Here is a 72,089-nt window from a genome sequence, read left to right on the forward strand (position 1 = left end):
AAACATCCATAAAAGTACAGCTTATCACAACAATAAAACATAAGTATAAAAATCACATAAAACACCAAGGAAAAAAACGGGTTAGGAAAATGGCAATAAAACCAATGTGCAAAGGAAATGCGATACTAACGATTTTTCTAGCATTCGATAGCAAAAATCTGACACCAGCACTGTGCGATAAATGACATCAGATTTTACAATATGATCAGACAGTGTAGATAGTCAGCATTTTAAATTCCAAAAAACATCAGTGCCAAAATATCAATGTGCAAATATGCATTGTGAAAACTTTAGAACCATGTGCAAAATTTATTTATTTATTTATTTAATTTATATGGCGCGTTATAACCACCGGGGTCTCTAAGCGCTGTTTGTCCAGATTTACATGGTGAGATGTTATATTCACTAGAAACCACCTGTGCACCTAAACTCTGCTCCATGCTTGTTTAAACAGTACAGTTTTTAGTTTTTTTCTGAAGGATAGTAAGTTACTTTCCTTCCTGAGTTCTGGAGCCAGTTTGTTCCATAAGGCTGGGAGCGTGTTGGAAAACGCACGACCTCCCACCGTGGTCAATTTGAAGCGGGATTGGGACAAAAGAGTAGCGTCCGACGAACGCAAAGTCCTACCCGGTGTGTAGGGGGATAGTCGGGATTTCAAGTATTTTGGCGCTTTGCCATACAGAGCCTTGTGAGCGATACACAGTCCTTTAAAAACAATCCTCTGACGAATTGGGAGCCAGTGCAGCTCCTGCATCAAGGGAGAGGAATGAGCGGTCCTCGGTTTTTTATAGATCAGCCTTGCTGCATCATTCATAACCCCCTGTAGTTTGTCCAACAGCCGCTGGGGCAAAAACCGCAAAGTGAAGTGCAAATAATTCATTATTGTCTAAGGCATATTCATAGATGCTCGTGAGCGTATCGCAGATTGGAAGAAAGAGCTAACTGAGGATTATTTCATCACAGCCTAACAGCTGTATTACCTGGAGTGCCAATTAAAGTCAACAATAGCATGGCTTTTAAAATAAAGGATTAGATACTGTTTGGTATATTTAACATAGAATCCACGGAAAAACAGAAAGTGTAGCAGTGTTTGTTTACATCCGGTGCCGCACGGGCAGAAGAGATTCTCCAAATTTTTGTTGAAACCCAACGGGAAACAGAGTTAATATTTAATACTCCCATCCCTAAGTCAGAAAAGCAAACTCCTGTTCCATCTTCCAAGATTTTTTCTAAGATATACCTGTGGCATATTGTTAGTCCTACAAGGTGGCACCAAGAGAGGGGTATATCTAATGATTGTCGATTTGTGGAGCTCCGTCTTTTCTCGTTCTATCCGGTACAAATTATACAATGCCCCTCTCACGGACTTGTGTGTTATACCTTCAGTGGTTAGAGGGGAGAAGAATGTATTCTCCAACTTCACGCTTGTTAGACTTTTCTTTACTGCCTCAAGCCAAGGTATGCAATTAGCTCTATCACACTTTAGGCAGTCCATAATTATTTCTTGTGTTAGAGAGGCTGCGGGATTCCGCCAAATCTTTAACCAAAATAGTGCCAGCCGTGACCTAATAAAATCCTCCACATAAAAAAGGTTCAATTCCTTATGACATATATAGGTGGGTGCCGAAATAAACGCCCCTAATACCTTTTTACAGAATCTATTTTCTTCAATTTGTATGCTACTGCAGTTTGTGTACCCCCACACCTCTGCGCCATAGGTTGCCATTGGTAGGCATTGGGTTCTATAGATCTGTAGTAACGGTATTACGACCTCAGCATGTTTCGGCTGTTGGAGGCTAATTATAGTATTTATAGCCTTACCCAGTTTATTTTTCCCAAGGGCTACATGAGGATGCCACGACCCTGAGTCTGAGTAAATCAGGCCCAGGTAGGGGAAAGTGCTAATGCATTTCAAAAGCTCTTTCCCTGACAAAATTTGATGTATGCAATACTTTTTAGGCCCACAAGACATTATATATGATTTATTAAAATTAGTGCACAAATCAAGATCAGCCATAAAAGAAACAAAACCCATCATTAAAGTGCAGAGTGCTTTTGGCGTGCGGCCCATAAGGACCGCATCATCCGCATATAAAAGTGCTGGAAGTAGTTTGCAATTAATGCTAGGAATGTCACTAGTTAATTTAGACAGGGAGTTACTCAATTCATTTATATACAGGATAAAAAGTAGATGAGCTAAGACACAGCCTTGTCTACCCCCCCTACCGATTAAAATATCCCCGGAGACCTCGCCTTCATTATTTATCCTGACCCGCGCCTTCAAGTCTCTGTGCAAATGGGCCAAAAAATGTACTAATGCTTTGTCCAACTCGTAATTTAATAGAGTCTCCCATAATCGTGAGCGGTTAACAAAATCAAAGGCCGAACTCAAATCCATAAAACCCAGGTAAAGCAGGACCTTTTTGGCGATGGTGTATTTGCCCAATATGAGATTTAAGTTCAGACACTGTTCCACAGTTCCCACATTACTCCTGAATCCCAGCTGACAAGAGTGTATAATCTGGGTGTCCTCTGCCCAAACCCTGATCTTATTAAAAATCACTCTTCCTAAAATCTTCAAAGTATTATCAATTAAAGATATGGGGCGATAGCAACTAGGATTAAGTCTATCGCCCTTCTTAAAGATAGGAAAAATGATACTGTTTGACCAGGTTTGTGGGATGGTAGTATGGGACAGATTACTATAAACATTACATAATAATGGGGACCAGAAATCTGGCTCTGATTTAATTTGATCAATAGATAATCCGTCGGGGCCAGGTGCTTTATGACCCGCACTCTGGTTTATGGCATCTTCCGCTTCAGTTATGGAGATATTAACCACCATAGATGAACAAGTGATGTCAGCGGTCTTTTGTGGTGCTGCATATATGCTTGAGAAGTGATCTTCCCACATTTTGCCAACTATGTTACAATTGATTGGGGTGATATTTGAGCCCAAAGACCTCATCGATTTGACCTCACCCCAAAACCCGGTGGGATGTATGACGTTACAACGCATACTTTTACCACGCATACCTTTACAACGCGGTTTTTACCACGCATACCTTTACAACGCATATCGCTTTGGGGTGCTGGATAGTGAATAGTTTAATTTACTATTCCAACTCCAGTCCCCATGGACACTAGGGAAGGTGTTGGATAGTAAATTAAACTTATTCCCTATCCTAGAACGCCCCCAGCGCAATGGGTTGTAATGGTATGCGTTGTAATGACCGCGTTGAAATGGTAGTGCGTGGTAAAAGTTTCGTTGTAAAGGTTGTATACCACCCGGTGACATCTTTGAGTGCCGCAGAGCGAGCAAGGGAATCCCACTGCACCTTTAGTAACTCCTCTGCGTATGTTTTAGTTGCATGCTTGTAACGTGTTCTCAAGATTCTAACCAGGGACAAGTCCTTTGGTTCTGCTACAAGGGCTTCCCGAAGTTCACGATTTGCTCGTGAGCAGGTGCCATTAAACCAACTAGGATTTTCATTTGAGTGACTAACAGGTTTGGAAATCTCTTTTTTGATACCCTCACATAACCCTGAAAAGGCCCGGATGACTTCTGGACCTGGGCAATCACTAGACAAGCACGTTTCCACAAGTAAGGGATACATATTTGTAATACGTGCTAAGAGGGCCTTATTATCGATGCCCTTCCAGATTACTCTGAGTTTGTCTGTTGACGCAACCAGGTTTCTTCCCCCTATTTCCTTCTGCTTTTCCAGTTTTTTGACAAATTTAATTACAGTCAGGATTGGGTTGTGGTCACTGTGGACAGTGCTTAAGACATCGGCGTTTGCTAGACAGTTCACTAGGGAAGAAGATGTAAAAACGTAATCGATTGTGGAGGAACAACCACGCCCTCTGTAAGTAGGCAGTGGACCTTTGGCCGTCGAACAGCCTACTTTCTCCATAACATTGACGGAGTCCCGAGTGGCTAAGTGGTTGAGTAGTTCTTCCGCTCTTTTACAGGGTAATACCCAACCTGAGGTAGCCACTGGGTTTACATTTCCCTTGTGCAAATGCACATTGAAATCGCCTCCCAGGCAGATTCCATCCAGTTTGCCATATATATGACCATGCACAATTTTATTGATGAAATCAAATAATTTTATAAAATTCTTGTTCAGTTGTGAAATAAAATCATTATTGTAAAAGTTTATTAAACATAACTTCAACCTATTGGAATAGATTATAGCCTGGAAGTTGCTATCATTAGTATCCAGGGGTTTGATTTTACAGCCTGCTGTGATCTTTACCCATGTAGATAGACCCCCACTAGGTCTACCCACTGCAGGACTCGGTACAGTACTATTATGGCAAACGAAGCCCTCATAAAGCAGACCACTGGTGCACCATGTTTCCTGAAACATTAGGATGTCAAAATTGCTAATCCAGTCAGTCCAATCAGCCAATTCCAATTTTGCCTTTAAACCAGCAATGTTCCAACGGAGCATATTCAAACTATGATCAGGGGTAACAAGATCATTGGTGTTAGAACCGGTTGGCGGTACTTCCTCCGTGCAAGCCTTGGAAGAGGTATTAATGGGTCTAAGTTTAGTCATACCCGGAGGTCCTTTTCAATATACTGAGGTCTTTCTACAGTATCGGGAAGACCTTTGATGGTCAGCCCTGACTCTCCAGATCAGATAAGGCGCTGAACCGATTTTATAATGAGTATGTTGGTGTGGCTAAGTTGAATGAACTCTGGGGCGGTCTATAGAAAAATCCCAGGGGTAACAAGGTTATGGCCGTGGAGGGACTAAAATGGGTGTTTTTGCTTCTTAATATGTATTTCACAAGGGAAGGGTGCCTAAAATTCATGACTATACAGTCTCCATGGATGTTCTTAACCGAGCGGCCAAACCATCCCACCCGTCGTACCATTAGGATCTCGTTGGAGATCTCCATCCTCACCTCTTTATACCTAGACAGCCAATCAATACACTTATTTCTCAGCTGAACCCAGGACTCACTTTGCTTCTCTTTTAAGGGGGGTACTCCTGCCAAAATTAAAACATATGGGCAGGCTTCGGGGGGCAAATGAAGGACGGGCTCAGACTGTTTTTTGATCGTGTGACAGCAGTTGGCCTATTGTCTATATCACCATTAGCAGGTTTTGTAGTAGCCGGTAGGGATCTTCCCGATGGAGCTCCCACCGGCAGACTCGGAGGGCCAGAAGGCCTGTCTCCCACAGGCAACACAGTCTGCGATGGTGTGCCCGCAGCAGAGCCCGGGGAGACACAAGGCATAGGCTGGTTGGTTCCTATGTCACTTTTTCCGCTCATATTCTTAGTACCCAATGTACAGCAGTCATCCCTTCCCCCAACAATATCCCTGTTGGCAGCCTCAATATCTTTCAGAAACCTATCACCCCTTATCCGATCAATGATGATAGCACCTTTCCTTTTGGCGTCTTCTTTTTTTACCAGGCTTTCTAACCTATCAAGACGTTTGAAAACAAGATTAAACTGTTTATCCATTAGACTTTTCAATTGTTTAAAAGTTGAATCCAGTATCTTGTCAATCAGATTCCCATTTATCTTGTTGTTTATACCATTTTCAACAAATGACTCAGTCTGTGTACAGATGGAGTTTTCCCTGCTCCTATTATAATTGGGTCTATGCTGTTATCGTCTAGTTGTACAGTCTCACTGGCTGGTTCCCCACTTGATGCAGTCTTTCCTCGAGGCCACATACTCTGCAGAGTTGGTTAGCCTTTACTACGAGGGGGTTGTTTCCTCTTGTTGGCAGAAGATTTTAAAGGGCCTCGCTTCCTTTTCTCCCCAGCAGTCTTAGCATTGGAGGCCGAGCTACAAATATCAGTAATATCCTTTGGGTCTTACTGGGAGTCAGTAATAGTGATTGTGTTACTGTCAGCAAACGAAGCAGTAGTTGATTTGGATAACTGAGCAGTTTTTAAGATTGTAACTACAGGTGAAAGCGACAAGGTGTTAATGCGATCGCCATTTTCACTAGTAGTCTGGGAGTCTAAATACGATGACGAAAGTCCCATTGACATTCTTATCTCCGTATTTGCAATTTCGGTTGTAACCATATTAAAATCATTCTCCAACATGCTTTCGAATGAGGGAGGGACAACAGAAGAGATGGAACCTGTGTAGTAGCATTGGCAATACTTTTCCCCATTTTAGGTTTTTCTCTCACCTTGCTAACAACTTAGAGGGGTAGCCCGCCCGACCACTGTCGACCACGGTCGGCCGCAGACAGAACGCCCTTTGCCCGGGCTTAGCCCGGCACCGCCCGCTCGCGTCCCGTGATGCGTGGTGGCGGACGTGCTTTGAGGGCTGTGGCTGGTGCTGGAGTCATGTGATTCCTCTGGTGGCTGCTGGGGGATGTAGACGGAAATGCCCATGAAGCCGTTTCTCTCACGGCACTGGGCTTGTGTGTATAGCTGTTTCCCTCACGGCGCTGGGCTTGTGTGCTAAGCCGTTCCCCTCACAGCGCTGGGCTTATGTGCAAAGCCGTTCCCCTCACTGCACAGGCAGAAGACCCCAAGGACAGCAGTTCCCCTCACGGCGTCTACAAAGGATCGGTAAGCGCGTCTCGCGATGCGTGGGGGTGGGCGCGCTTTGAGGGCTGTGGCTGGCGCTGGAGTCACGTGATTCCCCTGGTGGCTGCTGGAGGATGTAGGCGAAAATGCCCACAAAGCAGTTTCCCTCATGGCGCTGGGCTTGTGTGTAAAGCCGTTTCCCTCACGGCGCTGGGCTTGTGTGCTAAGCCGTTCCCCTCACAACGCTGGGCTATATGTGCAAAGCTGTTCCCCTCATGGCACAGGCAGAAGACCCCAAGGACAGCCGTTCCCCTCACGGCGTCTACAAAGGATCGGTAAGCGCGTTACTGCTGCCTGGGGCTGCCTACTAGGTAAGTCAGGTTTGTTTTTGCCAATCTTTGTTTTTGTTGACTACGCTTTGACTGCCATGGTCTTCTTTGCTGCATTGTTGTATCCTCTGATGTGAGCTAGATTTTGGGTGCAACATTTTCCTTTAGTGTTTGACATATAAATCCTAAATTGTCCTTTAAAAAATGTACAGCAGACTTTTCTTTGTAACCTGTGTGTACATAGATCAAATGCATTTCGACAAAAAACATCCTTGTTTACATTCTCAAAAATTTGAATAGCAGGTTCGGCCCTCGTTGGGACAGGAATGTTCACTGCATGAGGATGCGATCACATTGTCTGGTCAAGAGTTACCCACATGCAAGTATCTTCTGTGTTTTTGATGCTTGGAGCTCTGCGTATGCGACCATCATGCATGTATGTCGTAATTTGGCAGTGATCGGGTTAGCGTTAAGCTTTGCTACACGCATTTCCCTTTAACTTGACTATGGTGGTCGGGGCCATTTTGAACACAGTGGCGGCCATTTTAAAGAATGCGTCGCCTCGTGGCCAGCATACCCTTTTGTCCTTTCTCTGTACCACTGACCACTTGAATTTGCCCAGCAACAGGCTATTTTTAGTACTGGTCAAGCTCGCACATGCGCAGTTAAACCCTCCGTACTAGTGGACAGTCATCACTTAGGAATGTCCCTCCAAACTGACCAGTGATGTTGTAACTCCTCCCATGAGTTGGCTGTGTTCCAAAAGTGACCATATATGTACCTAAAACTGAGTAAATGTGTTCCGCCTACTTTTTTATTGCTGTAAAACTGTATAAAAGATGCCTCGCACCGATGTTCGTATGATACTTCTTGCATTACCGAAGGGTGCTGTAGGAATGTACCACCACCCCATGGGGTCTTAATAAATTTGTCTTTTGCATTTTCCAGTTTCCGTGCCAACATCTTTTAATGGTGTAGCGGGTTTTGCGGAGTATGTAGGCCTGGAGAACCCAATACCACATGTATACTGAGGACCATTTTAGCTTAATGGACACCAGACCCAGTGCAAGGCTCTGTGACTTGGGGGCGCCCTTTTCACTTATCATAGTCACTAAGTAGGCCTTTTTCATGTTCTCTGCACCTCAAAAAGTGGACTACAGGCCTCGACGCTATAACAGTCTAATCTCATGTAGCCAGGTCCCTGGCTACATCTAGTGTGCCCGGGTAACTCATGTGTGTAGCATTGGTGGGTAGTAATAAGTGTCTTGGCGGTGCACATCTTTTGAATGGAAGTTCAGTGGAATTGATCTTGGTTTGCCACTGAAAAGCCTTTGCCAAAAACCACTGTGATCGGAAGGACGCGGTCGTAACACCCCAGGGAAATCTGCTGGTGAATTGAATAAGCCACAATCATCGAATACCCGGGCTGATAAAGACAAGCATTTGACTGAAAAGCTGTTTTTAAATGAGTAAAGAGGGTGACAGCTGCAACGATAAAAGAGAGTGAGATAGATAAAGAAGTCATTGAGGTATTTATGAGCAATTCCGGTAGGATCTTTGACAGGAAGAACTTAATCAAAGTCTCGATTAATACAGCTGTGGCTGAAAACGTCTCACCGCAAGAAAAACAGGCTTTATTTAAAACCTGCTCACCAAGATGTTATTACACCGGTGACAGTTTGGCTGTGGAGAAATACATTGAAAATGTCCTGAAGAAGGAGGCCATAATCATCTAAGGCTTCCGAAACGCGTCGGCGCATTACAGAAGGGTTCAAATTCACAGTTGTCAACTATATATTGGGTATAGGAAGGGAAAGCCTCCCCATTGTTGCCAACAAATGGTCTGAATTAACCACATAACAAGACAAAGTGTGTTGTCTCAGTTACATTTCTCCATCTTCCACATTAGATGTTTTTTTTGTGTATTGTTTTTAATGATTTTAATGATTTTGTATATGGATTCATGTTTTTAATTACAAATAAAAGTGCATTATGTAATACCAACGTGGTTTTTTCCTTGTTAAGTGTTTGCCAAACTTTCGGTACATGGGTTATAAGTGTGACTAGTGAAGGAGTTTAGTGAATGTGTGAAATCTGTGACGAATTGTCCTCCCAACAGAAAAAAACTTTTTACTTAACTGAAAGTATGTATATAAGATTGAGGCAGAAGGTAGCCTGACAAATTGGCACTGCACATTATCAGCATTCCTGCATCTTTTGTGTAACACCAGACTCTGACATGATGGGAGGTTGGAGAAAGGACCACCTTTAGAAATGCAGAACTGACGTTTTGCTGTGTCATGCCTTTTTATTTCTTCCTGGAACATTCACATTAGATTTTGTGTGGAGTCTCATGAAAGCTGCTTACTTTAATGTGCATGTTTAGTCTTTGAAAGGACCTACCCCTTTAGATCTCTCAGAGTTGCAGCTCCCAAAAGTCTGATTGGTATCGGGTGAGAGTTGGGCGTCACACAGCATCTGCCATTATAAGGAGCAAAAGAGCCTGTCTGTTCTGGAAGATACACAAAGTGAAGCAACTGCCTTGAACCAGTTCCAGGGCAGAATATTTGCAATACACAAGTCATGTCTGATAATGGGTTCCCAGGGAATGACAAAAACTGCTAGTCAATGTTCCAGAATGTCACACTGATCACAGTAAATGACACCCTGCAGGAACTTGGTGAAATGATCTGAGACCAAGGCTGGAGTTCTTGATAACCAGCTTCCAAGAGGTGAATGGGCATTATTTTGGTGACATTGCACATGGCATGCCAGCAGTGCTGACCATAGTCTCCATAGTCTAAGCTGGGATTTGCAATCCTAGGGGGCTGTTTTACAAGCCTCTTGCGCCTCCTTGCACCACCATTGCCTCACATTTTCTGACACAATGGCGGCGCAAACAATGCAGGCAATTTACAACGTGATGCATCTAGGGAGATGCGTCACATTGTAAAGTCCTGCGTCACATTATATCCTTGTACCAGGCATACTATATGCAGGCCAGGCATTCCAGTGCAAAAAGCCATGTAGAACTGGCGCAGTGAAATTTGCAACACTTCACTGCATCACTCTACACCTTCATGGCGTCAAAATCCCTATGCCTGCTCAGACCAGGCGTAAGGAATGACGCAGGGCTTTTTGTATGGGACTCACCTATCTGTTGTGATACATTGCTGAAGTTGCGTCACTTTCATGAGCAACTCCATCAATGCGTCACTTTTGTGCCAACAGATGCGTCAGTATTTCTGACGCATCTGTTAACCCTTGGGTCTTGGAGCACTGTATTGTAGATCCAGTGCATCCATGGTGGTAAAAGGACATTTGATACTGGCGCAAGGACACCGACGCATCCATGCACATTATTATTATTATTATTATTAAAACCATTCATTAAGCGCCTGGTTACCCAAAAACAGTGTGTCCCCGCGTTGTATACTGCACAAAAAAGCTAAAGGCGAGACAGAGGTAAAACAATTAAGGACTAATAATGGCACCGGGATTAATCCTGGGGGAAAAGAAAGGTTTTGAGTTTTCTTTGGAACATGCTCTCGGAAGGCTTCATCCGAAGATCGAGCAGGAGATCGTTCCAGCATTTAGCCGCTAAAAATCTGAATGAGCGTCCGCCCATCCTGGCTCTTATGATTTTAGGAAGTTTGAACATCATCCTGCCGGCTGATCTCAAGTCTCTGGTGGGGCGGTGTATTGTCAGAAGGTTAAGGAGATAGGCCGGACCTTTGCCCTGAGCTATACGATGAGCGAAATAAAGGGACTTAAATTTAATCCACTCTCTTATAGGTAGCCAGTGGAGTTTGGATAGAGCTGATTTACCTGATGCTCTGCGGGGAAGTTTGAGTACTAGGCGAGCTGCGGCATTTTGAGTACATTGAAGTTGGTGTAATCCTTTTTGGCTCAACCCTAGGAGCAGAGCATTACCCAAGTCAAGGTGGGGGGTTACCAAGGCATGCACAATAGTCTTTCTTGAGTCAATTGGCAAAAGATCCAGGATCTTACGGAGGGCTTTCAGTATACTGAAGCATCTAGCTGTTACTTTGTTCACGTGTGTTTTATATGAGAGATCTGAGTCCAGTGTTATCCCCAAATTGCGCACTGACTCCACAGGACGAAGGGGACTGCCCAGTTCCATAGGCCACCACATATGCGACCATACTGAAGCTGATTTCCCTACTACCAACAACTCAGTTTTATCGCCATTGAGGCGTAGACAGTTGTGGTTCATCCAAGCTGAAACCGATGATAAGCAGCTCGAGAAGTTGATGGCATCTTCTCTACACTCAGGCGTGAACTTCAATAGCAGTTGTGTGTCATCGGCATAGCTGACAATGCCCACCCCAAAACTCTCAACTATGCAGGCCAGGGGAGTCATGTAAATGTTAAATAAGGTGGGGCTCAAACTCGAGCCCTGTGGAACCCCGTGGCCTACACTTCTGCGAGAGGATTTAAAGGGGAGGCAATGCATTTGGAAACTTCTGTTGGTCAGGAGAGACTCTAGCCAAGCCAAGGCCATTCCCTTTACTCCAATATCTGCCAACCGAGACAGCAGCGTTGAGTGCAGCACAGTGTCAAAGGCTGCACTGAGATCTAATAAAACCAACGCTGCTGTCTTTCCATCGCCCACGATACTCCTCAAGCCTTCGGTGGAAAAAAGTAGGGCTGATTCTGTGGAGTGACCTGCTCTAAAGCCCGATTGAGTGGGGTGCAGGAGAGAATGTTCCTCCAAGTAGCTCATGATCTGCTTATTCACCACCTTCTCAACGACTTTAGCGCAGAAAGGGAGGAGGGAGATGGGGCGGAGGTTCTGAAACTGAGTGATGTGAATATTGTGGTTTTTTTTTAGGGGGATAACCTGAGCAGTTTTCCACGCGACCAGTACCTGACATTCTTTAAAGGAGAGCGATGTAATGAGACTAATCTGATCAATTATTGTAGTTTCCAGTACTCTTTTAAAGCGAGCCGGGGGGCAGACATCGCTGGGTGAGCCAGATTGGATGCTGTTGGCAATGCTCACTAGTTCTTGTTTCTCTGGAGTGACAAAACAAGAGAGGCAGGGGGTCTCCGTGTGGGTGTTTATAACTACTGCGTGTTTAAACGGCTGGATGTCATCTTTCGTGAAAGTGGCATGGATTTTGTCAATCTTACCTATGAAGAAGTCGGCAATAGAATCGCACAGCTCTTCAGAATAGGTATCTTGGGCATCCAGCCTGGTAGGAACCGTGAGCTCTCTGTAGATGGTAAAGAGTTCTTTAGTATGGTTCTTAGCAGAGTCGATTTTGTTTTTAAGGTAGCAGCTTTTTTCTGCTCTCAGCATTTTCTTATAAGTATTGAGTTCTCTTTTGTAATACAGTTTGTCCTTGGGGTTATAGTGTAATCTCCACCTACGTTCTAGATTTTTGCATCTGGATCTGGCTAATTTAAGTGGTTCTGAGAACCAAGGGGCAGTTTTCGATTGCCTAGCAGGGGGTTTGGTTGTCCATGGCGCGATCTCATCGAGTGCGGTGGTCACCCATGTTTCATATTTATTCCAGGCCTCCTCCAGGCAGTTGCTTTGGGAAGGGGGATTTTTTTGGAGAGCACATCTAAAATCTTCTTGATTAAAGTTTTTCCATTTTCTTCGTTTCATGGGGGGGTTTAGAAAGAGTGATGTCTAAAAGGGTGTTATCTACTGTGAACGGGATGATAAAATGATCCGACCAGATTATTCTAACCGGAGTAGAAACATCAATACCATCCCAGTTCACAAAAATGGGATCTAGGAGATGACCATGTTGATGGGTGGGGGACGTAGATTTAAGGTTGAGGCCCAAAGATGTAAGAGCATCAGCCACATCCTGCGCTTCCCTGCAACCTGTGTCATCAAAATGGAGATTAAGATCTCCTAGAATAATAAATCTTTTGTATCGCAGGGCGGCCCGAGTAATGCACTCTAAAAGCTGGTTGCCAAACTGCCCTGCCGCCCCCGGTGGCCTATACACCAACAGCCCATGAATGCTATTTCTAGGCCCTATATTAATAGTGAGTAAGCTACTTTCGCTATTATGTAAGGTGGCCTTCTCTAGGGTGCACTCTAGTTCCGATTTGTACATGAGGGCTAAACCCCCCCCCTCTTTGTTAGTGTCTGTCTAAACAAAGTAGACAGTACCCGGGAGGAGTTGCCTCAAGTGCCTCGGGAGACGAGTCCTCGTCCATCCAAGTCTCGGTAAGGAAGAGCACATGCGTCAGTTCCTTACAAATGTGCCCCCTAGTGTGCTACTGGTGGCCTGACCGGGCCTTGTGAGTTATCCAGGGCCCCTTACTGGCCTGATAGTGAGTGTTAGGGTTGCCAGAGAAAGGACAGAAGAGCACCAAGAGCAACTCAGAACTGGGCCCTATGTAGCCCAGTGTGCTGCTCTCTTCATGGCCGCGTCTAATGGTTACAACTATGCTAGTAGTTGTGTGCCTAGACTTCAGTGTACAGTGCCACGGAAAGTAAAATGTCACTCATGGGGTGAGAAAAATCAAGTTCTGTGTTCAGCGGTGGAATGAGTGCTCAGGAGCACCGATTGTCTGTTTTCACCCTGTTGAATGGCTCGAAAACCCATCAATCTCTTTAACACCACCCAGGGCTTCTAGAGCAAAATCTCTAGACTCAACTATCTCCCCCTAAGCACTCTTGTGGGTGGGCTGTACTCTTTGTTTTGATGGGGTGGATAGTCTTGATCCTGAAAATAAATTCAATAGCTCCACTGCTTGACCGCAAGAAAGCCAGACATCTCCTGAGGGAGATGGAATTGGGGCAAAGCAGACTGAAAACTAAGTCTATCAATGCCAGCCTCACATCTGAGCGCGTTGGTGTAGCAACAGTAGGCAAGCTTGACTTACTAATAACACGTGCCCCAATGTGGGGTGGACTAAAATTGTGGAGAACCAAGCGAAATGCCACACTACAGAGACTGAACCTTGAATCACTGAACCTGAAGACAGCCACTCACCTAGCATACCGTGAGCAGCATCTGTCTAGATTTTGCCCGGTAACACACATTTATTTAAGTCCTATATAATAACATATTAATAGTATCTTTGCATTCATATTTTTCACATGTTTGTGTAGTATTAAGTAATGTTATAGTAAAATACTTTTTATTATCCAGCAAAAGCACTGGGGGCGCATTGGAGGATATTCGGTATTGAGGTGTATTGTTGAGTTCACATCCCTGAGTAACCCTTAGAGTGCTCGCCCTGATACCCTCAGAGGGAAGTGATAAAGGGATGTACATGTTGCTTAGTATGACCAACTTGGCTGTAGACCTGTAAAATCCGTGTTACCTAGAACCTCCAACTGGGTCTGTCAGCCATAAAATCTTGTTTTCATCTTTTCTCATTCAAGAGCGAAGCAGAAGAGGCTTCTTCACGCTATATTTAACCCCTTGCCTGCTTATGACGGAACCCTGCCGTCATGAACCATGAGCGACGTGTGCTCATGAAGGCGTGGTTCCGTCATGCTGTGGCCGCTACGCCCACGCGGCATTAATTCCCCACCTGTGCGGGCGAATTAATGATCGGGTGGGCCGTGACGGAATCACAAAAGATGGCAGGGTATCATTCTGACCCCACCGCAGTGGCAACAGCCTCTTTTTTATAATGCCAATGCTACCATTATTTTTATAATAATCCATTTTCTTATGTCTTGCTTATTCCTTATTTCTTTTCGCTGCGCAATCTTTTTTTTCTCATTCATCCTTTTTGTTAAACTCTTTATCATGCAAGGTGATTGCCAATTTCCAGGTTTTCTCATGTCATGGCGGGCCATCCGAACCTCTCAACCACAAACACGTACTGATGCAAGGTTCCATATAAGCAGTTTATTTATCCAATGCATTTCGGACCCTTTCTGGGTCCTTCGTCAGGGAACATACTGTAAGTGATAATAACACATATATTAGCAACCCACTTTTAAAAAAAACACGAACTTATTTTTTAAAAAAAAGACATTCCTATAATCTGCAACATATTAGCCATAAGTGTTGTAAAACATCCTTCATGCTGCACTATCTCAAGTGCCCTTTTTCCATGGGACCCGTCTGCCTAGCAATGCTCCCTTGAACTATTTAAAAGAAATCAGTCACACCTGAACTTCTTCACTCTCCCTGCGGGTCTCTACGATTACATCACCGTTCTCTTCCACTCCTAGTTCTACCCCGTTAATTCCACATTATGATTTCCTTAGCGCTAGTAACAAAACTTGATGTTTCCCCTCCACCTGTCATATATGCCAGTTCACCACTGCTCTGCAACAACCCCTTCCCTGTTCTCGCCGATTTCTTAGTTAAACATACCTGCTTAACAGACGACATCTCTCTCTCCTCGGTAAAACTGGAGGCTGTCCTTACTAGCTAACTCCCCTTCATTCATCAGGCTTTTTAACTAACCTTCGTGATTAGGACCCGCCCCCTCCCTTAAACCCACAGTATACACCTAAAACATAAGAGAACAGTCATTCTGGGAGTGACTACCTTTCCCATAATCCTTCTGGTATCTATCTGGCGATCCCAATGGACTAACACCACAACACTGAAAATTACTATGAAGTGTTCACAATCAACTGGATAAGTAATGATAAATCACTGGAAAATGTCCGCAAAAATTAATCTAAATGTCCATGGTAATATGTGCATTTTCATTTCTTTCTCTGACCCTTTAAAACAAATTTGCTGAATGAAACGCGATGATCTCCCTTGCATGCTAAGTTCGATTTTTTGTCCTTGTTCTTGTTGATAAAGTTCATTTATTCGCTGGGTGCTAACCCGATGGGGCTAGATTCGAGTAAATCACATAAGGAGACAGGTTGCACTCCGTTATTTTCAATAACCATTTTCGTCACAAACTTTTTTCCAACTTTTCTTTTAGTGATTGGCGTGCTCACTGATTCGTGCCAAGCCCACACAGCACGTGTAATACATAAACACAAAAGATGGCAGGGTATCATTCTGACCCCACCGCAGTGGCAACAGCCTCTTTTTTATAATGCCAATGCTACCATTATTTTTATAATAATCCATTTTCTTATGTCTTGCTTATTCCTTATTTCTTTTCGCTGCGCAATCTTTTTTTTCTCATTCATCCTTTTTGTTAAACTCTTTATCATGCAAGGTGATTGCCAATTTCCAAGTTTTCTCATGTCATGGCGGGCCATCCGAACCTCTCAACCACAAACACGTACTGATGCAAGGTTCCATATAAGCAGTTTATTTATCCAATGCATTTCGGACCCTTTCTGGGTCCTTCGTCAGGGAACATACTGTAAGTGATAATAACACATATATTAGCAACCCACTTTTAAAAAAACCACGAACTTATTTTTTTAAAAAAAGACATTTCTATAATCTGCAACATATTAGCCATAAGTGTTGTAAAACATCCTTCATGCTGCACTATCTCAAGTGTCCTTTTTCCATGGGACCCGTCTGCCTAGCAATGCTCCCTTGAACTATTTAAAAGAAATCAGTCACACCTGAACTTCTTCACTCTCCCTGCGGGTCTCTACGATTACATCACCGTTCTCTTCCACTCCTAGTTCTACCCCGTTAATTCCACATTATGATTTCCTTAGCGCTAGTAACAAAACTTGATGTTTCCCCTCCACCTGTCATATATGCCAGTTCACCACTGCTCTGCAACAACCCCTTCCCTGTTCTCGCCGATTTCTTAGTTAAACATACCTGCTTAACAGACGACATCTCTCTCTCCTCGGTAAAACTGGAGGCTGTCCTTACTAGCTAACTCCCCTTCATTCATCTGGCTTTTTAACTAACCTTCGTGATTAGGACCCGCCCCCTCCCTTAAACCCACAGTATACACCTAAAACATAAGAGAACAGTCATTCTGGGAGTGACTACCTTTCCCATAATCCTTCTGGTATCTATCTGGCGATCCCAATGGACTAACACCACAACACTGAAAATTACTATGAAGTGTTCACAATCAACTGGATAAGTAATGATAAATCACTGGAAAATGTCCGCAAAAATTAATCTAAATGTCCATGGTAATATGTGCGTTTTCATTTCTTTCTCTGACCCTTTAAAACAAATTTGCTGAATGAAACGCGATGATCTCCCTTGCATGCTAAGTTCGATTTTTTGTCCTTGTTCTTGTTGATAAAGTTCATTTATTCGCTGGGTGCTAACCCGATGGGGCTAGATTCGAGTAAATCACATAAGGAGACAGGTTGCACTCCGTTATTTTCAATAACCATTTTCGTCACAAACTTTTTTCCAACTTTTCTTTTAGTGATTGGCGTGCTCACTGATTCGTAGAGACCCGCAGGGAGAGTGAAGAAGTTCAGGTGTGACTGATTTCTTTTAAATAGTTCAAGGGAGCATTGCTAGGCAGACGGGTCCCATGGAAAAAGGGCACTTGAGATAGTGCAGCATGAAGGATGTTTTACAACACTTATGGCTAATATGTTGCAGATTATAGGAATGTCTTTTTTTAAAAAAATAAGTTCGTGGTTTTTTTAAAAGTGGGTTGCTAATATATGTGTTATTATCACTTACAGTATGTTCCCTGACGAAGGACCCAGAAAGGGTCCGAAATGCATTGGATAAATAAACTGCTTATATGGAACCTTGTATCAGTACGTGTTTGTGGTTGAGAGGTTCGGATGGCCCGCCATGACATGAGAAAACTTGGAAATTGGCAATCACCTTGCATGATAAAGAGTTTAACAAAAAGGATGAATGAGAAAAAAAAAGATTGCGCAGCGAAAAGAAATAAGGAATAAGCAAGACATAAGAAAATGGATTATTATAAAAATAATGGTAGCATTGGCATTATAAAAAAGAGGCTGTTGCCACTGCGGTGGGGTCAGAATGATACCCTGCCATCTTTTGTGTTTATGTATTACACGTGCTGTGTGGGCTTGGCACGAATCAGTGAGCACGCCAATCACTAAAAGAAAAGTTGGAAAAAAGTTTGTGATGAAAATGGTTATTGAAAATAACGGAGTGCAACCTGTCTCCTTATCCGTGACGGAATCACGCCATCATGAGCACACGCCACCTGTGGCTCATGACAGCATGGTTCGGTCACGAGCATAGCAGCGACGTGCTCACCCCCCACCCCCAACCCCCCTAGCGCTGTGGCAGAATGCGCGCCACGGCCAAGGGGTTAACTAAGATTTGTGTATATTTAACTAGTCCCAGTTAGCAGCATGCATTTAAATTCTTTTCCATGTTTTGCGTGGTACCTTGTAATACTATTCCCTACTTCCAATATTTTTGTTCTGCTGATGCATAACGTAGAATTGACCACCTTGTTTCTTATCTCCTGTATGCTCCAAATGAAAGTACTATTTTGTCTTGTTCTTGAGAGAACATGACACTTTTGTAGTAAATATAAAATAGTAAAAGGAAACCATCCAATGGTGTAAAATAAATTTAGTTTGGGAGTTTTATTTACTTCACATTTAGAATCATCCGCCAATTACATTCAAATCGCAGATAAAAATATACATTGGCGAACTCTCAGGATTCTTGATTGTGAAACCTATTTAATGGAAGGTAATATATTCCTAAAGAAATTTCTTACAGTCAATCAGTCAAGAATACTTTTTTCAACTCTAAAAGAGCCATAAACTATTGCACATAAATGTTTTCATTTAAGAGACAGCAAATCCACATAAAGAAACATTACAGATTATAAAATTGTCTAATTTTTACTACGAATCTTAAAAACTGTAAAAACATAATTTAAAATGTAATGTATAATCTCATTTGTTGCAAGGGAGAGAAGGGTATTCCATTGCCAGTTTATAATTTCTAATCCCACCTGCAAGTAATAATGGGCGAATTAACTGCTTCCTCTGGGGGTTATAAAATCTACAAAATAAAATAAATTGCGCAGTGCTGTTGCATAAGCAACTGTCCCAAGGACAGACAGGGAGTGATGCAAACCGTGACGTTTGAATAGGGAAAGCAACTAAGAAATGTATAGTTTTTAGACGCAGCCTAGCCAACAGAAATTTCCGTCCCTCATTTAGGTCAATTTGCAGATAGAGGGCGGGCTCTCTTTGTGGCTGAGAGGAAGGCTCTGGGGGACCAGTCGAATTACATATAAGGCCTGCCCGTTCATGATTTTGGTAGAAAAGTGACTTAATATTAGCAGACAAAACAATTTTAAAGGTGTCAGGGTTTGTATAATATTCTGTGACACCCATTTTGGCAAAACTTGTTTTGACATACCTTAACCCTGGTGTTATACTTGTCCCTGCTGCCCTGCAAAGAATGTGTGATGTAAGAGCCTCTTAGAATATTCTGTGTTGATGTCTGGCAGTTGAATGAGGGCTGAGTGGCAGGAGGCCACTCCTGGTGGGGTTTCCCCTTTATATATCTTACCTAACATCTTACCTGAATAAAGGAGCATCAAGAAAGCATATGGACTACCTGGCCTTTTTTACAACACCTGGTATATCTAAGCTATTATCTAGCTTCATACAATCTGCCAGTATTTTCCTACAGAGGGACTGGATTCTTCCAAGTTTTTATCCAGAGCAACATTGGTTGTAATGCAATATGGTCTTTCAAAGAACTCAGATCGACTTTCTCATGACAGAAAGAAAAAAGGAGCTTTCGGGCACTGAGAGAAGTCTTCTTAACAACGTATTTCCTATTATTTAAAGTGATTTGAAATTTATGTGTCCCCAAACCCCGGCCCAAAAGGTTACCACTGAAAGGCTTTTACTCTTGTCAATACATAAAATCTCTTTAGTTGGCTTGTGACCAAATCTTTTAGCAAATCTAAAAATGGCATCAATCGATTTCTGAAATTGCATGGTTGTGATATTTAAAGCATGTTTCCAATTAACCAACAAATGGTACCTTCAGGTAAGTAAAATGTGGTATTTTCTTAATTTCTTCATCCCCAATAAAAAGTTCCTCGTTTTGGATTTTGTTTGGTCCACATTTCATTATAAATGATTTAGTGTGATTAACTTTTGGCCCCAGATCTTTCATCTTGCTGTCCTAGTAATCAGGAGAGCGTTGTTAGCATATAGTAGTACAGGGATTTGGCACGATTTAAATCTTGGGCTGTCCTTCCCCACCTTAGTTAGTTGATCTCTCACACCATTAATGTATAATAAAAAGAGGAATGGGGCCAGGACACAACCCCGCCTTACCCCTACATCAGAGCGGAATTCTTCAGTCAAATCTCCCTTACTACTATAGCGCACTGAGGCTGTGGTGTGTTCATGAAGCCTGCTGAGTAAGGTGATAATTGCTTCATCAATCCCCCTTTGTAACATTATGGACCATAGTCTAATGCGATTCAGTGTATCTAAAGCACAGGTTAGGTCCATAAATGCTAGATGAACACAGCCGTTTTGTGCTTTTGTATACTTTTGAACAATTAATGCCAGAATTGTTTGTTCCACACTTCCAAGACCTGGCCGGAATCCAAACTGATAGATCGAGAGAACCTGATGTTCAAGCGGCCAAAGTTCTAATTTGGCCAAGATTACCCTTCCCAAGATTTTAACTGAACTGTCAAACAGGGAAATTGTAACTGTATTGGAGTCTTGTCCGGTCTTGACTATTGGGCTGACTATTGCAGCCTTTAGGACATTCATTATCAAAGGGGCCCAAAAATCTGGTAAATGCTTGTATAGGTCAACCAAGATTCTGTCTGAGCCCGAGGCTTTCTCTGGGCAACTGTTCTCTATAGCCAAAAGTACATCACTCACCTCTATTGAATTACCTAGAGCCTGAGCGGTATCACAGGGTTTTTTAGAGCAGAAGATCTGTTTACTATCCTTGGTTTCGGGATAAAGAATTCTGAAAAATGATTTACCCAGGCTTCAGCTGGGACTATGGTATCATAGGGTCTTATGGGCTTCAGAGCAGATCTTATTAAACCATCTTGGGTATCAGGAGCTTTTCTGCTACATTTAGTTAATTTATCTGCCAAGAGTCCATTACAATTTGCGAAAGCCACTATGATGTTCTCTGATGGAGATTTGTGCTGCCTTTCAATGATTTTAGCAGCAGCTCTATACTGAAGAAACCAGTGATGGGGAAAAAGAAATTCAGGATTGCCTAGCTGGGCTATCAGGCAAGAAGTTATCAATAGAAGAAAGGGAGGCGCTGGAGGCAATCATTACAGAAGAGGAAATTAGTGGCACGATTAGATCCCTGGTAAATGGGAAGGCGGTAGGAATGGATTCAATCCCAGGGCAATTTTATAAACTACTTGCTCCCTGTCTACAGGAATTGATGAAGGATGTTTTTCGTGAGGCTCAAATCGTTCAGGGGGCACCCGATTCATGGAGATCTGCCAATATTGTGGTATTTCCCCAAAAAGGTAAGCTGGCCAAGAAGCTGGGGTCTTATCGCCCTATTACGCTAATAAATCGTGATGTTAAGGTATATGCTAAGATCATGGCTAGCCGACTGGCGGTGGCAATTAAAAAACTGTTTCCCCCAACTCAACATGGGTTTGTCCCCGGCCGCAGAACTATCGACCATATTCAACCGGCAATTGCTCTTTTTGATGCCCGGGGGATTACTGGAGACCCTATGGGGCTAATTCTGCTGGACGCAGAGAAAGCCTTCTATAGGGGCTCCTGGCCTTTCTTATGGGCAACTCTAAAGAGCAGAGGGCTAGGGGAAGGCCTTATCAAGGCTATCGCAATAATATTTTGCAACCCTGTGGCTAGAGTAGCAATAATGGGGGAGATGTCGGATATATTTTTGATAAGAAGGGGTACTTGCCAGGGTTGTTTGTGCTCCCCCCTATTGTTTACATTGTATATTGCACCCCTAGTTAGGAAGGTCGAGGGTAACACCGGATTATGGCAATAAATAGTAACACGGGGAGAACCAAGATCTTGGCCTATGCCGACGATCTAACAATTGCCACTTCTAGTCCTTTGGGTGCATTAGTAGAAATTGAAAAAGAAGCTGATACCTTTGGTTTTTTCTCAGGCTATCATTTTAATCAAAATAAGACTCAAATTGAGGGTAGTAAGGGGTTACAGCTGATGACCCATGAGTAGTACAGAAGTCAACGTATCTTGGGGTTGAATTAATGGCAGACGAGCCTACAATTGCTGATATTATTTTGGGCCCATTACTCCCAACAGTTAAAACGGATTTTAATCGATTGGATAACCTTAAACTTACGCTGGTTGGAAAATGCAAAATCATTAAAATGCTTTTTTTACCATAGATCTTATACTTTTTTAGGGCTATTCCTTTGACCCTCAATAGCTCCTGGTTTACATCCATGAATCAGATGCTCTCTACGCCCTAGAAGAGCGTTAACATTTTTAACACAGCCAAGAGACAGAGGTGGATGGGCTGTACCTAATCTCCAGTTATACCATTGGGTTTCTATATTATATAAAATGGGTATCTTATTCAATAGAGAAATGTATATTTTTAAGGTTGCTGCCCCGGCATCAATTTCCGAGCTGTTATTAGGGAAAAAGGTCGGCGGGTGTCTTCTCCAGCACACAAAATTCAATTACTACAAAAGGGATAAGTTTAAAACCCTGACCTTTGCGTTCAAACTCTGGACCTCAGTCCGGAAAAGGCTCGGTCTAGGACTTATCAACGCCTATACCCCAATATACAGCAATGAGGCACTTCCTTGTATTATTAATGATGGACAAATGAAAAGCTGGCACAATAAAGATGTGAGGATTATTGGTGATGTTATGGACAAGACGAGAATACTGTTTGATAGGGATAAGGATACATTTGGGGTGGAGAATAGACAGTTTTTCAAATATCTTTTTCCTAGGAAGGAAGACTGGGGGCAGTAGCGGCTCTAAAGGGTGACGCTGGTCGAGGGCCACTCAAATGGCCAAACACACTTGGTGGTATGTATAAAATACTGAATAAGACGATGCTTGATGACTTAACCAAACATTGTGATCACTGGCAGGAACTATTAAAGGTGGGATTGGGCGAAGTGGAAGGCTCGTTTCATCTGGCCCAAACATCATGTATTGCGGCTAACCTCCAACTCCAGTGCTTCAAAACATGGTTTAATCTATATATCACTCTGGCTAAGATTGAAAAATGGAGTAGAGTAGTGGGCTCATTCTGCCCGCATTGCAGCTACCAAGCTGCTGATAGTGTCCATATGTTTGCTTCCTACCCTGATCGGGATACAGTTAAAAGGGATGTTGGTACCATTCTAGAATCCCTGCTGGGGCAGAAAGTAGATTTGTCACCACAGCTGATTGTACTTGAGGCGGGTAGCTCTCTACTATACATCGCTATGGCGGTATTTAGACTCTGTCTAGCCACCCATTGGCTTGATCCAGTCCCTCCAACCTGTTAACAGTGGCTAGGCAGATTCTTGGTGGTTTACAGACTGGAAACTGCAGTCTATGCGAAGAGGGGGCGCATGGCAAAGAAAAAAGGCATGGAAATTTGGGCTCCCTAAGAAGATGGTCTAGTGAGAGGGAAGAGGCGGGCAATAACAAAAACAAATATTACACATTTAAAATTGCCTTTGGTACTAGAAGGATAAAGGGAGTGTCCTCCTGTATGGATACTTGGTTGGATCATTATTGAAGGCCTGTTTTTTTCTCTCTTTTTCCCTTGTATCACAATCATAATGAATTGTGTTGTATAAAGCTTGTCAATGATGAGATAATTGTGTGCAATGAATTTGCTTTTTTTAAATTCATGGGCAATGTACTCTCCAGGTCAGTGGATGAAATGATTTCTTTTTAGGCGAGCCGGACCAGCACGGTCAGGGTGGGGGGAGGGTGGATAAACTTCCTTGCCATAGAAAACATGTTTCTTTATTTTGTGTTGTGTTTTGAAAATTTCAATAAAGAACATTTAAAAAAAGGAGATGTGAATGAGGGTGATAGTGCTATAGGAGACATAGCAATGATCTTAGAGGATTGTTTTACTATTTACACTACTCATAAACCTTCTGACTGACTTAATATTTATTGTCATTGTGTTAAGAACTAATATTGTGTGTGCTATACTAGGGTCTTAATTTTAAATACATCTTTTAAAATGTGTATTCTATTTTCTAGTGATCCTTGAGAGGGGTTTTCATTTATGAAAGAGGCTTTGGTGTGCCACTAACTGTCACTCTAATGTTTCATGGGACTGAACGTTACCCAAAACACATCCAACACAAACATTGCTCAGTGAGTTAAGTATGGTTTACAGTACAACTGGTTTTCTGATTAGGGTTGGCACATTGATTGAGTCCTTACTGCCAAGGTGTCCAGAAAGTCTATCCCTGCGACTCTATAACATTCAAGAAAACACAGCATCATATGCTAGATTTCTGTGAAGAATCTATAGCATTTCCTAGCTGCATAAGACTGTAGTATTCTTTTGTTACCCTACAATGGCCTTAATTTGAGTTTGGCTTTGTTTTCTTACAATTAAGTGGTTTCTGTAAAGGGAAGAAGCCTTTTTTAAGCCCACCTTGATCTTAAAGCTCCTTTCTATTGCATGTACCGTGCCCTCTTCTTGGACACCTTAGTTACCGTAAAGTTCCCCTATTTTGTTCTGGGAATATTTCCCAAGTCTGCTTTAGTACTAATGTTTAACTGGCCTATTTATAGTGTGTAAAGGCATTCAACAGGGTTGTTTGTTACACCCTTTTCAAGATCTATATAAAGAATGTGACTTTAACTCCAATGAGTATCATTGATGTCTGTCCATCTATCAGTGGTACTTCAGTGGCATGTTTTCATATGTGATGATTGCTCTGAGAAAGATTACATTTCATATTCAATTGTCAACTTTCGAGTCATACTGTAAGAAGAAAAACTTTGGTCAGATGCCAGAACCTAAAGTTGTAATTGTAAGATCCAAATATGATCCACACAATTGTTTAAAATCTTCAGAATTAGTATGCAGATATTTGAGGAGTTTGACTCTGTTAGTCTACGATTCAGCAAAATAGGTATGTAGGAAGGCCATGCATTCAAAACCTCTCATCTCAAAGTAGTTTTATGCTGTAAGTTAGGGAATAACAATCTGGCCCGGCGTTATTTATTTATTTTATTTATTTATTTATATTTAAGAAGTTTTATATAGCGCTAGCCTGACCGGAGGGTATGGGAGCGCTTCACGTCAGTTACACAGCAGAGGAAAAGAGAGCAGAACAAAATACACTAAGGCAAGACAGTCCAGATAATAATAATCATAGTGACAGACAGAATTCATAGAACAACGACCAAATCAGAAGCATTTTATGGCCTTAAAATGGTTTGACATTATGCTTGCCTTGACCCTCGGGCCCTGGCTGGTACACACCTAAGGGCTTATATTTCAAAATTCACCCTTTTGTTTTATATTTTACTGCGAATCATCGGATCCTCCGTGAATCTGTAGGTACTGGTGGAAAACCCTCATCCCAATATATTTTTTTAGGTCTCGACCTCTGTCAATGCGCTTGTGCACTGCAGATGTTGAGACATATAGAGGTGGAGCAACCAAGCTTACCAAGAGGTTTGGCAGGCGGATTACGCACAGTGCATGTGCCCGTGCACGCGCTTGCAATTTGCTTCCCTAGCCACCTCGCATCATCGCATCAGACCCGCCACAGCAATGACGAGAGCTTCACACTTCAAAGGTTCCCTCCCACCCTTCCAACTTCAGGCATTCAATCGTGAAGCTTCCCCAGCGCGCGCTCTGCCAGCTTTAATTACCCCAGCATTCCTCCCTCGTGTTTCTTGTTTTGTTTTATCTCTATAGAGCTGCATACTCATCAATATGTGTATTAATAAAGGGCACCATAGACCTAGACCACTCTTGAAATGGCTCCTTTAAACTTCACTCACTCTAACACTGTAGGGTTATACCAGAATACAGAGAGATGCACATGCATCGGGCCATGAACATTTACACAACTATCTCTATGCCTTAGATAGTGTTTCTTTATACAATGTATGCGACAGTCGCTGTATCTCTAGAACAGATACACTTGGTTCGGTCCAGACCTTTATTTACATAGTGATGTAGTCGTTGATACTGTATCCTTGGTCACTTCACTCCACACAGTTACTTTACTATGAGGTGCACATACTTCATTATTTGTTCCTTTACAGGATTGTGCTATGCTTTGGTTACTCTATAGAGCTGAACCTGGGTCAAGTACCGCAGACCCTGACATTACTTTACTGTACATGTACAGAGAGGCAGGTGCCTCGTTCATTATACCTCTTCCGGGCTGGGCTGCACACCCTTGCCGTAGGTCTACGCTTGCCTCTGTGCTGTTCTCTATGGGATAGCACTGGACTCTGCCACTCCTGGAAATGTGACCGTCCTGCAGCTTTGTAGCCACTGTATCCTATAATGCTACAGGGAACAGCTTCATGCCCACCCACACCGCTCCGTGTGCTTCTCTCAAACAATCCACATTCCTCTGTTATAGAGAGCGGCACGAGCCACTACATAAAAAAAAAGTCAGTGGGTTTTAAGTAATATTTGGTATTTCATATAATATGTGCAACCCTCTGCTCTTCGTAATCTTCGGGAACAAGGCAGGTGTATAATTGGCAGTAATCTCCGGAATACGTGATCTCTGATCTTCGGTGGTCTTCGGAAAATAAACTCCTCCCTCGCCTGACCAGCCAGAAGCAGCAAATCTCCGACATTAGTTAGTTGTCGAGCATTATCGTTCTTATCTTTAGCATTTTTTATGCTTTTTTGACTCTTTTAATTCCCGTTTCTAAATCCTTTAAACACAACATTACGAATATGTATATACTGTTGGATGACGGAGTAGGAAATGCGGAAATTGCAAGCAATACCCAAGGGTGCACAGTAGGCTTCCCCCTCCTTCTCTTACATTGGGGCCGTCGCCTGCAGATTTTCCTGTGCTGCTTGCTGCTGGAGGGCCCACCGCAGACTATCTCGCGCTGTGGACCACCCACTGTCACCAGGCCGCAGGCGGTTTCCCTCATATCAGCTGCTGCAGAGACGATCCCCTACGTGCTCCCCCGCAGTTAACAATCGCTTCAGCATTAATAACAATGGAGTACAAAGACACTTTCAAGGTGTGCACACAATATTCAGAGGCGCATGCACACTGCTGGCACTTTCAATGCACCATAATGCACACAACACCATCAGAATGTCAGCACACACGCGTATAAAGGCGCACACTTGCACACAAACTGCACACAGCTGCACACGTACACCAGCCGCATGCTCACCCCTCAAGGTACTCACAGCACATATTCAACCTTCGCCCTCATCCATCCATTCATACAAGGTGGACGCATGAATACATACTTCCAGGCACACCCCTGGTAGATGCATAGATGCATGTGCACCCACTCTGGCTTCACTCTGCCAGCCCCGCCTCCCTCTGCATCCTTCCTCCCAAACTCTGGCTCTCTCCATCCTCTCACCTCACTGTGCCCTTTCTCTCCCCAGCCCCTCCTCTCTGCCGCTTTGATGTTCTCCGTGAGCCGCATGGCCACTGAGAACATCAAAGCGGCCGCCAAATGCTGACCATTTGTCACACCCTCCCTTCCTACTGGCATGCCCCCCTCCCTTCTCGCCCAGTCCTTGTTTTCTGTCCTCTTTTCCACTCAATTTCTTTTTCCTCCCACTCCATTCTCGTTTGTTCATAAAGGGTACTCTGCCAATGGCTTTCCATCGAATCCTTAGAGAGTCGTGAGTGCAGACCTCATGTGCCTTAATATTGGCAAGTTCGGAGACTATGCGTGCTTTGTTTCAGAACGCTGATACGCCTTCTTTTTAAGTCATCAAAAAATTCTCGCACCATTTGTTGGGCACAGCGTATATAGTACTGTAAAGTATTATTATTTTTAAAACGAAATCTCATTAGAAGTCTAAAATGAAAAGTTCACTCCCCTGTCACCAAATGGTAATTCTCTCAATTGCAATCTACTTCGTGTTTATGTCGGGAAAGTTTAGCAACAGCAGTAAAGCTGAGGTGGAATTCCGAGATAAACCATCATTCAGGTCAAGTGAGCCGGTGTATTAATCTAAGTTATCATTACATTCAGTCACTTCCTGCACAAGCAGCAGGCATCCTGAGACTGTACTCGTGAAATGTTGTAACATTCCCAGCTCGGGAAACTTGACACGCATACTGTACACATTACCCATGAGGTCAGAGCAAACAACGCCTACTTTTTTTCACCCTCTGTTTGCAGTCACTTACAGAAAACTAAAGCTGAATTCCATGTGTCCAAAATGTGCTTTGCGCTTCTCCCTTTATTACGAGTGAGACCATTTCAAGAAGGTAGTAACGATTAGCTTAATATGCATATGTTTTTCATCTATAGGGGAGGTGTAGCTGTGCTCTGCTTTCTATGCTGTTTCTGTAGGCACTGTTGTTGAGCTAAAAGTGTTTCATATGCATGCATGATAATGCATGGTCTTTTATAGCAACCAAGATTCCAGAGTTGCATTGTTCTTACTAATTCGTTCTTTGCAGCACTTTGCCGATGTACTGCCACTTGTAAGAAAGTTAAGCAAATATAGACATACAAAAACGCAGAAAACAGAAGCAGAAATGTAGTCGGCACACTAAATTATGCGCCTTGGTCGTATAAACTGGCTTATCTAGTCTATGCAACCTATGCTACCTTGAGGAAACTCCTGGTTTGCAAAGATCTATAGAGAGGTGCTATAGTGACGATAAGTGAATTCTAGCCTGTCCATGCCCTAACTACTGCTTTAACTTAAATACTATATTCTCTAGCACATTGGTTGTCCAACAGCTTGTACATATTCTGATTATCTGTACTGGGTATATACATAGAGGGTTTATACTCACTAACTGTGCATTGCAGTCTGTTAATGCAATTAAGGTATTGATATGACGTAAGAAACAATCTGACGAGGTAAACAATGAGGCCAACGAAAGTGGTGTGTAAATATCACTAGAGGCCTAAGATGGCATTCATAGATGATAACACAGCCTTATATATTATTAGTAAGACATGTAAAAAAATATGGGATGAAGTATGGATTACGGTATAAGGATATTGCAAATCACCAAGGAATTCCCTCATTTCAAAGAGGAACTTGGGCTAAAGCAGTGCTCTTTCTGAAAAGTCACAACCCAAACCCTATTTTAAATCCTCATTGCCATGCTCTTCTTTATAAAGAGACACCACTGCGGCATATAAATAAGTATAAAATGTATGCTGTGAAAATAAAGCCAATGCCAATATGCACATTATAAATGGCTGGAAACTATACTTTAAACAATTTAATGTAAGGCACTTTGAAAAGTAGGTGCAGGTCCACGTGTGGTAAACTGCAAAATTCTTAGTTCTTGTAATGACTTCAGCAGTGCAATAGAGTGCCATAAAATTCACCTTGTGAACCAATAACTATTTTTTTTAAAAGTGACCAGAACAAAGCTGCAATGCTAGTTACACCTTTAATTATCAATCCTCACATTAATGGAATCATTAATGAATCCCTTGAATCTGGAATTGTACCCGCCGAATGGAAGAAGGCTACTGTCAAACCTCTGTTGAAAAAACAGAATAAACCATCCACAGACTTAACTAATATGCGGCCCATCTCCTTACTCCCTTTCCTGGGCAAAGTCACGGAGCATCTAGTGCACGAGGAGCTCAAAACCTTCACAGAAGCCCATAACATCTTGCACCCGCAGCAATCGGGCTTCCGCTCCGGTCACTCGACCGAAACAGCTCTGATCGAGCTTGCTGATTCTATTAAATTCCTACAGGATGAGGGCAAGCAAGCTGTCCTCATCCTGTTGGATCTCACAGCGGCATTCGACACCATCTCGCATGTTATCTTAATCAATCGAATGCGAGAGATTGGCGTAACAGACTCAGCCCTGGCCTGGATTTCATCATTCCTATCAAATAGGTCTCAGACTGTGGCACTAGGACCATATCTCTCCTGCGAAAAGCCAATTACATCTGGAGTGCCCCAGGGGTCCATACTGAGCCCCCTATTTTTTAATATCTACATGGCACCCCTCTTAGCTGTGATAGAATCACATGGGATTCTGGTCACGTCCTACGCTGACGACACTCAATTGGTCGTCACCATTGACAAACAGCGTACGGACGCAGAGCTCCGCTTCAAAAACTGCCTCTCTGATGTCTTTGGATGGCTAAACACTAATCATCTTAGATGCAATAGTGCAAAGACAGAGATCATCCCAATAGGCAAGAATCCTTCTTTTTCCCCTAAAGATTGGTGGCCCACAGGATCCGAGGCCCCTCCTAGTGCAGTTACATCAGCTAGAAATCTGGGCGTACAATTTGACTCTTCCCTCACTTTTGACGACCACGTTAAGATCACTGCCGGTCGATGCTTTGGACTAATAAAATCCTTGAGGAAATTTTTTGATTTCCTCCCAATTGCAGCCAGAAAGTCAGTCGCGGTAGCCCTTTTACTTTCCCGACTTGACTACTGCAACGGCCTTATGGCCGGGGTGAAAAAATCCACCCTCAGGAAGTTGCAGAGCCTACAACATGCTGCAGCCCGACTAGTTCTACAACTCCCCAGAAGGTCATCTGCCTCTGCAGCCCTGAACCTACTTCACTGGATGCCACTGCACAAAAGAATCTTTTTCAAACTGCTTCTTACAGTCCACAAAACCATGCAAAACACAGGACCCCGTTACTTTGCAAACCGCTTCAAGCGATATAATCCTTCGCGCTGCCTGAGATCTTCTGGGACTAACCTTGTTCAAATTCCCAGATTTAAATATAAGACCAGAGGAGGAAAATCCTTTAATGTTCTGGCAGCTAAAGCATGGAACACATTACCCGCTGACCTTAGAGCCATTAACAATGAGAATAATTTCAGGAAACTTCTCAAGACATGGGTCTACAAACTACCAGACTCCTCTGTCCTGGCTGCAATTTAGCCTTATCTTCCATTCACCACACTATTTCAGTTATTCCTCTGTAACTCGCCCAGCGCCATGATGCTCCCCTGGGGGCGAACGCTCGCGCTATACAAATACCCATAAATATCAAATATCAAATATCAAATTATTTAAACATTGGCGTGGCTTGCTAACCTTGCCTTTCAATCTGCCTGCTGGCAATGCGGCATCACCAGTGTAATACATTATTACAGTAAAGTAGCTATGCCATTTTCTTATCACAGATGAGTTGTGGTTATATACCTCCACCACCACTACAGTCCATCACCACCATGTCCACCACCACCACGTCCACCACCACGTCCACCACCACGTCCACCACCACATCCACCACCACCATGTCCACTACATCCACCACCACCACGTCCACCACATCCACCACCACCACATGCACCACCACCATGTCCACCACATCCACCACCACCACATCCACCACCACCACTTCCACCACAACTACGTCTATCACCACTAAGTCCATCACCACTACATCCACCGCACTATGTCCACCACCAACACCACACCCACCTCCACCACCACCATGTCCACCACCACCATGTCCACCACCAACACCACCACCTCCACCACCACATCCACCACCACCACATTCGCCACATCGACCACCACTGTGTCCACCACCACTATGTCCACCAACACCACGTCCACCACCACCATGTCCACCACCACGTCCACCACCATGACCACCACCACCGTGTCCACCACCACCACCACATTCACCACCACCATGTCCACCACCAACACCACCACATCCACCACCACTACTACATCCACCACCACGTCCACAGCCACCACCTCCACATCCACCCCCTCCACAGCCTCTACCACCACTACATCCACCACCACTATGTCCACCACCACCACCACGTCCACCACCACGTCCACCACCACCACACCAACCTCCACCACCACCACATCCACCACCACGTCCACCACCACCACGTCCACCACCACCATGTCACCACATCCACCACCACGTCCACCACCACCATGTCCACCACCACCACCACGGCCACCACCACGTCCACCATGAGGCCACTACCACGTCCACAACGTCTTCCTCCACCACATCCACTACCACCACCATGTCCACCACTACATCCACCACCACCATGTCCACCACCACCACCACCAAATCCACCACCACGTCCACCACCACCACATCCATCACCACGTCCACCACCACCGCATCCACCACCACGTCTACCACCACCACATCCACCACCACCACACCCACCTCCGCCAAACCAACCTCCACCACCACCACGTCCACCACCACCACGTCCACCACCACCACATCCACCACGTCCCCCACCAGCACCACTGCCACCACCACATCCACCACAAGGCCACCTCACTCTATCTATCTATCGCTCTCACTCTATCTACCTATCGCCCTCACTCTATCTATCTGTCACCCTCACTCTATCTATATGTCACCCTCACTATATCTATCTATTGCCCTCACTCTATCTGTCTATCTATCGCACTCACTCTATCGCCATCACTCTATCTATCTATCGCATCACCACAGCATCACTCAGGGGCACCACAAAATCACTATGCGCTACCACAGCATCACTGAACGCCACAGCATCACTCGTCGCCACCACAACATCACTCAACGCCACCACAGCATCAATCTGTGCAACCATTCAACAACAACTGGTTGAAATATGTTCTCTCAATGTTTCAAGCTTTATTACAAATGTCACAAAAAGATGTTAATATTTCACTTCTGTTCTTGGATTTTCGTCACAATAAAATACACTGAACATAATCTTCACAAAAGTTATTTACAAAATTTTAAGCTATTACCATTATAAATTACAATAGCTTTTATTTAAGTAATAATTATAAAAAAAAAAAAAAAACATTGTTATTTGTAATATCAATACATCTAAGTCACGTAAATAATACACATATTGCATTACAAATGCTATAGGTGTCACATTTGCGAAAGTTAAAACTATTGGCATTGTAAATGACAAAGCTATTAATTTCGCTATTTTCAAAACCAACACATAAATAAAAAAATTGTCATTTACAATATCAATAGCTCAAACTTTCCTAATGCGAGACCTATTGCATTGCAAATGCTTGTTTACACTTTTCTCAGGACACACGGACAAAAATGGCTACAGCAATATCTTTTTCTTATGCTTATGTAATACCATGCCCCAGTGAGCGCAGACTATGCTGCGGAACATAACAGGTCAATAGAGGGCGTAATAAGGCCGGACTCTCAGTCTTAGGAATCTTAAAGGCCACCACCAGGGCTTTAAACTGGATCCGAGATGAAATCGGTAACCAGTGTAGTTTTTTCATTGTAGGTCTGACAGAGCACCATCGAGGGAGCCCTATCAGAGTTCTCGCGGCCATATTTTGAACTCTTTGCAGTCGTAGGATCTCAGTTTTATTAGCACCCAGGAGCAACACGCTAGCATAGTCCAAGCGTGAGGATACCAAGGCTTGCATGATGATCTGCCGCACCGTTGGTTCAAAATATTTCAGGATGGGTTTGAGGCCTCTCAACAGGCCCACGCAGGTAGCTGCCACTCTCTTAGTATGGGTCTGGAAAGTTAGTAAGGAGTCCATCCAGACTCCCAGGTTCTTAACAAGAGCCGTTGGTGTTGGCATTTCGCCCAGCGATGCCGGCCACCAGTGCTCAGTCCAGAAGGCGGTGTTCTTCCCTGCCAGCAAAACCTCGGCTTTTGAGCTGCAAATAGTTGTCCATCATCCATTGGGCAACAGCTGTGATTCCATCTCTAAACCTGGTAGCCGAAGCAGATGGCCCTTCGGATAAAGTGATGACCAGCTGGGTATCGTCTGCATACGATACCAGCGTGAGGCCCCACTTTTTTGCTACATCGGCCAGGGGTTGCACATAAAGATTGAAAAGAGATGGGCTGAGTGCAGAGCCTTGTGGGACCCCCTGACCGATAGGGTGAGGGTTAGAAATTAATGGTGGAGCCGAGACCCAAAAGGATCTCTCCTCAAGGAATGATCTAAACCACTCTAGGGCGGATCCCGTGATCCCTATCGCTTCCAGCCGAGACAAGAGGATGTCGTGAGATACCGTGTCGAAGGCAGCACTGAGGTCTAATAAAATCAGTGCTGCACTCCGACCGCCATCAAGGATCATCCTAAGATGTTCAGTTGTAGCAAGTAGGGCAGACTTGGTGCTGTGACCCGCCTGAACCCGTTTTGAGACGGATCCAGGATATCATTGTTGTTCAGATAACGGGACAGCACGTCACTCACATGGGCTTCCGCAATCTTTGCAGCCCATGGAAGGAGAGGGATGGGCCTGAAGTTTTCTGGCTTAGAAGAGTCTACAGAGGGCTTTTTAATAATGGGAGAGACCCAAGCCAGTTTCCAGGCTCTAGGTACTTTAGCAGAGGAAAAAGATAAATTAATGATGTCACCAAGCGGCTGTTGGAAGTGCGCCAGGGACTCCTGAAATTGCGCCGGCCTCATTGGGTCAGCTGGGGAACCCGATTTCACCTTCCTACAGAGTTTACCTAGCTCAAAATCAGAGATTTTAGGGATGGTTTCCAAAATGGGGCCATCCACCCTAACTTCACCGGGGATTTGAGGGCCTGATTTGCCCATGTTTGCAAAGTCATTATTTCCCTATATGATAAATTCACAGGCACTTTTATTTGAAACTTTGAATATGTGTGTAAAAAGTCATGCCACACCTTTACCCTGACAGATTATAACACCAAAAACCTGATTAAATGTATCTAGTGAAATCAATTGTACAAAAGGAATAACATGAAGAATGTGTCTTGTTCAACGCAATTGTGTTAGTTATGACTTATTCCTGCCAGGGAAAGCCCAGAATGGAGGTATTTACCAGACGTGAAAAATTACCCATCCTGTGATAATGTCATACACCAGGTGCAGTACCCTCAATTTTGAACTATTCGGAATTAAGACCTGGGTTTTATGTAAGGCGATAATTGTGATCCCTGTGCAAACAGTAGTTTGTTCAGGGTTTGAACTTCTAAGTTGTATGGTAAGCACAGCAACCCTGTAATTTTGACCTGACAAATGTCATCATGTCAAACATGTCAAAAAGTATTACGGAGATGGCTCTAGAAATAGGAAAAACATATGTGTTGAAAGCTGATTATCTATGCTATGCCCTAATGTCTCCCTAAGCATTCAGAATATCAGATATTTACTTCAAGAGGTAAATATCCCTCCCAGTGTCTGGTAAACAGTATTTACCAAGCATAGTACATTTCACCCTATTTGACCCACACAGAATCTGAGCGATTGTCTTGTATCAGACCTGGTAATCGAGGCTAGTAGAATTGTCTACTGAAATGTAAATCATTTAAGAGGCAGTTTAATTTGAATAAAGTCTTACTTATTCTTATGTGAACTTAAAAAAAGATTTGTTCATAAAATTAGGAAATTTCTCTTGAGAACATCCATGGGGTATTTAGTCTCGATTCTGCAAAAGAGGTAAGAGTGTGGTTATGGGGAGGAGAAACCCAACCTTAACATTTTTTTGTATGAACACCCAATAAAATAGCATAATACTCATACTTTTAATATCTTGTTGATGGTCTTATTAATCGTCTTGAAGATTGGTATTTTACTAAAGAACACTGTTAGAGAACATGTTGGCTTCAGCAAAATTACACTTTTAAGATATTTATAGCCGGTAATTTTATTATCTGGTGTGAAGGTCTGTCTTAAAGATTAGCCACACTGGGCATGAACAAACATGTGACAGAAGCCACACTTTGCAAGGAAAACATTGAGCTAATCTTCTCTTGTGACTTACAAAGGCTATGCATGAACAGCTGACTGGGCTAAGTCTGGAATAGTTTAGGTTATTAACATACAATAAGGAGCAAGAAAATGAAATAGACACAAAACAGCAATTTCATGTAAGAATATGACTTGAAAAGAGACAATATAGAAGAAATAACTGCTTTGTTAACTATCATCCAAATAAAGTAGTTAATACCATTGCCATCTTTAAAATAAATGATGGGGAATAAATGGCGGACGCCAACATATGTTTGTGTCCTGTGGATAACTAATGAATTACTGACATTTATTGTTAATTAGTTAAAATCACTACAATGTTCATCATAACAAAGAATAACATAATTCCCTCAAACACTCATAGCAGACCAACCAGTGAGCTCTAAGCAACAGATCAGTGAAGTTACTGAAACAGAAACTAAAAAAAGATGTTTAGTTCCCTCAATGATCAGAGAAATCACAATTAAAAACATTAAAACATCTGTCTTAGAAAAATATGCATCGGACCACACAGTAGCACTTATGTAAAGTACTAAGGAGGGAGGGTTGCACTTCCGAGCAGCTCCACCTGGCTCTTATCTTAAATCAGAGGTCTTCAAACTGTGTGACATTCCCCATGAGGATGCCTGAATTGACCGAGGGAGTGGGGGGATCAGGCTAAGTAGAACATTTACTTTGTTGTCGGGGAACTGAGATATACATCATGCTAAAAAGAGTGCATGCTATCTAATGAAAGATAACACAGTGGCAGTGAGCACCTCTCAAATAGGCCATAAGTATTGCATTTGTCATTCATGTCCATAGGTGTCCAAGTCAAGAGCATACAAATAACCCTAAAGGTCACTCACACTGTGGGTACCTTTTGACTTTTAGGGAGACAGCTGTCAATATAATAATGGAAATCAAATATTTGTAAATTGGATGACTAAACATAACTGCAATATTTAAATTGATAGGTATGTTCAGAGCTCGTGATTTTATAGAATTCTTGTTAAAAAATATGTTTGTTATTCTTCGGTGAGCCCAGCGCAATGCTTTTACATTGAGGGTGCAGCATTAATAAGTGTGAGGGCCATCACCTTAAAGGCGTTTAGAGACAGCTTATTTGCCAGATAAGAATGTAACCAACACCTCCATCAACCCAACCATTTTCATGGCCAACTCGAGGTCATGGCCACTCAAGACAAAATTAGATCATCCTTAGAAGTATCAAGGTTATGTGAGTTTAATAAGTGCATTAGCCAATATATATGCCTATAGTTGAGCAGATGTAATGATAAGTGCCAAATTGTATGTCACTCACACAACCAATGCAAAAACCACTCACTCAACCAACAGTATGACTACCAATGCAATATGCAGTCCAACATTTTCTAATCTCCACATATAGGAGAAGCAGAAATATATTCAAAGTGACTTGTGATAGAGTCCCTTTGAGATGCCCTTGTAGTTTACTTGCCTGGTAGCTTGTGCTGCGTACTGGACAAACTCTATTTGTTAAAAGCCATTCAAATTCATCTCACATGAAACTATTTTCAGCTGATTCCAAGCAGCTGCTTTGAGACTGTCACAAAAATATGGACTTACAAAGAAGAGTACATGTGTGCTCCTCAAGGCCTGTGTGTGAGAAGTGTATGAAGGATTTGTAAAAACCCTCACCAGTCCTTTAATTAACTATCAAATTTGCCACTTTAATATCTTGAAGTTCACTTCTTGAAGTCTGCAAAAGGAAAATTGGAAAAGTGATACTGTTGAAAGATTTTACCTTCAAGAAAACATTCTAAGCAAATTTATGATTCTGAAGAGGAAGCTGTAAGATTAGATGAAGCACGAAAGTTGAGCAACCATTTCAAAATCATTCCTATGAATGTGATTTCTCCATATATATAAGGGAGACATCCATTTTGCATGAACTGCAAATAAAATTGGATTTCCAATTTGTAGAGAGAGTTTGATACCAATCCTGTGAAAAGTATAGGTCAAAATGTCAGTCACACACCTGAAGCCGGCTAAATGACACTTGGGACTCCCTTGCTCATATGGCCTATGTCTAGGTAATTTTAAGTAGCTGTGTGTTAAATTTAAATGTATCCTTTGTGCTACCCTCCCCATCTGTTACACGTATGGCCAAAAACCCAGAACTGAGGGCCTCATTTGGATGTCAGTCGAAAAGCCTCAGAAAGACCGACATCCAAGATTTGAGTCCTGACTGCAGATCAACAATGTAGGCTGTAGGAAGTCAGACCGGCCGGTCATTCCAGCTGGCTTCAGACTAGCTCAAGGAGTCTGTCGGCCAGCCAGAATTGGCACGTAACCTCTTGAGGACGTCTTTTCCGCCATCGGGATTACGATGTTGGTTCCCCACAGGCTTTTCATGTTGGGCTTTCCAACATGAAAAGCCTGTCAGAAAGTGACTTTGGGGGCCCCTATGCCTCTGCATCCTCCGGTTGGGTGCCCGGGGGGCAGGGATTTATACAAACTCCCATTTCTCTATGGATGATGGTGCTGCGGGCAGAAACCGCCCGCAGCAGAAGCTCCCATAGAGAAATGAGAGTTTGCAACCGCACCATGTGTGGTCGCATTGTAATTAGGTTGACAGAACCAACATCGAAACGGCGTCCGCCCGACATCGTTATAATGCTTTCGTACGGTTGACAACTACTGTGTTCAGGAAATTCTGTTGATTGAAAATAGGCAATCATCTTTTCAGACCTCTATAGCTGTTTAGTCAGCATATTGTAACACTAACACAACCAAAAAATCGGGGGAGGTAGAGGTTAAGGCTAGGTTTACCCTCCTTACTGTATATAGTTTCACCAAATTCGAGTATATCGAGAACAACCGAACCTATGGGGGAACTAGGATTCAACAAAAATTAATTGTAATCACTTTACTAGAAGGAAGACTCTTTTTCTAGTGACTTCTCTCCCACCAGGGTTGTCCCTAGGTGGCATGCTTCATCATTGGGGTTCCTCTCAATCCTCTACGGATTGAGGCATGCTGCAACTTGTTAACTATGTAGGAGCACTTAGTTATGGACAATGTGAGGTCCAGTGATGTGTAATGGAATGAAGCTAAGTCTTAAAAATGCATAACTGTTGAGATACTGTTTTATTCCCGCCCCTAGCTGGTATGGTTATAACCTAATGTGTATATAAAAAATACATACAATTCAGTAATACTACTCAGTATCTGTAAAAGAAGAAGCAAAGCAATACATTAAAAACAACTGCTGCCCACCGGACAAGCCGTCAGGCCATATAGGCTTGTAAATACATGCAGCTCCTTACCTATTTCAATGCACCCGTATATAGTGGATGCACTTAGTGTCTATGTTGTGTGCTCATCTAGTGTGAAGTGAATGTGTCACACTCGATGGCAGTGTAAACACTCTTAATAAGTGTCTTATTTCCATTTCTAGGGTGTGACTACAAGCCCTCCCCTGTTGTTGACCATGAGGCAATAGTATTACCTAAATAGAAGTACGTCATCATACGCTACATCTATTTTACATGTTGTTTGTCACATGGTGTCTTGCCTCACTAGTTTTCATTAAGAGTGTTTTCACTGGCATCGAGTGTGACACATTCACTTCACATTAAATGAGCACCCAACATAGACACTAATGTAGTGTAGTTCCTATACCCCTTATAGGCTCTGCGCATTGGCATAATATACCCTATAGTTTTGACATAGGGCTGAGGTCAGTATGTCTCTATCGAGTACATTAAACTTAATTACTTGTGTGTGCCAGCTAGCTCAGGGGTCACTAGAAACCTCTCGAATTAACAAGAAGGGATTAGTCTCTGACAACCACATAAAGATGACAACTTTGTTTCCCTTAAAATCGGAACAGTTCTGCTCAGAATCGTGGAAAAAATAGATAACAGTTTCACTCAGTCAATCGTGCATCCTTCGTTTCTACAGAGTTACACAGAAATAGATAGACAGGCGTTTCAATAAAAAGGGTTTATTGAATAGTCTTATTTCTCATGCAAGAGATATGAGCTCCTACAATCGTAAGACAGAATGCGAAGTATAATACGTACAGTGTTAGCAGTAAGATAAAATAATACTGCAATAGTATGGTTTGTAACTATGACATATATTCATAAAAATACATAGATAAATAACACAGGCTAAATACTCATCTGGTGCTTCTAAATAGTTCTACCCCAAAGTACCTAACCTATCAATCAATCAATCAAAGCATTTATATCGCGCACTACTCACCCAGAGGGTCTAAAGGCGCTAGGGGAGGGGGGTCCGCTACTGCTCGAACAGCCAGGTCTTGAGTTGCTTCCTGAAGGCGAGGTGGTCCTGGGACAGGCGGAGGTGGGTCGGGAGGGAGTTCCATGTCTTGGCGGCGAGGTAGGAGAAGGACCGTCCCCCTGTGGTGGCTCTTCGGATGCGGGGGACGGCGGCGAGGGCGTGGCCGGTCCATCGAAGCTGGCGTTTGGGAGCGTTGAAGTTGAGGCGGCTGTTGAGGTATCCTGGGCCTTGGTTGTGTAGGGCTTTGTGTGCGTGGGTGAGGAGTCGGAAGCTGATTCTCTTGTGGACCGGGAGCCAGTGCAGGTCTCTCAGGTGTCCGGTGATGTGGCTGCGACGGGGGATGTCCAGGATGAGTCATGCTGAGGCGTTCTGGATCCGCTGGAGTCTCTTCTGGAGTTTGGCGGTGGTTCCGGCGTAGAGGGAGTTGCCGTAGTCCAGACGGCTGGTGACGAGGGCCTGGGTGACCGTCTTCCTGGTCTCGGTGGGGATCCACCGGAATATCTTACGTAGCATGCGCAGGATGTTGAAGCACGATGAGGAGACGGCGTTGACTTGTCTGGTCATGGAGAGGGAGGAGTCCAGGATGAAGCCCAGGTTGCGTGCGTGGTCTGTTGGTTTGGGTGCGCTGCCTAGGGCAGGGGGCCACCAGGAGTCATCCCAGGCGGAGGGTGAGGATCCCAGGATGAGGACTTCCGTCTTGTCCGAGTTCAGTTTCAGGCGGCTGTTCTTCATCCATTCGGCTACCTCTTTCATCCCTTCGTGAAGGGTGGCTCTGGCGGTGGCGGGGTCGTTGGTGAGGGAGAGAATCAGCTGGGTGTCGTCGGCGTAGGAGATGATGTTGAGGTTGTGCTGGCGTGCGATGTCTGCAAGCGGGCTCATGTAGACGTTGAAGAGGGTTGGACTGAGCGAGGAGCCTTGAGGAACGCAGCAGATGACTTCGGTGGCTTCAGATCTGAACGGGGGGAGGCGGACTCTCTGTGTCCTTCCGACGAGGAAGGAGATGATCCACTCCAGTGCCTTCTCCTGGACTCCGACATTGCTGAGGCGCTGTACTAGGGTACGGTGGCAGACAGTGTCGAAGGCCGTGGAGAGGTCTAGGAGGATGAGGGCCGCTGTTTCTCCGTTGTCGAGCAGAGCTCGGATGTCATCGGTGGCTGCGATCAGGGCGGTCTCGGTGCTGTGGTTGGCCCGGAAGCCAGACTGCGAGAGGTCGAGGGATCCGTTCGTCTCGAGGAAGGTGGCCAGCTGCTTGTTGACGGTCTTCTCGATGACTTTTGCAGGAAACGGGAGCAGCGAGATGGGGCGGTAGTTCTTGAGGTCGGTGGGGTCGGCTGATGGCTTCTTGAGTAGGGTGCTGAGTTCGGCGTGCTTCCAGCTCTCCGGGAAGGTAGCGGAGTCGAAGGAGGTGTTGATGATGTCCCGCAGGTGGGGTGCGATGACAGCGTCGGCCTTGTTGAAGACGTGGTGAGGGCAGGGGTCGGTAGGAGATCCGGAGTGGATGGAGTTCATCGTACGGACGGTGTCTTCAGTGCTGATCGGGGTCCAGGCGCGGAGGGTGGTGGTGGGGGGCGGTGGTTCGGTCGTGGCATGCGTCGGTTGAGTGCTGAAGCTGTTGTGTATGTCCGCGATCTTGTTGTGGAAGTAGGAGGCGAGGGAGTTGCAGAGGTCTTGCGAAGGGATGATGTCGTTGTTTCCGGCGTTGGGGTTTGAGAGCTCTTTGACGATGTTGAAGAGTTCCTTGCTGTTGTGTGCATTGTTGTCCAGTCGTTCCTTGAATGCGGTTTTCTTGGTGGCGTGGATGAGTTGGTGGTGCTTTCGGGTGGCGAGCTTGAGGGCAGTCATGTTGTCCGGAGTTGGGTCTCTGCGCCAGGTTCTCTCGAGGGCTCGGCAGTTCTTCTTGGAGCTCTTGAGTTCATCGGTGAACCATGGGACTTTCTTGCTACCGGGTCTGCTAGGCGGGGTCTTCAGAGGGGCGAGGTCGTCTGCGCAGTTGCTGATCCACTTCGCGAGGTTGGTGGCCGCCTGGCTTGGGTTAGTTGCGCTGATGGGAGGGTTCATGCTCAGGGAGGTCGCGAGCTGGTCGGCTGTGATCTTGTTCCAGCTTCTGCGTGCAACCTGTTGCTGGTGGTGGTGGATCGTGGTCCTTCTGAAGCTGAAGTGGGCGCAGCTGTGGTCCGTCCAGTGGAGTCCGGTGGCGTGGCTGAAGGCGATGTCCTTGCTGGATGAGAAGACAGGGTCGAGTGTGTGTCCGGCGTAGTGGGTGGGGGTGGTGACCAGCTGCTTGAGTCCCAGATTTGCGAGGTTGTCCAGCAGGGTGGTGGTGTTACGGTCGTTGTTGTTCTCCAGGTGGAAGTTGAGGTCCCCGAGGAGGACGTAGTCAGCGGAGCAGAGGGCATGCGGGCTGATGAAGTCGGCAATGTCTTCGCTGAATTGTGTGCGTGGTCGCGGGGGTCTGTAGATGAGGGTGCCTCTGAGGGTGGTCTTGGGGTTGATGTGGACCTGAAAGTGCAGGTGCTCGGCGGGTGCGAGTGTGTCGTCGGTGTTGGTCGTGTGATGCGGATGGTGTTCCTGTGGAGGATGGCGATGCCTCCTCCGGTGTGGTTAATGCGGTCCCTTCGGATGATCTTGTAACCGTCTGGGATGGCGATGGCGATGTCGGGCGCTGAAGAGGCGTTCATCCAGGTTTCCGTGAGGAAGGCGACATCTGGTGAAGTTGTGTCGAGCAGGTTCCAGAGCTCGAGGGAGTGTCTGTGGACGGAGTGGGTGTTGAGCAGGATGCATTTCAGGTGGCTTCTGCTGTTGCTCGTCTTGGTCTTGGTTGGTGCTGGAGTAGCGCAGGTCCAGATGTAGGTGAACTTGCAGGAGTTGCAGCAGAAGGGTCCGTGGGTGCGTCTCGGGGTGGCTCGGTAGCATCCTGGGATTCGGCCGGCATTGAGTGCGTTGACGGTGGCGGCGTCGTACGTCAGGCGGGGGGGCTGGGGTCTGCTGGGGCCAGGGGTCCTGGCATTGGGCGCGGTCCAGGCGCGGACGGGTGCAGACGGGCTTACCTTGGCGCACCTTTGGCGCTCAGTCGGTGCTCCCGCTGCGAGCGTCCGCTCCGCGGTCGCTCTGGGGGCGTCATAAGAAGGGGGACGGGAGGGCGGGAGGGCGGGTCAGCTGGGCGGTGGGAGCGGCTTTGCCAATGGGCCGGTGGAGGGCGGGGCCTGTGGCGAGCTGCGGCAGGAAACTGGCGAGCGGGCGGCTCTGCTGTGGCTGGGCCACTCGGGGGGCCAGGGGGGCGTCTGTGGCGGAAGAAGAAGGCGTCAAGTCTGGCAGGCAGGAGCAGGAGGCGGCAGGAGGAGCAAGGGGGTGACCCGGCCTGGTGAGAGGCGCAGCGGTCACCTAAGTGTAGTATGAGGTAAGTAGAGGTAAGTAGTAGGCGCTGTTTTCTAAAGTATAGCTAGCTATAGTTTAGTTTTGCCAAGAGTTGCCAAGATTCCTTCTAGGTTCTAGTCTGCTCCATACCTTAGAATGAGAGAGGTTGGAATCTCTTTCCCAGGACTCAATCTCTAACACCCTGCAAGGGGAGTCAGAAACACTGGAGCTGGATTCTCAGCGAGGAGGAAGACAGCATATGGTCAGTATGTCAGACGGGGACTCGAATTGCTTTCGAACTTGCAGTGGCAAGCTGCGTAGCCGAGCTGTGCAAGGCCGAGTGTTTGCACAAGGTATCTTTTGTGCTACGCTGCGCATGTTAGGCATTATGCGCATTTAGCGAGTTAATTCGTGGAAGTGAGCGCGTTTTTAAAACCTCCCTGTTTTGTGTATTCTTTTTAATAATTTCCTTTTTCAACCCCTGATCTTAACTGTAACTATAGCGCATACTTGCACTATAATTGTCACATACACCGCTGCTTTAGCGGCTTATTAGCAGGTCCACACATTTTGCAGCCATCTTGGGGGTAGGTAGGGACGTCTGGGGGCGCCATCTTGGTGAGCGCTCTAGTGCTCAGGCGTGCAGGCGACTCCCCTATTTAAACCTGCCATGGAGACGTGCAGCGGTGACGCGCAGTGGGCACGCTGTATTCACGCCGGAGTCAAACCAGAGTCCTGCCCGTCTGCGCCCGCCAGCGTTGAGGAGGCGTCAGAGGCAAGGGACTCCGCTCCATGTAATAGAGGCCCAGGTTTGTCTAGGGAGTTGTTATGCTTCCTTAATAAATTTTCCTCGCACTGTCACGATGCTTTAATACCAGATATATATGGGACGGTCCAGCTTGTTGCTCCCATTGCAAGGCTACGCTTTTTCCAGAGCCATCTCTTCAATTGGACACACAACCTACTGTTTTACGAGGGGGGCTTATCAATGCTAGGTCGATGTGCAAAAATGCACAACATATTAATGACCTGATCACAGAGATGAACTTAGATTGGCTTCTTATTATGGAAACCTGGCTTACTGCCTGGTGTAACCTGGATATAGCAGTGGCTCTTCCGCAAAGCTTCCTAATACAGCGATTAGATAGGCCTCTGCAACGGGGAGGAGGCTTGGCAATCATCCACCACAACACGAGTTACCAGACATTAAGGGGGTAGAGGCCATGGCTTTTTGTCTTGGTATTCATGATTCTTTTACTTTTTCTGGTGCCCTGATCTATTGTCCACCTGGCCCACCCAACAAATTTTTGGAGAGCATTGGAGACATACTGAGCGATCTTACGCTTAGGTTTGCCCACTGTACGGTGTTAGGAGACCGTAATGTCCACTTAGACTCCCCTAAGGAGCCAGGGGCAACCTGTTTCATGGACATCATCAATATTCTTGGTCTTACCCTGCTGATGCTGGAACCCACTCATATAGCAGGTCATGTACTACATTGTATTTGTTCTAATTCAGATAGTTTGATAGTCAAATCCCCTTGTGCCCAAATCTGGTTAGACCACAAATTTATTCCATTTGACCTTCTTTTAAAACATAATGTCCCCGTGAAAAGTACGAAAATAATAAATGCTAGTCGCAAACCGGATTGGAAAAACTTACTCACTCTGCCAGACCTCTTGGAGAAATTAAGAGAGAGCAAACCCGCATTAACTGGCCATACTTCGATAGATAACCAGCAATTCTGTGAGTGGATTATGACATTTGGTACGTCCTCGGATTTAACGAATGCAAAAATTTCAAGCGGTATCAAAAATAAAAAGAGTGTCCCATGGTTCTCATTAGCCTTAAAAATGGAGTTAGGCGAAGTGAGATCATTGGAGCGGAGGTGGCGAAGAAACTACGAGGCTGTTGCCCGCGACACCTATAAAAATGCCCAAAGGAAGTATCATGCCGCAATCAAGTTGGCAAAAAAAGCACATTATTTACAGGCTATATCTACCTATGCAAATGGACAGGAGGAGATCTTTAAGATCATCAACAGTTTCACCACCCCTACAGCACTCTCGCAGGAAATTCCCCCCTCTCTACCTCTCTGTAATGCTATCGCTAATTATTTTGAGAAGAAGATCTTAGACATCATGAAGGATTTCCCCCCTTTGTCATCGACCTCAATGAACCTGGAATGGATGGGGTCAGGCAATGAAATAACTAATACTACTTGTTTTGATTCATTTGCCCCCATTTCCCTAGAGGACTCACATCAGGCCATTCTAGTAAGTAAATCTGGATCCCCCTTTGACCCCTGTCCGCCTTTGGTTTAACAGGCGTTGGTCGAGGAGGTAAACCCAACTATTAACAGCATTATTAATTCATCATTGGCTACGGCAGAAATCCCTTGCGAATGGAAGCTTACAGTGGTCAAGCCCCTTCAGAAAAAGGCTTTACCTGACCCAACCACTCTTTCTAACCTGCGTCCTATTTCTCTGCTCCCCGTGGTGTTTAAGCTGACGAAAAATTTGTTAATAACCAACTTACGAATTTTCTTTTTTTTTTTTTTGAAACCTTTATTGTGCAGATTCAGCAAACAAATACGGGCCCACAACCACCTGGCCGGCCGCGAAACATTTAAAGCACTGTCGCAAACTATACGATGACCCAGTAGCACGTCAGTAAAAATAAGCGAGCGATCAGAAATGCACTAGACCCACTCGTACTACCGAGAGACAGGAAGAATGAAGGTTAATTTTTAAATTTTTGTTGAGACTTTTATAATAAAAATATGGAAACAAGAAGAGTCATAGTCCAGTCACTCCTGCTACAACACAAGTATGCAATGATCAGCAGGCGAGTCCCAAGAGGTAAAGGAAAAGTTATAATCGGAGCAGCGGCATGACAAAATACACATCAGGATAATTGAGCACATAGTATGTCTGATGCCGGTCAGTGCCCACCTCGCAACGAACCAAACTACAACCCAAAGACAGAAATAAGACAAGAAAAGAAGTTGGAAGAAGAAAGAATAAGGCCCATAGAAACAAAAACGGACAAAAGAAAATCCCCCCCCCCTACCCCCCACCCTACACGCATGCAGAGGCTACGGCCTACCCCCCCCCCCCCCTAGCAGTGTGCCTGTCGCCCAAAAAAGAGTACCCGAAATATAGAAACAGTGAGATAAGTAAGAAAGGAAGAAAAGAAAAGTTGTATATAAAGAAAGGTGGCGGAGGAGCCCACTACCAGTCCCTCGGCGCCATCTTTCCACAGGTCAAGCAGTTACATAGTAGCCCAGGATATATTGTTCAATAAAAGGACCGCAATACAAGCATACAGTGCGAAAAAGCGCAAAGTCGGCACACCGGACAACCCAAAATACCAACATGGTCCATATCCAATTCGGTCTGCAACCGGGAAACCATCAGGCAACAACAAAGAACGATCATCCTTGTCCCGTCTTCACTCTCCCCTCCCTGCCAACAAAGGTAACCCAGAAAGGTGTGAGCAGGATTCCAAAGGGGGCACATCGATTCCCACACACAGCCAGAGCAAGGACACTGAGGGCCAACGGTCCCGCCAAGGAGTGTATAGCCCCCCTAGGAGACTTCAAGGCTGAGCAGAAGGGGAGAGTCTCGATGTCCTGTTCCTGTTGGAGCGAGCTCTGGGTTTCAAGGGGCGAGGCACGGGGAAAAGACTCCCGTCTGAAATGCAAGCCACGGGTCACGCATCGGTCCAGGCTGGTGTCGCTCATTCCAAAGGCAGCCCCGGATACTGAAGTCCCAAGGCAATCACTGTGATGTGGGGCCGCCATCTTGTGGCAGTCAGACCCGGGGAGAAGCGCAGCACTGTGGCCCGGCAAGTCCGCCATGTTTGAGCCCTCCGGTGCAAACAGTATACCGTCAACCTTGCCAGGGTGAGCACGGAGAAAGTCATTTCTTGACGGAAGGAGACGATGGCCGCCAGTAGAGCACTGTAGCCTTGGGTACACCCACGCTCACATCCACTCGCATCCCCCAGCTCACCACATATGTTTCCACTCGACGGCCCGACTCCTCAAGAATGTGCACCATTGCTCACTGCACATGGAAGCCCTCCAAACCAGGGGCTGGCCGCTCACAGTACACAGTAAGGCTATGCCCAGATACAGTGGTCTGCTCAATTCAGACACTCTGTTCATCACCACCCCCTTTTGTAAATCGATTTTGGCCACTATAGGTGTGGCAGGGTATACTCAGACATGAGTCCCTTTCTCACTGCTCCATCAGGATTCAAGCAAGCCGGGCCGAAGACGGCTGAAATGCCAGAAACCGGTCCCCGGTAGCTTGTCTCCTTTCTGGTAAAGAATTGGCTTGGTAGTTTAGTCTGCCCTGTTCCCATGATGCACTGGGCCAGGGACAGACTGATTTGCATATAGCCAGGTTCTGAGCTGGGATGGGGCAGTGAGATAAATAACGGTGATGGATCAAGCCCTGATCTTTGGACTGGGTAAGAGTGGTCTGCTCAATTCAGACACTCTGTTCATCACCACCTCCCCCTTTTGTAAATCGATTTTGGCCACTATAGGTGTGGCAGGGTATACTCAGACATGAGTCCCTTTCTCACTGCTCCATCAGGATTCAAGCAAGCCGGGCCGAAGACGGCTGAAATGCCAGAAACCGGTCCCCGGTAGCCTGTCTCCTTTCTGGTAAAGAATTGGCTTGGTAGTTTAGTCTGCCCTGTTCCCATGATGCACTGGGCCAGGGACAGACTGATTTGCATATAGCCAGGTTCTGAGCTGGGATGGGGCAGTGAGATAAATAACGGTGATGGATCAAGCCCTGATCTTTGGACTGGGTAAGAGTGGTCTGCTCAATTCAGACACTCTGTTTATCACCACCCCCTTTTGTAAATCGATTTTGGCCACTATAGGTGTGGCAGGGTATACTCAGACATGAGTCCCTTTCTCACTGCTCCATCAGGATTCAAGCAAGCCGGGCCGAAGACGGCTGAAATGCCAGAAACCGGTCCCCGGTAGCTTGTCTCCTTTCTGGTAAAGAATTGGCTTGGTAGTTTAGTCTGCCCTGTTCCCATGATGCACTGGGCCAGGGACAGACTGATTTGCATATAGCCAGGTTCTGAGCTGGGATGGGGCAGTGAGATAAATAACGGTGATGGATCAAGCCCTGATCTTTGGACTGGGTAAGAGTGGTCTGCTCAATTCAGACACTCTGTTCATCACCACCCCCTTTTGTAAATCGATTTTGGCCACTATAGGTGTGGCAGGGTATACTCAGACATGAGTCCCTTTCTCACTGCTCCATCAGGATTCAAGCAAGCCGGGCCGAAGACGGCTGAAATGCCAGAAACCGGTCCCCGGTAGCTTGTCTCCTTTCTGGTAAAGAATTGGCTTGGTAGTTTAGTCTGCCCTGTTCCCATGATGCACTGGGCCAGGGACAGACTGATTTGCATATAGCCAGGTTCTGAGCTGGGATGGGGCAGTGAGATAAATAACGGTGATGGATCAAGCCCTGATCATTGGACTGGGTAAGAGTGGTCTGCTCAATTCAGACACTCTGTTCATCACCACCCCCTTTTGTAAATCGATTTTGGCCACTATAGGTGTGGCAGGGTATACTCAGACATGAGTCCCTTTCTCACTGCTCCATCAGGATTCAAGCAAGCCGGGCCGAAGACGGCTGAAATGCCAGAAACCGGTCCCCGGTAGCTTGTCTCCTTTCTGGTAAAGAATTGGCTTGGTAGTTTAGTCTGCCCTGTTCCCATGATGCACTGGGCCAGGGACAGACTGATTTGCATATAGCCAGGTTCTGAGCTGGGATGGGGCAGTGAGATAAATAACGGTGATGGATCAAGCCCTGATCTTTGGACTGGGTAAGAGTGGTCTGCTCAATTCAGACACTCTGTTCATCACCACCCCCTTTTGTAAATCGATTTTGGCCACTATAGGTGTGGCAGGGTATACTCAGACATGAGTCCCTTTCTCACTGCTCCATCAGGATTCAAGCAAGCCGGGCCGAAGACGGCTGAAATGCCAGAAACCGGTCCCCGGTAGCTTGTTTCCTTTCTGGTAAAGAATTGGCTTGGTAGTTTAGTCTGCCCTGTTCCCATGATGCACTGGGCCAGGGACAGACTGATTTGCATATAGCCAGGTTCTGAGCTGGGATGGGGCAGTGAGATAAATAACGGTGATGGATCAAGCCCTGATCTTTGGACTGGGTAAGAGTGGTCTGCTCAATTCAGACACTCTGTTCATCACCACCCCCTTTTGTAAATCGATTTTGGCCACTATAGGTGTGGCAGGGTATACTCAGACATGAGTCCCTTTCTCACTGCTCCATCAGGATTCAAGCAAGCCGGGCCGAAGACGGCTGAAATGCCAGAAACCGGTCCCCGGTAGCTTGTCTCCTTTCTGGTAAAGAATTGGCTTGGTAGTTTAGTCTGCCCTGTTCCCATGATGCACTGGGCCAGGGACAGACTGATTTGCATATAGCCAGGTTCTGAGCTGGGATGGGGCAGTGAGATAAATAACGGTGATGGATCAAGCCCTGATCTTTGGACTGGGTAAGAGTGGTCTGCTCAATTCAGACACTCTGTTCATCACCACCCCCTTTTGTAAATCGATTTTGGCCACTATAGGTGTGGCAGGGTATACTCAGACATGAGTCCCTTTCTCACTGCTCCATCAGGATTCAAGCAAGCCGGGCCGAAGACGGCTGAAATGCCAGAAACCGGTCCCCGGTAGCTTGTCTCCTTTCTGGTAAAGAATTGGCTTGGTAGTTTAGTCTGCCCTGTTCCCATGATGCACTGGGCCAGGGACAGACTGATTTGCATATAGCCAGGTTCTGAGCTGGGATGGGGCAGTGAGATAAATAACGGTGATGGATCAAGCCCTGATCTTTGGACTGGGTAAGAGTGGTCTGCTCAATTCAGACACTCTGTTCATCACCACCCCCTTTTGTAAATCGATTTTGGCCACTATAGGTGTGGCAGGGTATACTCAGACATGAGTCCCTTTCTCACTGCTCCATCAGGATTCAAGCAAGCCGGGCCGAAGACGGCTGAAATGCCAGAAACCGGTCCCCGGTAGCTTGTCTCCTTTCTGGTAAAGAATTGGCTTGGTAGTTTAGTCTGCCCTGTTCCCATGATGCACTGGGCCAGGGACAGACTGATTTGCATATAGCCAGGTTCTGAGCTGGGATGGGGCAGTGAGATAAATAACGGTGATGGATCAAGCCCTGATCTTTGGACTGGGTAAGAGTGGTCTGCTCAATTCAGACACTCTGTTCATCACCACCCCCTTTTGTAAATCAGATACAGTGGCAAGCAGACACCAGGAAGCAACAGTTGACAGTATCCCATAAGCCAGCCGTTCCGCTTGAAGTCGGTGGGGCATGTAGACGGGAGACCTCTCGCTGGCAGCAGGGCAGCAGGAGGGCAAACAATCGGCCACGAACGATAAGGGTTCCCGCAAGTAGAAAAGCACTCCAGACCCAGGCGCCGGACACAATCAATCCTTTACCTGCCGTCCGATGAAGCGGAAGGCCCAGAGCCGATTTCCCCAATTGGACCGGCCGGCGAGGTACAGCTGCCGACGCCCGATGTTGTTCATTCCACAGCCGGCGCCAAAATCTACTCGAGGCCCCGGTCTGAGGGCCGCCGCGGGTCTCGAACTTCAATCGAGCATTTCTCCCGGTTGCAGAGGAGCGCGGTCTTCAGGATTTCCCCACAAGCTGACGGGGCATTACGGCTACCGCATCGTGCCGACTGAGCGCAGGATCGGGGACAGGATAGGCGCGATGAAGGAGTTGGTTGGTGGAGCCGAGGGACTACACGTCCGACCCGATGGCCATCTTGGCTCCTCCCCTACGAATTTTCTTGAGGAGAATAACATCCTGCACACCAATCAATCAGGGTTTAGATCTAAACATTCTACTGAATCTGCCCGTTTGTTTACGGCAGAGACCCTGCGAATGGCTATGGATCAAGGGAAGAAGGCCGTCTTGATTTTACTCGATCTATCGGCGGCCTTCGATCGGTCTCACATACAATTTTGTCGACCGTTTATTTAACGCAGGCATAGGAGGAGTGGCATTGGCATGGTTTAGAAATTTCCTCAACCAAAGACGTCAAGTCACGGTACTGGATGAATTTAATTCTGTAGTAAAAGTCATCAGCTCAGGGGTCCCCCAGGGCTCCAGTTTGAGCCCTGTACTCTTCAACCTTTATATGGTACCCTTGATTGAGCTAATCGCCTCCTATCAGATTAGCACAATATCATACGCGGATGACACGCAGCTTATCCTGGTGTTGGATAGGGAGCTGCCCGGAGCAGAGGAAAATCTGAAAAACTGCCTTACGGCCACATTTGAGTGGATGAATAGCAATCACCTCAAGTGTAACTCCAGGAATACGGAAATCTTGCCCTTCGATCCTCAAAACTTGTTTTCCCCCAAACAATGGTGGCCCGAGGATGCTGAAGCTCCTCCCAACACTATCTCTTCTGCTCGTAATCTGGGCATCAAGTATGATGACCAATTGTCATTTAAGCAGCAAGCGGTAGGCGTGGCTAGCACATGTTTCCATATTATTAGATTCCTTAGGAAGTTCTTTGATCTTCTTCCTTTGGCATCAAGGAAAACAGTGGCAGTAGCGTTGATAACATCGAGACTGGACTACTGCAATAGCCTGTATGCGGGAACTAATAAAGCCGTGCTCCACAGGCTGCAGTTGGTCCAGCATGCTACTGCCCGTTTGGTACTTCCCTGGCCTAGAAAGTCATCTGCCTCGGCCGCGCTTAAGACTCTCCATTGATTACCAATACACAAGCGTATTTTATTTAAGATCCTTGTTATCACCTTTAGAGCTTTTCAGCTAAAAGGGCCCAGGTACTTGTCCAATGGCTTCAAACGTTATCAGCCAGCTCGCAGCCTGAGGTTCGCTAATTAAAATCTGTTGGTAACCACCAGATTCAGTTTTGTCACTAAAGGTGGGAAATCACTTTTTGTCCTGGGTTCCAGGGCTTGGAACAAACTGCCACCCCAGCTTCGGCTAATGTCTAATGAGAGCCACTTCAGGAAGTCCCTGAAGACCTGGGTGTTCTCCCTCACTGACGCTGCCTGTAGGGCACTGGTGTAAAGTGTGTAGTATGTACTGAGCTGCCTCCAGTCCACCAACCTATTCCAGCTGCGTTGGTCCCAAGCTCCAAGATGCTCCATGGAGTGCTAGTAGCGCTATACAAATGTGACGTTACATTACATTACATTTACATTACATTAAAATACAAGTATGCAGCTGTGTCTTGCCTTGGCAAGTGAAGGTATATTTATACCATGATGGTGTTTGGGAATGCCAGTATTGACGTAAAAGTCGGGCAGAGGAACGTCATGAATGATGTGGATGGACGGAAGTAGGTGACCATGCCTTTGTTTGGTTAGCATGGATAATGCCTAAATAATGGTTGGATTTCTATGCCTAAATAAGGGCAATGAGAATTGTGCCTATATAAGGGCATACATCGGGAAACCTATATATGGTATCTAAATTGACACACAACACTAAGTGCACCTAACCATATACGGGAGAATTGATCTAGGTAAGGAGCTGCATGTATTTACAAGCCTATATGACCTGCTGGTTTTTCCAGTGGGCAGCAGTTGTTTTTAATGCATCTCTGTGCTTCTTCATTTACAGATACGGAGTAATATTAAGTAACCATATGTATTTTTTGTATACAGATTAGGTGTGCACTTTACTGTATCCTCATTATAGGATTTATTAGGAGTGGTACGGATGAGGCTGGACCCCGTGCAGTCCTTATGAAGAGCTTGTAGGGGACAGCTCGAAACATGCTGACAAAGACGCAATACTAGGGGAACCAAACTCATTAAGGTCAGGTTACTCTCTGGTATTAACCCCTGATTTTAACTATAACAGCTAGGGGTGGGAATAAAACAGTAGCTCACTAGTTAGTATTTTTAAGACTTATCTTCTTTCCACTCCACATCACTGCAACTCACATAGTCCATAACTTAGTGCTCCTACGTAGTTCGCAAGTTGCAGCACGCCTTAATCCATAGAGGATTGAGAGGAACCCCAATGATGAAGCATGCCACCTAGGGGAAACCCTGGTTGGTGAGGGTCTCTAGAAAAGAGTATTTGTTTTTCCAGTAAGGTGATTATAAAAAACTTTTGTTGAATCCTAGTTCCCCCATAGGTTATTTTTTTCTTCGATATACTCACTTTTTTTTAAACTATTGTAACACTAAGAAATGAACCAGGTTCTGGTGAAAAATCTCTGTCTGTTTGTAACTCACTGCCACAGTATGTGGTGTAAGAGTTTCAAGCAGGTGCATCTTGGTCTGTAAAACATTTTTTGTGAGAGTTAGTTATTTCATTATTGTGCCCAATTATAATTTTTACTCATGTCTCAGTATACACCCTGTTTTGCTCTTATGAGTAGTGGGCAAATTCCCAATCTGTCAACTTCGTTCACACAAGGTCCTATTGAAGGGAAACATCATTTACAACGCAACTTTTGCCACGCAGTGCGTTTACGACACAACTTTTACAACACAAACCATTACAACGCATTGCACTGGGGGGCGCTCTAGGATAGGGAATATGTTTAATTTACTATCAAACACCTTCCCTACTATCCACGGGGACTGGAGTTGGAATAGTAAATTAAACTATTTACTATCCAGCTCCCCAAAGCACTATGCGTTGTAAAGGCATGCATTGTAAAAACCGCGTTGTAAAGGCATGCGTGGTAAAAGCATGCATTGTAACGTCATACATCCCCTATTGAATCCATCAAAAGCAGCTTTGTAAATATATCCAAGTGTAAAAAGGACAGCACTAGAATCTTGCTGGAATATAGCATTTGTGCGAAATGCCCAATCTGGTACAGAGAAATAAGAGTAGAAGCCTCCACCCAGGCATCAAGATATTTATAGCAGTAGTTTGGCAAACCTTTTTCCTCTATGTCAGGGAGGCAATACAATTACAATTTTAAATCTGGGCTTAAATATGTTTGCAATGCAGAGCTGTTCCAGGATTCAAATGTTATTTTTGGCTAGTTGGATAATGTAAAAAAGGGGTAAAGCAGTTTAGCCCACTGTTATGGGCCAGCCTGGAAGACACACAATGGAAGGTGCTTTGACCATGAGCACGTCCTGCTCAAGCTTCTTTACTCATCTGTGCTATTTCAGTTAGAGGGAGGACACATCTTTGCTATTAACAAATAGTAAGAAACTCCAGTTAGCGAAGTCATTAAATTATATGGCAGTAACAAATGTATTTAATTCAGTCTTCGCGGGAGTCATAATTCATATTTGATGGTCCCTTCACGTTGTTCAATATTTTTTTGAGTTATGATCCTTACCACTGTCAATAATGGTTGTCCATTTGGTTGTCCATTTGCCCATTATGCATACTCTCCTATATTCCTTGTAAGGTGCTACACAATGTCTCTCTTCTAATATCCCCCCTTATTTGAGGAGGAACAAGTAATTGATTATGGTACAAATCCTCTCCACTGATGGTTTGGTTGAGGATTGAATTGAAGTCCCTATCAAACCAGAAGTCCTGGGTTCCATAATTTGCATCCTTAATGAGTGAAGGAGGTGAAAGACAGTGCTTTGCTGGAGAATAGTGTTTAGTTGACGATTAACATATAGGGCATGATTCACCAACTGCACTTTGAAGTACATTTTGTAATACTACAAAACATTCTACACAATGCACCAAATGGAGAGTTTTACCTATACTTAAGTATGCGGAGTTCCCTACGCAACTGTGGAGTCTCGAACCAGGAAAGTACAGGGTTTAGAAGTAAATGTGAGTGGGACACCAGGAATTAGGCTGGAAAAGAGACACACACTCCTAAAAGGGATGGGATTAAGCATAAATAAGAGGGGTTTAGGGAGGATTGGGGAATGGTTTAGAGAGGGACACCAACCACCCACACAAGAATAAGCAAATTGCTTTACTCTGGAGGTAGAGACATGTAACTTACACTTTTGTAGTAAGTGTTCACGCTGAGTTTGTGAATACTGAATGTTGTAAACTAACTCCATGTTTCAATTGCTTTACGGAACTTCAGTTTTTTGTTCATCATTCGAAACTCGCGTGGCAGGGAATTCCAGAGTTTAGGGACTTGGTGGGAAAATGATCTTCCTCCCCACCTCTCCCTAGTGACCCTAGTTGGTTTTAGGAATCCTTCTGAACTTGATCTCAAGTACCTATTAGGAGTGTAAAGTGATAATAGACTCCTTATTTTCCTTGGGCATCTGATGTGTAGAGCTTTGTGCATCATATTCAGCACCTTAAATGTAACTCTAGCCTCCACAGGGAGCCAGTGTAGTCTTTTTAGGTGTGTTTCCACTGACTCCAGAGCGGGGACATTGCACAGTAGTCTTGCTGTAACATTCTGGACCACCTGCAGTCTGTGGGTCACATATTTTGGTGCCCCAGAGAATAGTGTGTTTCCATTATCCAGACGGGAAGTGACCAGAGAATGGAGCACTGTCTTCCTATGCTGCATAGAGATTCGATCCAGGATCTTTCGGAGACTTCTCAGAAGTCCAAAGCAGGTTGCTGCGACTTTCTTGGCGTGTGTCACCATGGAGAGATCCTTGTCTAGGCAGAAGCCTAGATTTTTGATAGTTTCTTTAGGTACAGGGGGGTTACCTAGACAAACCGGCCAGCTTATGGGAGGCCTGGGGATTTGCTTGTTCCCAAGGACCATTAGCTCGGTTTTGTCTCCAGTTAGCTTTAAGCTGTTTTTTGTCATCTAGTCCTTGCCTCTTTCCATACAAGGTGCTAATCTCTCGGAGTCCCTACTGTTTTTTGGGTCCAGGGAGATCACCAGGTGAGTGTTGTCTGCATAAGACGTCATGAAGATGAGACATTTTCGGACAATCTTTGCCAGTGGCTCCATATACACATTGAACAGTGTCAGCCGTAGATGTCAGTTACTTTTGAGAGAAAAAAGGAGGATAAGTCATTAAACCTCTCCGCTGATGTCACTAAGGGATGGGGGTCCTGGTTGGCATTGGTACGTGCCCTAACTATCCCAAACAATTCCTTTTAGGAATTCTAAACCAGGCTGATTTTTTCTTCGAAGAACTTAGCTTGAGTAAATTATATTTGGTTGTGGTAGTTTCTTATGGCAGTTTTATACTTGATTTTCAGGTGAGGGGCATGATTTTTCCTCCAACCCCTTTCGATCTTTTTGAAATTTCTCTTTAGCTCCAGCAATTGCTGGATATATCATCCAACTGCCCTGGACCTGGGTTTTGATTTGGTGAGAACTTTGAGGGCAGCTTCATCCAGAGACTGGCTAATCCATTCTTACCACCTGGAATAAGCTTTTTCCACTCTTGCTGGTTCGTTATAATTAGGTGAGGCTGTGCCTGTTAGAATGTTCCCCCTTCACATACTCTCTTCCGTTTTTTTCTAAGTTAAAAGGTATCCATCGCAACACAGCGCTCAATCTCCGCCGGCTACATGTAAATGTAGTGCTTTTATATAGCGCACGTATCACCCCCAAAGGGGTCTCAAGGCGCTGTGCACATACCGCTTTGGAACCCTTCCTGGCCTTTCCCTGTGAAGTGTCCACTCCTGGGCACCCCCAAGGTGAAGCTAGGCATCCTAAAGCTGTCACACCATTCAGGAAGACGCAGTGGTGGTGTCCCTAGACGCTGCAATGGCATTCGACACTCTTGAATGGCCCTACATGATGGCGGTCCTTCAAAAACTGGGCTTTGGACCTAGCTTCATAGGGTGGTGCGTCTCCTTTACTCTGAGCCTCTGGCTCAGGTCTCTGTCAATAATAAAACCTCTTAGGTGTTTGCACTCGAGAGAGAGACACGACAGGGGTGTCCCCTCTCACCCCTACTTCTTGCCCTATCATTAGAGCCCTTTGCTGCCTGGATCAGACAAGACCTCACCCTGAAAGGGATATGCTGGGCTGATGGGTGGGAGGACAGGATTTCGCTTTACGCGGATGACATCCTCCTATACCTAACGAGACCTTGTAAGTCCCTTATAGTGGCCATGGACATCTTCACCAGCTTCGGGAGAAACTCAGGATATAGTATCAACTGGGGCAAGTCCATACTCTATGTCCTACAAGGTAACCCTAATGCAGCCCCTCGAAATTGCCCGATTACAGTGGCCACGGAGGGGTTCCGGTACCTTGGGATCTTTATTTCCAAGGAAATGACCACCAGATATGAGAGGAATCTCCTGCCGCTACTACAGCGATTCAAAAGGGACTCTGCCTCCTGGCGGAAGCTCCCACTGTCCCTCCTTGAAAGGGCGGCACTCTTCAAAATGATGGTGCTGCCGAGATTTTTATACGCCTGTTATGGCTGGATTTTCTGATTAGATGGGATCAGCCCCTAGGGGCCCCTCCAACCCAGCCAGAACGTAATCACATCCCTCCTCAGGATCATCTATCCAGGCACCTGGGTACCTACCTGGGGATGGGGAACTCGCAATATACAAGCTCATATTATTAAAAACACCACTAAATCTATAGGGATACTAAGAATACTCACTGATTACTAAGGATATCCATACCCTACACCTCACTTATATTCACATCAGTTGGTCTCGCGGCCACCCCGACCCAGACCGGTCTACCCTAGGGCAGATATGACACACAATCCGGTGCGTCTACACACGTGGGTCTGCAGCCCCAGTGCTCTCCCTTATTTCGAAACGGTTCGCAATCCGGCAAACCTCCACGCCAGTCATCCCCCCTGACGCTCTCACTTACACACGGGCCGCAATCCGGCAGCCCTCCACGCTGGTAATCCTCCCCAGCGTTCTCACTAACGCTGTATATCAACGACGACCACATTCCTATGAACACCTTCAGTTTTCTGTCTCTTCACTAAGTGTCTGCTACTACAATAATATTATGGGATAGCCGAATTACTTAGTGTCAACAATTCCCTAGCTCAAGGGCTCCCCGTTCTCCCTATTTATTCAGACTTACCGGATCAGGGGCAGCATCTGTTCTGGCTGTAACATCTGACTAGGAGGAAAAAGGTTACCTATGCTTTGGAACAGAAGACACTGTTTACAGGATTATGGGAGGGTGTACTAACTTGGTCCCTTAGTTGCAGGTCTCCTCTCTCCCTAATTATTCACTATTACTTACCTGATCAGGGGTAGCATCTGTTCAAACAGTAATATCAACCAGGAAAGGAGATTACCCTCACTGTATGGGGACAAAGATATACACACTATGTGATTGAGTTATTTCTTGATTTAAGCGCTCCTACTCCCTTCTGATCCATCAGTGGCTCAACAGCAACTGGCTAGAAGCCAGGCTAGCTTTATCATAAAAAAACTCATGCACTGTAGTTATGGGGATGTTTATTATTACAATAATAAAATACACATATACAGATCTGTAACTGACAAAGACTATAGATAGAACACACCGCTGAAAGGGAAAAGATTAGCAATGCAAAAGCCTAGGGAATAAAGATAAGATTAAGATGCAAGTGTGATTAGTTCAGACTACCTCACCTATTAGAAGGAAGATTTCTCTCTGCCTCTGGTGGGATTAGGGCTCTCTCTCTGTCTCTCCCTCCTTCACCACATCATCACGTCTCTGGTCCAGTTGCTCCAGCTGACAGCCTTCTTTGATGCTCTCTGCACTGCTTTCTCTCTCCTCATCTTCAGCAATCGTCTGCCTTCTTTCTCCATTCAAGAACTGCACTCTATTCTGCAGCTCCAGCAGACATCCTCTCTCTCTCTCCAAGCTGTTCTGAGCTCCAAGCTGAACTGAGCTCCCAGCTGTTCTGAGCACCAAACTGAACTGAACTCCAAACTGAACTGAACACTCCTCCTCTCCTGTAGCTCGCTAATATGGATTCCTCTCCCCTCATGGAAATTTCCACCAGAGGGCTGCCTCCTACCGAATTCCTGTGCCAGCTCCCAGGCTTCCACGCAACCGCAGTGGCCATCTGCTTGTTACGTCTGGGCCCAAGAGAAAAACACATTTCCGGATAAGAAGCAGTCCTAACTGGATTTTCCTCTAGCACACAACAGCCTTAACTATAAACATTGCCTTTACCCTGAAAAGCCTCTCAGCTTCATCAAAATGGAGTCCCTCTAGCTCTAGGCCTGTAGGCCTGAAAGGGATGAAATGCCCCTTAGCTCTGCCAGAATACCTACATAAACCATCTAGTATGTCAAAGCCAATAGGCAATAGACAGGTTAAAGTCAAGAATAAAGGCATATTAAGCAGCTATCCTCTTCTAGGTCTGGAAAAAAGGGCTTAAAAGGGCCAACACAGGCTAAGAATACCTATCCTAGATGTGAGCAAGACTAATGATCTATATCACTGCTAAATAGAGCCAAAAACTCTGCCATTACATTCCACCCTTAGATCCTTATCTTGCGAACATCAATAAACAACAACATCCATATAAACAAACATCAACACAATCTATCAACAAACAAAAACTAAAAAACTCTCTAAAAAGAATGACAACTTAAGGAAATTCCACCTGAAACTCAATTGTAGGGAATACAAATCTAACAACCAACTGAAAACAAATCAAAGCACCCTTGACTTGAATGCTGAAACATATCTGAGATTGGATCTGATAACAACAGAAACTAACCAAAGCATCCTCAAACTAAATGTGCCTCAACTTCTAGTGATAACTGGTGAAACCTAGTGATGTAGGGACTTATGTGTTGAATGAAAACAGCAAGGGGCCTAAATGGGGCCTACCTACTTCGGACAACTTAAGCCTAAATGAGGCCTACCTACTTCGGACAACTTAAGAACTAAATATGTTTCAACTTCTAATGAAAAAACAACAAAGGGCCTAAATGAGGCCTACCTACTTCGGACAACTTAAGCTAATGATGACTCATGGAATCTATTGGTGTAGGGGCTTGTTTGTGGGATGAAAATAACAATGGGCCTAAATGAGGCCTACTGACATTTGTCAATTTAAGGAAACATTTTAGTGAAATCTGAGAAATAAACATGACAAATTATTTTCAAGGTCTGGGCAAACATTAATACATAAACATACTAAAAGACACACCTCCCAGGACAACCTAAAGTCTAGGGTAACCACCCTTTGATCAATCAAGGTGAAAATGTAATTACAGTAAAAGACAACCCCATGTCTACAAGATAACTGGTGTATATATATATCACTTAGTTTCTTCACACTGTGGAACACATGTGTGCACCACCATTCAAAAAAAAAGTCCTTCATTGGCAAAAACTGTTTTGAAGAAAACAGGAAAACTATAATAGGTGACATGTTTGTGTTTTTTTTTTTTAAAGTGGGGCCTGCTCGTAGTGATTGGAAACATGGGAATAATGCAGGCCAAGGAATTACGCAACCAAATCCTTTTGAAAAAAAAAGAGTCCAAAGTCAATTGTGGACATCAGTGTAGGTCACCACCCAGCATCTTCGGTATCCGGACACTTCCTCCGATGCGGCCATCCACCACCCTTCCGGTCTAGTCTGGTCTGGTTCCATCATCCAAAAATAATAAACTAACATAAAAACATGAAAGTAAAAAACTAAAATAATAAAGGAAGTGGGGGGGAGGGGCCGACCCACGCACCCACACCACAACCCAGCAATCCTAGGAACAAGAAAACAAGTATCATTAATCTTGCATGACAAAATTTTCCATTTAAAAAGCACCCCGGGTGCCTTTCATTATTGAAAAGAAAATATCCTAATTAATTAAAAACATTCAAAATCTAACTTTTAATGATGTTTAGCAGGGCCTAACATACCCTAATCCTCTTTAAGACAGCCCCTCCCTTCAGAGCAGGAGCCAGGCTACAGTATGAAGTAATTTGAATCACTGCCAAAAGTTGATCTCACTGCGAGGGGAAGGCCCTGCCAAGCACTCGATGCAAGCATCTCTAGTCTCTAATCAGGGAAGCCTACTGTATCTAACTAACTGCAAGGGCAAGAGTCTGCAAGAATCCCTTATCAGCAGGCAATGAAGCTGCCCGCGCTGACAGCCAGGAAGAGCGAATTCACCCCACCCTTACATAAACAAACCGTCCGCGGAGCAAAAGTGGCTGGTAGCCAATCATAACAAAACAGGGCCGTGTTCGGAGCCTGCAGAGGAAGGAAAAAAAAAAACTCGTCTTCACAAACCAGCTGGTCTGTCAAGGTCGCCAAACAAATTCCTTGCAAGCTTGTTCCCAGGCCTGATTTTTCTAACTAACGAAAGCTAGCATTTAAAAAAAAAAATTCTATGACAATGTACTGCTACTTAAAAGCTCCATTTTCTAAAAAGACTTTTGTCTAACTAATTCAGCTAAAGGCAAGACATTAAAATATGGGCATTGATTTAGTAAGGGGCAACTCAGTACTGCACACAAGATTATACAGTCTGCAAAAAACGAATTAACATGGACCATTGTCAGCTGTTGAAAGAGAAATGATTTTAAAACAACATAAAATGCAGGCACATTTCACCATTGTGTTTAGTTCAACCAGGGGCAACATGTAAATATGCATTACAGTGTAATTAAACATGCAAGCTATTTAATCCAACCTAATAAAAGGGCCACATTCATACATTAAGAAACAGCCAATTATTTCTAACTGAGTTGGATAACTTACCAAGGCCGGTTTTGCTGCACACAATCACATTTATAAAAAAAGTTTCAGTTTGCATTTGGGAAAATAATAATGAGAACACAAATACATTTTAAAAGCACACGGTTGCCTTTCACTAATTAAAAGCACATGTTACCATGCACTGTCGGGCAAGATTGATTATTCTCAACCTGTGATATTTACAAAGCATCGGCCAACACATTCCTTTCCAGATGGAAAACCCTCAAAGAAATAATTAATGAAAACAGCCCCGTAGCGTGCACTCTAACAGGGCCATCTTTTTAACATTTCACTCATTTTAAATCATGCATTCAAAAGAACACAGCTCTCTCCGTGCAAACCCTTATCTCAATCCGACTGGTTGATTTATAACCGCATCAGTTCCAAGGTAAACCCACACAAATTCGTAGGCGCATTTAACAGAGCCCTTCGCAAAGCACAAGATGTTACCTTTCCGGCAAGAAGCTGACAAAGCACGTAGGCAGACCAAGGAATCAATAAAAGTCAAAATCAAACCATCAAATAATCCACTGACTTTTATAGTCAGGTCAGATAACCATGCGTGTTAACAGCATGTTAAAAATAAAGACTGCCATCTCAATTCAAGATATTAACCCTTTGGCAGCTCAAGCACAATCAATTCCCAATGACTGCAGATACATGGGAAAATCATGAACACATCTCTTCACGTTTACAGATAACACGTACACACATTTTCAAAACGTTATCCCCAAGCACCCGAGAGAGATCCAGCTCTCTCCTGCCTAACGTAATGATAACATGCTCCATCCAAGCCATGACCACATGGCGCTATTCACAAGCCATATTTACAAGACAAGCTTTTCACAAACAATATATCCAAGGCGCAATGCACAAGGAACACAGCAGATCAACATGAGAACATGCACCTCACAAGCCACATTAACATGGCGCTATTCACAAGCCATATTTACAAGGAGCTATATTCAAAGAACTCCACAAATCATATTACAATGAACACATTTCACATTGCACAGCATAAGCAGATGCAGCAAGCAATTTAATGGGCAATTTAAAAGCATTTTTTACACACATTTATACAATAGGACCATCACAAAGATGTAACTGGCTCCCTCATGTAATGCCATCCTTCAACCCTGACAGTTCAAACACCAAGATGAAAACCATTCCTTCCACCCTGAATAAACCAAATGCCATGATGTAATGCAATCTCCTCACGCTGCAACTGTTCAAGCCCATAGGTCTCACAGGCTACATAAACTGCAAGATTACGCCAGATGGAACTGGCGCTCAGGGCACTCCCGCACAACGCATGGGAAACTCTCTAAGCACATGGCCAGGTCACACAGGTTTCGTAAACTGTTCGTAGACGCCAGATGTTATGGCGTTCATGGCACTCACTCACAACACATGGGAACCTCTCTAAGCACATGGCCAGGCACACAGGATAAGTAAACAGTTCGTGACGCCAGATGTTATGGCTGGATATTCTGATTAGATGGGATCAGCCCCTAGGGGCCCCTCCAACCCAGCCAGAACGTAATCACATCCCTCCTCAGGATCATCTATCCAGGCACCTGGGTACCTACCTGGGGATGGGGAACTCGCAATATACAAGCTCATATTATTAAAAACACCACTAAATCTATAGGGATACTAAGAATACTCACTGATTACTAAGGATATCCATACCCTACACCTCACTTATATTCACATCAGTTGGTCTCGCGGCCACCCCGACCCAGACCGGTCTACCCTAGGGCAGATATGACACACAATCCGGTGCGTCTACACACGTGGGTCTGCAGCCCCAGTGCTCTCCCTTATTTCGAAACGGTTCGCAATCCGGCAAACCTCCACGCCAGTCATCCCCCCTGACGCTCTCACTTACACACGGGCCGCAATCCGGCAGCCCTCCACGCTGGTAATCCTCCCCAGCGTTCTCACTAACGCCGTATATCAACGACGACCACATTCCTATGAACACCTTCAGTTTTCTGTCTCTTCACTAAGGGTCTGCTACTACAATAATATTATGGGATAGCCGAATTACTTAGTGTCAACAATTCCCTAGCTCAAGGGCTCCCTGTTCTCCCTATTTATTCAGACTTACCGGATCAGGGGCAGCATCTGTTCTGGCTGTAACATCTGACTAGGAGAAAAAAGGTTACCTATGCTTTGGAACAGAAGACGCTGTTTACAGGATTATGGGAGGGTGTACTAACTTGGTCCCTTAGTTGCAGGTCTCCTCTCTCCCTAATTATTCACTATTACTTACCTGATCAGGGGTAGCATCTGTTCAAACAGTAATATCAACCAGGAAAGGAGATTACCCTCACTGTATGGGGACAAAGATATACACACTATGTGATTGAGTTATTTCTTGATTTAAGCGCTCCTACTCCCTTCTGATCCATCAGTGGCTCAACAGCAACTGGCTAGAAGCCAGGCTAGCTTTATCATAAAAAAACTCATGCACTGTAGTTATGGGGATGTTTATTATTACAATAATAAAATACACATATACAGATCTGTAACTGACAAAGACTATAGATAGAACACACCGCTGAAAGGGAAAAGATTAGCAATGCAAAAGCCTAGGGAATAAAGATAAGATTAAGATGCAAGTGTGCTTAGTTCAGACTACCTCACCTATTAGAAGGAAGATTTCTCTCTGCCTCTGGTGGGATTAGGGCTCTCTCTCTGTCTCTCCCTCCTTCACCACATGATCACGTCTCTGGTCCAGTTGCTCCAGCTGACAGCCTTCTTTGATGCTCTCTGCACTGCTTTCTCTCTCCTCATCTTCAGCAATCGTCTGCCTTCTTTCTCCATTCAAGAACTGCACTCTATTCTGCAGCTCCAGCAGACATCCTCTCTCTCTCTCCAAGCTGTTCTGAGCTCCAAGCTGAACTGAGCTCCCAGCTGTTCTGAGCACCAAACTGAACTGAACTCCAAACTGAACTGAACACTCCTCCTCTCCTGTAGCTCGCTAATATGGATTCCTCTCCCCTCATGGAAATTTCCACCAGAGGGCTGCCTCCTACCGAATTCCTGTGCCAGCTCCCAGGCTTCCACGCAACCGCAGTGGCCATCTGCTTGTTACGTCTGGGCCCAAGAGAAAAACACATTTCTCGGATAAGAAGCAGTCCTAACTGGATTTTCCTCTAGCACACAACAGCCTTAACTATAAACATTGCCTTTACCCTGAAAAGCCTCTCAGCTTCATCAAAATGGAGTCCCTCTAGCTCTAGGCCTGTAGGCCTGAAAGGGATGAAATGCCCCTTAGCTCTGCCAGAATACCTACATAAACCATCTAGTATGTCAAAGCCAATAGGCAATAGACAGGTTAAAGTCAAGAATAAAGGCATATTAAGCAGCTATCCTCTTCTAGGTCTGGATAAAAGGGCTTAAAGGGCCAACACAGGCTAAGAATACCTATCCTAGATGTGAGCAAGACTAATGATCTATATCACTGCTAAATAGAGCCAAAAACTCTGCCATTACATACGCCCTACAAAAATATCCGGACCTGGTCCCGAACTCATACTTTGGGTCCATTGAGGCAACACAGAGAGAGCTGCTATGGTCTGGGACACCTCGCATATCCCTCCAAAAATGTACCCTGGGGTGGTTGGATGGCGTCATAGCGCTCCCAGACATCCGTAAGTATTACTGGGATACATACCTCTCGGCCATTAATCAGGGTACATACTGCAACGGGAATGTCCCTGGGTATGGAATGGATCGTTGGCTCTTGCCGGGCGGGAACTTCGAGACGGCACTCTACTCTAGGCCTGGTAGGTACCCACACACAGGGCCCACGCAGCACTCGGTACAGCTGTGGCACATTGTGCAGCGCAAGCTGGGATGGGCTGACACCCTCACGATGGCTACCCCTCTATGGGTCTCAGAGAAGTTGGAACGCTGGGCCGAACCAAAGGGTTCCGTAACTGGGACCTCATTGGCATCTCCCGCATTCAAGACCTGTGGGGTCCGGATGGCGTGGTGTCCTTTGCCTCACTCCAACGCACTTACAAACTGGCACACACAGAACATTTCCGATGCTGACAGGTTAGACACTCCCTCCAGGTGAACATCCCCTCAGGAACCTAATCCTGGACTCTTCCCCCCTCGAGGATAGAATCCTAGATGGCCACCTCCCCGAACATGCCACATCACTCACGTACAGAAAAAAAAAAATTAACAACTCCCCAGACCTGCTGCTGCCCCTTAAAGGGAAATGGGAGGCTGATGGGTTCGAAATAGATGAGGAAGATAGAGGAATGCGCTTGCCTCCCCTAAGGAGGTAGCCATATTGGCTATGCTCCGGTTGATTCAGCTAAAAATCCTCCACCGAGCATATCTCTCCGGAACTAGATTGCAGCGAATGGGCCGCAGTGAGGATGGGCTCTGTAGGAGGGGATGTGGGGAGGTAGGGACCTACTTCCATATACTGTGGGAATGCCCGCTGCTGAGGAATTACTGGGCCCGGGTGACCCGCTGCATGCAAGAGGTTTGGGGGTGGAGCTACGACTGGAAGCAAAGAGGTGCCTGCTGAACATTTGGGAACCCACAGATCTGCCACCTCATGGGAGGCTATGGGTGACGTTGGGATTTGTAATCGCCAAACGGAACATAGCAAGGCTGTGGGGGGCAGTGCGGCCTCCTAGACTGGGCTCCTGGAAGACTGATATTGACTGGTGCATGCTCCAGGAGAAAACGGTGTACGTGGCACGTGGATGCCCACGGAAATGGATTGAAGTGTGTTCCAACTGGAATGAATATAGAGGCAACATTTGTGAACCCCCCCGAATTGCCCCGATTGACGAACCGCTCGCACTGTGAAAAGTAATGCGATGCACTGTTCTGACTACTCTTGTACTGTAAATGCTCTGTATGCTCTGTGATTTCCCGCGATGCACATGTGAATATTATATATCTTGACTGTGATGACCACCACCTATTTTATTTTGTTATTAAAAAGAATTTAAAAAATAAATAAATAAATAAATAAGTTAAAAGCAATAATATGGTAGTCTGACCAGGGAACAGGTAATGGAGGGGTCATCTTAATATGTGGGTCGTTGTAAATCACTACGTCTAAAATGTGACCCTTCTCATGTGTGGCGGTCGTTAGCAATTGAGCAAGTTGCAAGCTTTCTAGGTTAGATAGGAGTCTTCTGATGCTGGGAAGATTTTGATCATCCATATGTAAGTTTATGTCTCCTAATATGGTGATACATGATTTTTTTAGTAGCGTATGGCTAATGTCTCATACAGATCATCTAAAATGTCACCGTGAGGGCCTGGGGGTCTGTAGATTAGCAACCCAGATAAAGTGTATGTAGGGGCTAATATAATTGAGAAGAGGATGCATTCGCACCCTTTAAAGGAAAGAGGCTTGACGCTCTGCAGGGGTTGGGCTGCAGCGGTGCTAGGCCTGTGCACCTTCTGCCCTGCATGCTCATGTACTGGGGCAATGCCTGTTGTGGGAGCGGCCGTGCAGGATAGGGAGAGGCTGAGGTGGGCATTTGTACTCACTCTTTACTATGATGGCCAAATCACCTCCCGCCCGGTCCTGTCCAGTCTGAGGATTTTATAAATTAGTGGCAAGACCATTACTGTATCTGGGGAGAAGCAGTCTTTTAGCCAGGTCTCTGTGATACACAGGGCATCTAATTAAGTCTCCTCCAATAGTATACACATTTCAGTTTTTATGTTTAGGGAGGGACCGGCAATTGATCAACCCCAATTTCCATGCCTGTGTCTCTTTTATCTCATTATCCTTGCTTGTGCTTGGTCTATGAGATGGCTTCCACTTTACATTACAATGTTGGCGGACCTTCTCTGGGGCTACATCGCTCATAAAATCCCAGCCCTTCTCACAGCCTACTGCTCTAGGTTTATTAAAACTAAGTAGGTCATGTCTAGAGTAGGTGTGATTTAAAAATTGTGAGATACCCAAGGCCCAGCCCCAACACAAGGTCTTCACACACCAGCCCATCCCTCACACTGCAGCCACAACTATGGGAGCAAGTTGAATAAAAAATTGCTGACACAACCAGCCTTCTTTGGGAGGGAGTCAATTTCCCGGTTTTATTATGGCATTTTGACTCTGAGAGAAAAAATATTCAAATATATTTTGTTAGGTAACCAGATCCAGCAAAGTAGCTTCCCTGGAGGGGATACTCTGATAAGATTGACACAGCATGGACCATATCAAAATCCGTTTCTGTGCTTATTGTTTTGTACTTTGCATAAGTCGACTTCATGCTTCAGAAATGATCAACATAACAGCCAACAATAGCAGGAGTATACATCAACTATTATTGCTATTATTATTATTTTTATTTTTCATCATACAGCTATTTCTTTTTTTTAATTTCAAAGTGTTTTTATTTATTTATATACAAGAACACATTAGCAATTCTGTTATAAGGTTAGCCAGTCGCAGTTTATACAACAGTGTCCTGAGACATTATGACACATTTTGTTTAGCTAACCCCACATGACGTTATTTACTGAAAAAGAGAGAAGGCTGACAGAAAAATCAGGAAAGAAAGGGGTGAAAGAAGAGATAGGGAACAGGCTCTGAGAGTTACATATCTTATTAAAGACTTGTTAATCTGACATACATCCAACATACTGTGAAGAAATTGGAACACAGGTTGACCCACATGCATTTCTAATGCTATATAGAATTGCAGGAGCTTTGAACACTGATATTGGTCCAAGCTCTGAATTAAGCATCAACTTTATGTTTAATTTTGAAGACTCTCCTTTCGTGGATACTGCTTAACCTGTCCCAGAAATCTCCTAAGGCTGACCCTACGTCAGACCTTCAAACTAGTGGCTAGCTAACTACCGGTCACAGTACCTTGGGTGTTTGCACAAAATGTCGGAAGAAAATGGTGATCCAAAATTATTGTGTCAAGATTATCCGAATGTCAGGGTGAGGCTAGGATGTGCTGCAGGATGGCTGCCTTCTGAAGGGGCTCTGCAGGCCAGGCTTTCCAATCCTTACAAATCACTATTCAGGCACGGACCCTGCTGGCAAAAAATTGCGCTACCATGAGCTGATACCAGCAGGATTGCCTGACTGCAATCACAGCCGTTCCATAACAACAGACCTTGCAAACAACTGCTGGAAGAGTCGAGGCTGGGCCCGAGGTTGAAAATGGCCACTGCACTTCCTAAAGCCCCGTAGTGACTCCGACCTTGCTGGGCACCCTATGCGAGGCTGCAACACCCACCTGTACTGAGGGGGAACATCACTTACAACGCATTTTTTACAACGCACTACCATTACATCGCAACCATTACAACGCATACCATTACAACGCATTGCGCTGGAGGGCGCTCTAGGATAGGGAATATATTTAATTTACTATCCAACACCGGACTGGAGTTGGAATAGTAAATTAAATAATTCACTATCCAGGGCCTAAAAGCATTATGCGTTGTAATGGACTGCGTGGTAAAAACCGCGTTGTAAAGGCATGCGATGTAAAAGCATGCGTTGTAGTGACACCAATCCGTACTGAGTGACACCGGGGGCGGCTGGTGAACGGTGGAGATCTATGTCCGAGCTGAAGACGCCCCGCATATTCCAGCGCGGGCGAAGGCGGGAGGGGTGTTCAGGCGATCTTACGGCAATCGAGGTCATGGCTGGTGCTATCGGGTGCGAGTAGAGGAGAATCGGAATTGAAGGCGCTGGATGTGTGCTCGAGAGGGAACTGAGCGGCGGTGCAGTGAGGGGGGCTGTGGCTGGATTTGGGACGGATCTAGAGTAGGCTGCGCCACGTAGGCCCAAGCCCCGCTTAACGTTCTGCAGGGGTTGGGCTGCAGCGGTGCTAGGCCTCGCACCTTCTGCCCCGCATGCTCACGTACTGGGCAATGCCTGTTGTGCGAGCAGCCGTGAAGGATAGGGGGAGGCTGAGGTGGGTCTCGGCCATTGGGTTCGCTCCCCTGTGTAGAACTGCGGGGAGGGTGTTCCTGCTGTGAGGGAGCTCACTGAGCCTCTCTCTCCCACTCAGCAGCTCGTACAGAGCCCCCCCCCATCATGCCCTATGGCTGGGAAAACAAGCCCGGGCCCCCAGCCCCACCATTTCAGCTTGAAACCTGCCTCGAATATACAGTGAGCGTGACGTGACACACCAACTCAATTCAATTCAATTCAAAATACCTTTATTCGAATTTCATAAAATCCATAAAAGTACAACAATAAAAACAAACCATTTCATAAATAGATCAATTAACAGTGATCCTATTCAAACATTTTGTTACAGCTCTCATAGGTCAAATTTTCAGGGATTTTCCATCATTTTGCTTACGCGAGATATCAGTCTCAAAAAAGTGCTTGTGCGAAAAGTTAGTTCATCTGTGTCCAGTGAAAGCAACATTAAATAAGACTCCCCTAAAGAGAGCGGTCTTCTTTTTCTAAAATATGGGGTTAAAAACCAGTTGATATACTTTAAATAAAATTTACAGAAAAATAGGAAGTGCAAATTATTCCGTGTACTTGTACCATCGCACGGACATGGGTTATAGTGTGCTGTATGACAATAACCCAAAGGGAAACCCAATAAAAATTTCACAGAGCCCGCCCTGAGGCGGAATAACAATGATCTTTCCCAGTTGGTCTTGGGGAGAGTGAGGTAGGATGGAAGTAGTTGTCTACACAGTTCATTCCCCATGTATGTCGCAACGGTGGATTTAAGTGTTTCCCTTCCCATTCTTTAGGAGTTATAAAATGCATATAGAGCTTGTTTGACCTCATTCTTATCTTTAGGCTCGATCCTAAGTGGATCAGAGAAAAGATCTCCCCTACCCACGGCATGCAATGTCTTTGAAACTCCCACAAGCCAGGGGATAGCTAGGCCCTATTCGCATTTAAGACAATCTTTTATAATATCCTGTGTTAGGGCAGCTGAGTTGTTCCTCCAGATCCTAATCCAGAATAGAGCTGGTCTAGTTCTGATAAAATCACATGTATAAGGGAGGTTTATTTCCTTATGACAAATGAACTCAGAGGATGAGATTGGGGCGCCCAGCATTCTTCTACAGAACCGGTTTTCCTCTCGTTGAATGCTAAGACTTGTCCCTAGACCCCAAACCTCTGCCCCATATGTTGCTGCAGGTACGCACTGTAGCCTAAAAAAATTTAAAATAGCTCTAGTGGCGCCTATTTTCTTTGGGAGTGGCAAGCTCAAAATAGAATTCGTGGCTTTTGAGAACTTGCCCGTGGCGTGGGACAAATGCCCATTCCATGAGCCGTTTGCAGCGAAAACCAACCCTAAATATGGGAATGTGTTCACAGATTCTAATTTATCTGTCCCTACATGTATAGTGTTGAGCTTCCGCTTCCCAGGCCCACATGCCATAATAAAAGATTTTTTTTAATTCACACGCAGATCTAAACTCTCCTTATATTGAACAAACGTTTTAATAAGTGAGTGGAGGGCATTAGGTGTGCGGCTCATAAGAACCGCATCATCTGCGTATAATAAAACTGGTAATGGTTGTCCCTGGATAATTGGCACATCTGTAGTCACTTGTTTTAGGGATTTAGCTAGGCCATTGATATAAATGATGAAAAGCAGGGGAGCTAAAACGCACCCCTGTCTTACCCCCTACCTATTTTAATAGGTCCTGATACTTTCCCGCCTGTCCCGATCCTGACTTGTGCCTTAATGTCAGTATGGAGATAGGCCAAGAAATTAACACGAGCTTCGTCCAGTCCAAAAGAATAGACAATAGGTTTGGATCTATTGTCTAGATCGAAGGCGGATGAAAGATCCATGAACGCAAGGTAAATAGGGGACGATCGAGCGATGTTATACTTGTCGATTATTAACTTCAAATTCAAACATTGCTCCACCATGCCCACGTTGCTCCTGAATCCCATCTGACAGGGGTCCAATACGTCACTATCTTCTGTCCACTCCAAAATCCTCTTATAAAGGACTCGACCCAGGATTTTTAAAGTGCTATCCAAAAGTGAAATAGGACGATAATTGACCGGATCTGATCTATCGCCCTTTTTAAAGATTGGAACTATGGTGCTCATGGACCAATTATCTGGCATGGGCACAAAGGGCAAACTATTAAAAACATTAAGAAGAATCGGTGCCCATAGATCCGGACTAAACTTAATAACATCTATAGGTAGTCCTTCAGGACCCGGAGCCTTATTGCCAAGGCTCTCGCTGATGGCTACTTCTACCTCATGGAGACCAAACTGTAGGCAGCACAGTTGACCAGGAACAAAGCTTA

This window comes from Lissotriton vulgaris, chromosome 11 (assembly GCF_964263255.1).
Source record: "Lissotriton vulgaris chromosome 11, aLisVul1.2, whole genome shotgun sequence".
In the NCBI taxonomy this organism is placed as follows: Eukaryota; Metazoa; Chordata; class Amphibia; order Caudata; family Salamandridae; genus Lissotriton; species Lissotriton vulgaris.